This window comes from Tamandua tetradactyla, chromosome 13 (assembly GCF_023851605.1).
Source record: "Tamandua tetradactyla isolate mTamTet1 chromosome 13, mTamTet1.pri, whole genome shotgun sequence".
Lineage (NCBI taxonomy): Eukaryota > Metazoa > Chordata > Mammalia > Pilosa > Myrmecophagidae > Tamandua > Tamandua tetradactyla.
Genome location: NC_135339.1, coordinates 44,412,871 through 44,484,959, shown reverse-complemented (window position 1 = coordinate 44,484,959; position 72,089 = coordinate 44,412,871). Strand labels below are relative to the sequence as shown.

The following is a 72,089-nucleotide window of genomic DNA, read 5'->3' as shown; positions in this document are numbered from 1 at the left end:
TCATGATTTGTCCTGAGTCAGCTGTTACCACAAAAGTCCTCTTGGTTAAGTAATTTAACCCACATGGACAAAATAGGTCCCTGGTTATATTTCTGTGTAGAGGTCCTTAGAGATGTTCTTGACAGGTTGGGATGCCTCTCAGTTACACTCTGATGCTTGATAGATGTCTCCAAGATGAAAGGATGTGTCTTTTCTGTCCATTCCCTCTTTCTGAGCACAAGTGCAGCTCTGATTTCCATCTGTGATAATGATTATCTGGGTTGCTCCTCCTTCCTCTGGCACATATGCATGCTATTTGAAATATAGTCCATGAATTCAGCCATTGTCCTGAAGGAAGCACTACGGGTTAGATGTCTTTCTTCCAGGAAAAAGGCACTGGGGATCAATTGTTGACTATATTTCCTGGTCGGTCCCTCCCTGGCAAGGACCCCATGCTGCCTTTGGGGAGCTCCAGCAAGTGCCAGTCCACTGCCCCCTTTTAGCCCATTCCAGCACTTCTTGACCCAGCCTATCTGAGCACTGCAGGGTAAGTCGATTCACCACATTCAGTGCCAGCACTGCCAGATAGTTCTCCATGTTTCTATGGGACTTTTCTGGGGAGTTTTTTGATGATGAATTCAATCACTTTACTTGTGATTGGTTTGTTGAAGTCTTCTATTTCTTCTCAAGTCATTATTGGTTGTTTATGCTTTTCTACAAAGTTATCTGCTTCAGGTAAATTGTCTAGTTTGTTAGCATATAGATGTTCATAGTATCCTCTCCTTTATTTCTGTGAGGCCAGTAGTTTTGTCCCCACTGCCATTCCTGATTTTTATTTATTTGCATCCTCTCTTTTTTTCTGTCGGCTTATCTAAGGGTCCAATGATTTAATTGATTTTCACAAAGAATTGTCCTCTGGTTTTATTGATCCTCTCTATGGTTTTCATGTTCTCAATTTCATTTATTTTTGCTCTAATCTTTGTTATTTATTTCATTCTGTTTGCTTTGAAGTTCATTTGATGTTTTTTTTTTTAATCTAGTTACTCCAGGTGAATAGTTAATTCCTCAATTTTTGCTCTTCTTTTTTAATATAGGCATTTCAGGCAATAAATTTTCCTCTTAGCACTGCTTTTGCTGCATCACATAAGTGCTGATATGTTGTGTTCTCTTTTTCATGTACCTGGAGATATTTAATGATTTCTCTTATAATTTCTTCCTTGACCAAATGGTTGTTTAAGAATGTGCTGTTTAGCCTCCATATATTTGTGAATTTTTCTGCCTTCTGCTGTTATTGATTTCTGACTTTATTGCATTATGATCAGAGAAAGTGTTTTGTATAGTTTAAATCTTTTAAAATCTACTGAGGGTGGGCAATGGTGGCTCAGTGGCAAAGTTCTTGCCTGCCATGCTGGAGACCCAGGTTCAATTCCTGGTGCCTGCCCATGCAAAAAAAAATCAATTGAGAACTTGCTTTAATGGCCCAATATGTGGTCTATCCTGGAGAATGATCTGTGAGCACGTAAGAACAATGTGTATCCTGCTGTTGTGGGGTATAATGTTCTATAAATGTTTGTTAAGTTTAGTCCATTTATTGTTCTATTCAAAATCTCTGTTTCCTTATTGATCCTCTGTCTAGATGTTCTATCCATTGATGAGGGATGAGAACAGTGAATTGAAGTTTCCAACTATTATTGTAGAGGTGTCTACTTCTCCCTTCAGTGTTGTCAGCATGTGTCTCATGTATTTCAGTGCTCTCTGGCTCAGTGCATAAATATTTATGATTGTTATGTCTTCTTGATGAATTGTTCCTTAAATTAATACACAGTATCTGTGATGGTTTGGTTCATGTGTCAACTTGGGCAAGTCATGGTGTCCAGTTGTCTGGTCAAACAAGCAATGGCCTAAAAATTACTGTGAGGCTTTTTATCCTGGTTAATAAACCAGAAAGCTGGTATATTAAATCATTAGTCAGTTGATTGTATCTATGGCTTATCATATCTATGAACAACTAAAGGGACTGTGTTCTGCAATGAGAGAATCCAATAAGCTGATTTTAATTCAATCAACAGAAGACTTTTAAGTTAGAGGTGATGATTTCAGTAGTCAGAAGAGAAATCCTACTCTCTACTGCAGTCTGCCAACCTCACCTGCAGAATTCATCAAACACTTTCATAATTGTTGCCAGCCCTTGATCTGCCTTATGGAATTTGGACTTGTGCATCCACACAGTTGCATGAGTTAGTTTTATTAAATCTCATATTTACAGAAATGTCCTGTTGGTTTTGTTTCTCTAGAGAACCCTGACTAATAGAGTGTTCTTCTTTGTCTCTTTTAATTGTTTTACATCTGAAGGCTAATTTGTCAGATATTATTATAGCTACCCCTGCTTTTTTCTGTTGTTATTTGCATGAAATTTCTTTTTCCAATCTTTCACTCATTTTTGTCCTAAAGTGAGTCTCTTGTAGACAGCATATAGATGGGTCCTGTTTTTAATCCATTTTTATCCATTAAATCCATATAAAAGCATTTAATGTTATTACTGTAAAGGCAGTATTTTTTTCTACCATTATGTCTTTTGGATTTTGTATGTCATTTCTTATTTTCTCTCTCTATTTTTACACTTACTGATAGCCTTCATTTCTACACTCTTCTCCGAACCTCTCCTATCTTTTCCTACCTGCCTGTAGTGCTCCCTTTAGTACTTCTTGTAGAGCAGGTTTCTTGTTTGCAAACATCTCAGGGTCTGTTTGTCTGAAAACATTTTAATCCCCCTTCAATTTTGAAGGGCAGTATATAGAATTCTTGGTTGACAGTTTTTCTCTTTCAGTACCTTAAATACATCCTACCACTACCTTCTTGCCCCCATGGTTTCTGCTGAGAAATCAGGACCTAGTCTTATTGAGCTTCCTTTGTATGTGATGGATCACTTTTCTCTTGTCTTTGACATTTGGCAATCTGCTTAGAGTAGGTCTATTCAGACCTATTCTGTTTAGGGTATGTTGTGGTTCCTGGATCTGTAATTTTATGTTTTTCTTTAGATTTGGGAAATTTTCAGTGACTATTTCCTCCATTATTCTTTCTGAACCTTTTCTCTTTTCTCCTCCTTCTGGGACCCATATAGTATATATTCATATGTTGTCATTCAATTCCCTAAGACCCACTCATCTTTTTCTATTCTTTTCCCTATCTGTTACTTTGTGTACAGGATTTCAGATGTCCTGTCATCTAGTTCACTAACCCTTTCTTCTGCCTCTTCAAATCTGCTGTTGTCTCAGTTGGGCTTTTCATCTCTTCTGTTGTGCTTTTCATTCCCATAATTTCTGCCATTTGTTTTTTCAAGCTTTTAAGTACATCTTTATGGTTGGCCAATGTCTTCTGTATTTCCTTCATCTCTACTGCCATATCTTCCCTTAACTCATTGATTTGATTTGGATTTGTTTGAATACCTTTAATTAGTTGTTTCAACTCCTGTATCTCATTTCAGATGTTAGTTTTTTTCTTTGACTGGGCTATATCTTCATGCTTCCTAGTATGATTTGTGATTTTTTTTGCTGGGATCGAGGCACCTGATTTTCTTGGTTAGTTTATTGTGGAGGTCATTTTCTCTCTCTTACCTAGGGTTTTCTTGTTGTTTAGCTTTGTTCTCTATTCTTTGACATTCAGCTCAACTTATTCTAGATCTCTAGCATAGTTTCTGTTTAACTGATCAGAATTTTTACCTCTTTCTCATTTACTTGTTTTTTTTGTCCTGTCTATATGGAATCTTTTTGTGAGGGGAGACTCCCCAGATATGATCAATTCCAATCAGATTTTTCTTAAATGACAGGCACAGGCCTCAGGAGGAGGGTAGAATCAATTTTTTCTGAGGATGAAACCCAGCAGATTGTCATTCTTTCCTGTGAAGCCTCTTAACTCTGTGCTTTTCTCATCCTACCCTGCAGATGGTGGTTGTCGACCCATAACTCTGCACCAGTGAAAAGTCTTGCCCCCATTCCTGCTAGGAACATGGTTGAGACAGAGTCTGAGGTAGAAGGTAGGTTTATGCTGTTTCTGTTTTCCAGCCTCTGTGCTGTGAATTCTCTAGATGAGAGTCACCACATGCATTGGGTCCTGCCTCTCCCACTTTTCTTGGGGAAGACATGCCCTTTAGGGAATTATATCCTTCACCTGACTAGTTGCTTAATCTCTCAGACATTTCTTTACTCCACCCTTGCCCGGGTCAGTGCTGGTTTCCTTAAATAGGCTGCTAAGAATAGTTAAAAATAATTCTTTTTCAGAGCCTGGCCTCAGTTACCTGGGTTTGTCAATCAAGAGCCAGAGTTGGTACCCATCTTAATATGCCCCTCTTCATGGGTTCGATTCTGAGCTCAACCGACTTCAGAAGCCTCTGTTATTTCTGTTTTTACTTTTTTTTTCCCATCAGCCCCACTGCCTCTCTTCTGGGAGAGACATCAGGCTTCCTTTTGTGTTTTGTCTGGATTTATTTGTGCTAGATTGGAGCTTGTATTCAGCAGTCCAAATTTGTTAATTAAAACCGCAATTGGAGCTTGATTGAACCATCTTCCCTTGTTCTTAATAAAGATTGCTTTTTTCCCCAAGGGGTGGTGTCTCCAAAACTGCCTACCATGCCACTGGGGGAGGGGTGCCAGCCCCACACTTTGAGAGAAATACTTACAGTTCTACAGTGTGATCTCAGCCCTTTCACCCATTCCAGACTGCTGTTCAATGTGTGTCCAGTCACAGATGTCCCCAAAACAGTTGTTCCAGACAGTTCTAGCTATTTACTAGCTGCCATTGAGAGCTAACTAAATTCCATACCTCCCTATGCTACCATTTTGCTTCACTCCTATTTTTGTTTGAACACCATTCTTGCTTTCTTCTTATTAATGTTTGCATGATTTATCTTTTCTCATATTTTTTCTTTCAACTGCCTAAATAATTACATTTGATGTGAGTTTCTTGTAGACAGCATATAGTTGGGTTATTTATTATTATTTTTTTTAATGTGGGCAGGCTCCAGGAATCGAACCCGGGTCTCCAGCATGGTAAGTGAGAATCTGAAAAAACAGAGTTAAATAGTGGCCACTGAGCCACCATTGCCCACCCAGGGTTATGTTTTATAATTCACTCTACCAATCTACCAATAGAAATTATGACACTGTCTTAAATATTTTCTCTACATACATTAAGGACAACAGCAGACAGTTTTATAACTTTTGCTTCACCCAACAGACATAATTTAGTAAACTCAAGAGGAGAAGGAAATGTAATTTAATTCTTTCTGCTTTTCTTTCTTCCTTCCTGATGTTCCAAGATTCCTTTTTTTTTTTTTTTTTTATCATTTTCCTCCTGTTTAGAGAACTTCTTGTAGCCATTCATTTAGGATAAGTCTGCGAATGACAATTTTTCTCTTAGCTTTCTTTCATCTGAAGATATCTTGATATATCAGTCTATTTTGTCTGAGAACATATTTCTGGGTTGACTGTAATTTTCTTTCAGCCTTTGACCACTAGATTTTCTTATGAGAAACCCACTGTCATTCTAATTGTTTTCTCCTATAAGTAAGGTATCATTTCTTCCTCACTGCTTTCAAGATGTTTTTCTTTGTCTTGGATTTTCAGAAGTTTGACTGTGATAGCCTTGATGGGGATTTTTTTAAATCTGGTTAGGGATTCACTTACCTCCTTGAATTTTTAAATTCTATGTCTTTTGCCAAATTTGGGAAATTTTCAGTTATTATTTCTTCAATACTTCTTCACCCTGTATCTGTTTCTTTTCTCCTTCAAGGACTCTGATTATACAAATGTTACATCATTTTTATATTTACACAGACCCCTGAAACTGTTATTTTTATTCAGTCAATTTTAACTGTTTTTTCAGATTCAGTAATTTCTGTTGTTCTCTCTTCAAGTTCACTGATTATTTCTTCTGTCCTTTCCATTCTACTATTGAGCCCAACCCTGAGATTTTATTTCAATTATTGTATTTTTCAGTTTTAAACTTTCCATTGGTTTTTCTTTATGTCTTGTACTTTGCTGAACTTTCTATTTCTTTGTTGAGATTCTCTATTTTTAAGATTTGCTTCAAGCATGTTTGTAATTGCTCAGTGAAACATTTTTAGGCTGGCTGTGTTAAAATCTTCATCAGATAATCCTAACATCTGTTTCATTTTTATGTTGGTATCTGTTCATTGTCTTTTCTATTCATGTTGAGATTGTCTTGGTTCTTGGTATGGAGAGTGATTTTCCTTTGAAACCTGGTCATTTTGGGTTAATTATGTAACGAGACAATGGATCCATTTAAGATTTCTATTTAGCCTACCTTAGTCTTCTCATCTTCTGTACTTTGGATGCTGTTTCTCAGAGCAATTATTATATAATGCCTTAATGTGAGTTATATGACATTTTTGATTGTCTGCTGCTACACAAAATTTGACCACCAATAAACATCTATTTATTATTATCCCTGATGTCTCTAAGGGTTAAGTGGGCTCAGTTGGAGAATTCTTATTTATGGTCTCTGTTAAGCACAGTGGTGGCCTTCAGCTAGGGTGCCATCTGAAGGCTTGACTGGCTTAATAGATAAGAACAATTTTCATTCACATGCCTGCTATCTTAATAGATGGCAGGAATAGATGAGAGTTGGCTGGGTGTCTCTGTTGCTCCATGTATTTGCTCCATGTAGCTTCCTTGGACTTTTCCACAGCAGAGCAGTCACAGAATAGCTGGGCTTCTTGCAAGGAGACTGATTTCCTCCAGGACGAGCATTCCAAGAAACCCAGGGCAAAACTGCAAGGCTTCTTATGAGCATATCTTGGAAGTCCCAGAACTTAGCTCTGCCACATTCTGCTGGTTTAGCAAGTCAATAATACCAGTCCAGATTCAAAGAGAAGGGATTAGACTCTATCTCAACATGAGGAGAAGCATGCATATACAGAGAGGGAAGGAATTTCCATCTTTGGAAGCTGTCTACCACATGTGGAATTGAACAGAGTTTCAGTGCTGAAAAGGGTTTGAAAGACGACCTGATTCAATGTTCTTATTTTACTAAGGAGAAACGTATTAATGCAAAAGATGAAATCAACTGCCCTACATCATATATATATATATAATTTTTCTCTCCCCTTCATGAAACAAACCTCCAACAATGTGATGGGATTGTTCATAGCAAAAGTGATGGCCCATTTATAAACTAGTAAATGACCTTGCACATATTATACATGCAAACACTTTCCAAATTGAATAACGCATGTTATAGAAAATAAATTCATATACCTTGCATCTCCCTTCAGGGTGCAAGAAAAAATGGTAAACTTTCCTATTTTCACTACATTTTGCCCTGTAACTTTTAGCTCTCCATGATGCAAGGCATGAACAGCTGTTTTATATACTGAAATCACAATAGTTTGCTAGGGCTGTTAACAGAATACCACAGGCTGCTTGGCTTAAATAATAGGAATTTATTGACTGACAGTTTGGAGGTTGGATGTCCATAATCAAGGTCTCAGCATGCCATGCCTTCTCCGAAATCCAGAGCTTTCTGGTGGTATAGCTTGCTGGCAATCAATCTTTGCCTTGGTCAAATGGCACTCTGTCTTTTCGTCTACTCCTGAGGCTGCTGTTTCTGTGTCCAAATTTCCTTTGCTTATAAGGACTCCTGTCATACTGAATTCAGGCCCTCTAGTTTCAGTTTGGCCTCATCTTAGCAGGGATCTCAAAGGTCCCTTTTACAAGTTATTTCACAGCAACAGGATGGGAGTTAGGACTTGAACATGTCTTTTTGGGGGGACATGATTCAGTCTACTGCCGGTCACAGTTAAATAGTCTTAAATACACGTATCAGAATCTACCTTGTTTTGTAGATCTGACTTTGGAACAATGAAAATGATATATATATAATTATGAAACAAAATTAAAAAGGATTCCTATATATAGTACCAAATGAGACAGATAAATCTTACTCTGAACTGAAATAGTGGCTCGTGCTGGTTTGAACCTGTTCTGACCTCCAGAAAAGCCATGTTCTTTTAATCCAATCTTGTGGGGGTAGACCTATTGTCAGGTGGAACTTCTTGATTAAGGGATTCCATGGAGATGTGACCCACCCAGTTGTGGGTGGGAACTTTTGATTAAATTGTTTCCTTGGAGATGTGACCCACCCAATTCAAGGTGGGTCTTAATCCTTTTACTGGAGCCCTGTGTGAAGAGAATAAGGAGAAAACACAGAAAGCTCAGACACAGAGGTTTAGAGATGCTGAGAGAGCTGTTTGAAACCAGAAGCCTAGAGAGAAGGACAGCAGAAGTTGCCGTGAGCCTTCCTACATGACAGAGAAACACCGGACTCTATCAGCCTTCCTTGAGTGAAGGTATCCTCTTGTTGATGCTTAATTTGGACATTTTCACAGCTTTAGAATTGTAATTTGTAATTTAATAAATCCCCTTCAATCTATAGATCTACCAATCTATTTCTGGTATATTGCATTCTGGCAGCTTTAACAAACTGAAACAATAGTTTAGCTACACAAATAAAAATTATTTCATGTTACTTTAAAACACAGTAAATTGACTATACATCCTTAGTGGGCTATATTTATAAAAAAACGCAAAGGAAAGCAAAAAAATTAATACTGTTTTCAATAATCATATCATTACTAATGTATTGTTATTCTGAAACTATTTTTTGTATGTAGTAGGATAAAGCAGTAAGTAATTACATTATTGCCATTACGAAGCAAGATTTTCATGATAAAAGAAAAGGGATATAACCATACAACCAAAGAAATTAACAAAATAGTTGTATTTGTAATGGATACATTAGATTTGAAATTATTAGTACAAACTCATATGCATTTATTAGCACCGTCCAGTAAAGCACAACAATGACCAGTTATTTTTCAGTTGCAATGAGAATCATTAGTTCATAGATTGTGACTAAATCAAGTTAAAGGCTGTTAGGAAAACTGGTTGATTACAGGGCTAGGACAGGAAATGTACAAGATGAACCTGGAATGTTTTATCATAGCTGAAAGAAAAGAAAATTATCAAAGACTATCAGGGTCTTGGTTATGTCAAAATGAATCAGGAGTCAGCATGAAGGTATCCCACTAACAAAAGATTGGACAAATTGAGGATCAATAAGAATAATAACTATGTTGCATAAAAACCATCAGAAATAATTTTAAAATGCCAAGAGTTCATAATTATATACTTAATATATTGTCAACCTTTGGAACATACCTGGTGATCAGCTCATTCGGGAAAATTGACAAAAAAAGGGAAAATAAACATTGAACTTTAATTTTCTGTATGAATTTTAAAGTAGTAGTTGGTGGACATTTTTCTCTTTATAAAAATATTCCAGTTAATTAAAGAAGGGGTGATAAGATTAGCATATTGCCCATCAGAATTGGCACGCCACCTGATAGGATTAGCATGCCACCAGATAGGATTAGCATATCGCCACATTGTAAAAGCTTAATAAATTATTAGGCAGAGACAATGGTCATTAGCAGCTAATAATATCATAAAAAGAGATGTAACTTGATATCTACTCCTGGTAGAAGGACACACACCACCCATCATGTAGTCCTGCCAAGAAATTAAGCTTGAATCAGCTTAGTCCTCTAGAGTATCTTGAAATGCATGGCCATGGTAAATGATATCACAGAGCTATAATTTGCAACACCCAGACTGTAAGAAACTCTATAGAAGTCTTCACAAACTTTAATATGCATTTGAATCATCCAGAGATTTTTTTAAAACATAGATTCTGATTTAGTAAGTTTGGGGTTGGACTTGAGATAGTTTGTTTTGTTTTGTTTTTATTTAATTTTATTTTTTTGTATGCTGCATGGCAGGATCACATTTCGTTCTTTTTCCATGTGAGTATACCGTTATTATGGTATCATCTGTTGAATTTTTGTTTCGTTGTTTTTGTTGTTGTTTGCTTGCTTGTTTGCTTTTTTTGGGGTGGGGGGAATGGCATGGGCCAGGAATCGAACCCACATCTCCGCCATGACAGGTGATAGTCCTACCACTGAACTACCCTCGCACCCTCGAGATAGTTCATTTTTAATAAGCTCCCAGGAATTGCTATTGCTGAGTATCAAGGCAACCTAGATTTCTTTTAAAAAAAGAAAACAGGAAAAAAAAAAAAGAGAGGAGTGACCTATAATTGAAATTGACTTGAGAGACATAATCAAAGGCAATGTGTATCCCTTGGCCTAGATCTGAATTTAAATAAATTAATGTAAAAACTATGAGAAACAGATAACCTGATAATATTAAGGAATTATTGCTTATTTTAAAGATGTAATAATACTATTCATGTTTAAAAAAAGAATTTTTATGTTTCTGAGATCCATGATGAAATATTTATGGGAGAAATGATACAGTGACTGGAACTGGGCTCAAAGTATTGGCGGGGGGATGCAGTGGAAAAGTGATTGGGGTTATATATGAGTAAGGTTGATGACAGGTACAGTTGAGCTCATTATTATTATTTTCTCTAATTTTTTTGTTTTTAATTTCATAACAAAAACATTTCTTAAAAATGGCACTGCAAAATTAATGGGCATATTTTGGAAAGATTTCAATTGGTTTTTGAGTGCCTCCTTAAATTTTTCACCGGTTTTCTATGTATAACTGAGGAGATCAATTTTCTTGGAAAGTTTATGGCTTTCATCATATATATTCAATCGTTTCTCTGTTCCCCAAAATGTCAGAGATTGAATGGGCAGGAATACCACTAGTGCTCCTTAAAATCCAAGAAATAACCTCCTTGGAAAACTAACAAATTGAATTGGTCAAAGAAAACCATAAAGATAATTTTATTAAAATCTGCTGCCCACTAAATTTGCTGAAACGGATGTGCTTCTGGATAGTGCAATATCTTAAGAGAAGAGCGCCCTCTGCTGTCATAGAAAGAAATGTTACCACAAATAAGGGAACATGATATCAAATCTGATTTTTCCAAAGTTACCCATCTTGGCAAGGGAAAAATAAAATGAAATCAAGCTATAACACCACAGTCAACTTTTCTTTTTGAACCAGGAGCTGTGGGGATTAATGACATAAAATATTAATATTTATTTGCTTTCAGGCTTTCTTTGCCTCTATATTTGATTTTTTTCCCCACCTGAGACCTTTACTGAGGATCTGTTGTCTTTATAGCTCCAGAGATTCTTTATCTCATTTAAAAATATACCCTGAGATTAAAAAAATGAATGACTTATTTTTTCACTCGAAAGTATGTCTTGGCAAGAATAGTGAAGAAGAAGGAATAAAAAAACCTATGTGATAGTAGAGAAACTAAATTCATAGTCATGAATCAAAAATCTTGAAATCTCAAACTGTTTCTTCAAGATCGACTTGTCTGGAGTCCAAGCTGCTTCACAGGGTACGACTCTTACAGCTCCATGCTGCAGGGAATATAAGGTGCTGTCTCAGAACAGGCTGTCACGGTGAGCCGCATACTTGCGTACTGTGCAGACCCAGGGCTAAGCAGAAGTTTCCTAGCATGCCACATACAAGGCAGAAGTGTCCTGTTTTACAGATGAAGAAATGGAAGCTCTGAAGGAAGGGAGCTTGGCCACTGTCACACAGTCAGGAAAAGGTAGAGCTGGGATTTCAACACAAGCCACTCTTACTCAGATGGGAGCATACATCAGGCAAAATCCTGCAAAGAATGGGCAGTTATCTTACAGACCAGAGAGGCAGTCATTTCTGCAGCCATGTGGGGTGAGGTACATGTCTGTCAGGGCTGGCAGGGAGGAGACAGCACTGGACAGGACCAAAATTCCTAGAACAGCTGTCCAACCCTGGCCCTATGGGTGATGTGAAGATGTCCAGAGACGGTAAATCACAACCATTTGGCAGGATTTGTTTGGTGTTCTTAGCATCAGTTAAGGGCTTAGCTCTGTGGCTCTGTATATCTATATGTGCCCTCACTCAACATTCTGATAACATCAATATCAGAAATCAACACTTCCTGTAGAGAAATTTGTATTTGTTTTGTGAAAATTTGAATTTGCCTAGTGGATGCCCTTGGATAACAGGTACTGTCAAGATGCAGAAGAAGCTTTGTGCTCCCAGGGTTATGGGTGTGGTCAGCCTCTGGCCTAAGGATAGGAGGAGAAGGACAGTGTTTGCTGAATGGGCCATGGTGGGACTGAGGGAATGGGTACTTTGAAGAAAGCCCATTTCTTCCCTTGGCCACCAGGAAGCAGGGACCCCTCCTTTCCCCTGGGGACAGTGCCTGAAGGGGCTTTTCAGGTATCCCCACAGGATGGCTCTGGAGCCGGGGAGGAGAGAATTCCTTCCTTGTGGGTGCTATTCAGAGTCCCATATTACAGATGAGGAAAGGGAGGCTCAGGGAAGTGAGGTTGCTTCAGAGGGCACCCACTCAATAAAGAGCAGATGCTCTCCTGGGCCAAGTGGATCAGAGCCAGAACAGACACTTTAGGTGCCCTACATGCCCCAAGCAGATACTGATCCAATGGTTTTCATCATCTCTCTGATCTGGGGCCAAGAATCATCACTTTTTCCCCCACCATTAGCCTTCACACCGCAGTCACTCCAGCATCCAGCAGAATTCTGAGTCCTGGATCCACCCACAGCCAGATCAGAGAACCTAAAACCTGAGCTTAGAACCCAGGAACCAAGACAAATCCCTTAACACAGAAGACCTGAACAGTCTATTCCATTTGTCAGTGACCAGCACAAAGCCTGTATCCCAAACCGCAGGGATTTAGAGCCCACTGACCAACACCCTGAGTCGGAATGAGGAGCCTGCAAGGAGGAGACAAGATTAAGAAGCTGTGCACAGCATCACAACTCTGTTCATCTCCAAAGAGATAGCCCAGAAAAATGAGCTAAGCTCCTGGAACCTAGAGGCCAGAAGAGAAGACCTAACAGGGGCCCGGAATCAGAAGCCCATGCCTCAGACAGAGCCAGTGACCCTCAGTTCAAGGTTCAAAACATAAAGCCAGAAGCTTTCCCTGCAGGAAACTGAGATGGTCCAAACATAGCCCAAGATCCATCGCACCAGCCAGAGCGAAGGCCGAGGGCCTGCTGTCCTAGCTCAGTGACCAAAACACAGGGAGCAGATCTCCCAGGGCTCAGACCCCCAACCACTGCGGGGTGGCCCATTGTTCACAGCCTTTGGCTGACTGGGACTGAGCCCAGGACATTGAGATCTCAGAGACCAGAGCCCCTCTCCTGGGAGGGGGAGAGGGTGTCCTGGAGAAGTGTCCGCTGGGAGTTGGGCTGCCATCTGGGTGATTTTCAGTCCCTGAGCAGCGCAGCCCCCTGGCCTTCTTGCAGATAGTCACAAAGGACAGGCTCTTTCCCTTCACAGTACCTGGGCCCAATCTGGTCCCGCTGCCTGGCATTCCCTCTCCTTCCCTCTCCCTCACACCCTCAGAGAGGCCTTCCCTGACCACATAATGTTCAGATGCTCTGTCATTATCACTACTTTACAGCAGTGATTATTTTTAAGAAAATGGGTGCCTGATCTTTGCATTAGACTGCGATTCCAGAAAGATGGCTACCATCTCATCCTCACATTCTGTTGTATCTCTTGCTACATCATAGGTGTGAGGGAATGTGGAATGAATGAACTGGGGAAATTTCTCTACCCATCCCTCCGGCCCACTGCCGTTCCAAGCAACACCAGCAGAGGGCAGAGCTGAGCCACAGTTTTCTTACTGGTCGGAGAAGAGGCTGCTTAATAGTTTCTGCTTATTCCACAGGGAATGATGGGCCTCGGGGTACAGGGGTCCCCATCGACCACAGGGGCTCCAGGAGGCCATTTAGAGAAAGTTTTCCCACAATTCTGTGAAGAAAAAAGTCCACTGGGGAGGAGTTCCTGTTGGACTACTAGGTTTCTCAAGTCTGTCTGGTCCTCTCCTTTCCAAGGGAGCGCTCCTTTCTGCTGATGTCAGAGAAGATCTTCTCTCAGGAGGAAAGGATCACGCACCGGAACCTCGTCTCATACAGCGCTCATAGCAAATGCTCTGTCCACCAGTGCCGTCCATGTGCCTATTTTATTGGTGTGAGAATAGAGGCCCAGCAAGTTGTGGTCCAATGGGAGGTGAGAGTTGTGAAGAGCAGACTCGAATGTAGCATGGAGTTGTGTCTGGTATTTGTGCATCCTCTGTCTTTCTCCCCCTGCCTTGGGGGCCAGTGGCTGACGCAGCAAAAGGTTAGGTGGGAGGGTAGGTTGACTCCCCCTGGAATGTGGGGAGAAGTGGTGGGTAACATCAGTCTTACCTGGTCTAGCAGCCAATTCCTTTGGGCCTCAAATGTTCCCCTAGCTGGGGGAGGGCTGAGAACCATTCCCGGGATGTGGCCTCCTAGGGCACAGCCGCTGAGGATTCCAGACCACGCCCTGCCATGGCTCATGCTTCGGTGCTGTAGGTTCTCGATTCCTGTCCAGGAGCACCCTGATGGGTGCCCATCAGTGCTCCGCCACCCTCTTTCTGACAGGAGAACTAGGAGTTGGGTGCAGGCTCCTTGAGGTAAGTGGGGCATGGACATCAGTGTTCCGTCTATTTCCTTTTGGTAAGGAGGACTGTCATGGTTAGGGACAGGTGTCAACTTGGCCAAGTTGTGGTACCTGTTCATCTGATTGGGCAAGCGCTGACCTGTCTGTTGCAATGAGGACATTTCATAGGATTAGGTCATGATCACGTCAGCTACATCCACAGCTGATTCCATTTATAATCAGCCAAAGGGGAGTGTCTTCTGCAATTAGTGATGCTAAATCCAATCATGGGAAGCCTTTTAAGGAGGACTCAGAGGAGACAGGTTGCATTCCTGCTTTGGCTGGTGAGCCTCTCCTGTGGAGTTCATCCAGGCCATCCATTGGAGTCATCGGCTTCGCAGCCTGCCCTGTGGATTTTGGACTCTGCGTTCCTACGGTCACGTGAGACACTTTCATAAATTTTATATTTGCAAGTGTTCCCTGTTGATTCTGTTTCTCTAGAGAACCCTAACTAATACAAGGACCCAGCCTCCCTTTGGGCCATCAACTAACCAGAGACACCTCTTGGCTTCCAGGTCACTTGGACTTTCTAAAAGGTGCATGTGCACGCATGCACACACACACACACACCATATGGGGATTTTAGTAGCCTGGGCCTCATAATTCATAGATCACCCTCATTTCATGCACTCACACCAAGTCAGGTGCTTCTCCAATACTAGTCTGCTTACATACATCCCACACCACCACTTACACACACTTGGACTGAAGGACACAGCCAGATGCTCAAATTGACTCACATGGTCAGGAACATACAAGGACATGCCATGGAACATAAATAAATGTAGTCCCCTTTCTCCCAGACACAAAAGTCCCAGAGACATAAAGAGACATGCCACTGACATGTAAATATACACACTCATGAACAGCTTTGTGACACTGTGGAGAGGATAGGACCACATTTCTGTATTTTCACTACTTTCATAAGAATCAGTTAATGCTAAGTTGGGGCTGCGTGGAGATCAATCCTGCCAGTTTGTGCAGGCATCTCTCATAAATGAAACCCATTTCTGCTAGGGAAAGAACTAACTGCTGGTGACTAGTCCCATCCATTGGTTCCTCAATTGCTATTCACACTTTCTCTCAGGATTCAAACTGGAGGTGTGCCTCTTACAAAATCTCACAAGCCGTGGTGTTTTTGAAGTTTGAGATCAGTTAGTATTTTGGATACCTCATCACCTCGGGTGTGCAAAGGCTGACCAAATAGGAAGCTGCTAGTCACATGTGCCTATAGAGCACTTGAAATATGCTAACTGTACACATAAAATGCACATTGGAATTTGAAGATTTCATAAGAAAAAAGTGACTGAAAAACATCCAGGGAGTAATGAATTTAGATTGCACATGTATTTGTTTGTATATGTATAAATAATACACATGTTTAGATATGTCACAATGACATTTTAAATATTTTGGGTTAAATTTCATTAAAATTAATTTCACATGTTTCTTTTTAGTCTTCTGATGTGATTGTGAACCCTGGATTTCTATTGGACAGTGGTACTCTCAGATCCATTATCCCCTGGGTATCACTAGTGGGCTCTCTGCCAAGGCCATCTGTCCTCTTGAGGGTGAGTGGTCCCACGATTGCTCAGTCAGTGATAGCAGTGGGCATCCCTGCTGAGGTCAGGTGCTCCAGTGCCTGTGATTCACCCTGACCTTAGGATGGCCTGAGCAAGGTGGCCTGTGCCATGACCTCCTTCCTTGACCCAATCTTGACAGATGTCTTTCTAGGTACATTCACTTTAAACTGAAAGCTCCAGAAACTTGTCTTTCCTTGGACTTTAGATCTTTTAGATATGAGACCAGTACCAGGCCAATATCAGGCTAAAAACCAGGTCTGAGAAGCCATAGCTTCAACATCACAGAACACTGAGAATAACCATTATGGTTATGTTATTTTATCAACAAAGGCTTTAGGCTCTTCTGAAATATTTTCAAAATTCCAAGAATAATGTGTTCATCTCTTACTATGTAACTAGAGATGAAGTAAATACAGGCGGGTGCATGGAAGGGCATTCTATCAAAAGGGAATAAAACTTGTCTAGGCCATGGGGCCAGGAAGAGGCCACCTATCTGGAGTACTCTGTGCAGCTCCACAAAGCTGAGTTGAAGGCATGCAGGGACTGGGCTCTAGGGTGAGGCCAGAAAGAAAGACAAGGCTTGACAGTGCAGGGTCTTTTATAGCAGAGACTCACATTTGCTGGAAGCTCTCTGAACCAATACCTGGACTCAAAGAACTACAAAGAAGCATAACCTGAGTCTACCTCCATGCTTAGAGCATTAGCCATACTTATCACTGAGTTCATCCTGGAAGCAGAGGTGGAGGAGGCAGGACAGACGCTCTCCTATTTATTACAAGTGCAGCATTTGCTGAAAAGACTGCAAGTTTAAGATGGAAACAGAAGAAAAGATGTAATCCCTTTAATGGGTTCTAATCATTGAAGATTTATTTTGTAATTCAATTTTATTATCCAAATCCATGTAAAAACAAATTCTCTTTATTGATTTATTTCACTAAAGTTCAACAAGTCTTATACGTTCTTTTCATTGCCTTTTTATTGTAGTAAACTAAATATAAGAGAAATTTTGCCACTTAATCCATTTTTAAGTATACAATTCTTTGACATTAATTGCACTCACAATTTATGCAAACATCACCATTATTTCCCAAAGTTTTCTACACAGAGTTTCATCACAAAGTTTCAAACAGAAACTCTGTACCCATTAAGCAATAATTCCCTCCACTCCTCCCCACCCCCCAGCTGTTGGTAATCTCTAATCTACTTTCTGTTTCTGTAAATGTACCTATACTCAATATAAGTAGAATCACACAAAATTTGTTGTTTTGTATCTGGCTTATTTCACTTAGCATAATGTTTTCAAGGTTCATCCGTATATATGAGAACTTCATTCATTTATATGGTTGAATACTGTTCTATTGTATGCATATAACACCCTTTGTTTATTCATTCATCTGTTGATATATACTTTGGTTGTTTCTACCTCTTAGCTATTGTAAATAATACTGTGAACATTCATGTACATGTATTTGTTTGAGTCCCTATATTCATGTTTTAGATAGAGAACTAGAAGTAGAATTCCAGGGTCATATGGCAATACTTTGATTAACATATTAAGAAACTGCCAAACAGTGGCTGCACCATTTTACATTGCCCACTTACTATACAAAGAATCCAATTTCTCTACATCCTCACCAATACTTTGTCATTTTCCTTTTTAAAAATTATTGTTATAAAAAAATTATTATTATAGCAATCCTAAAAGGTGGGGTGGTTTCTTGTTGTGGGTTTTACTTCCATTTCCCTAATAACCAATGACATTGAACATCTTTTCCAGGGCTTATTGGTCATTTGTCTATCAAAATCCTTTGCCCATTTTTAACTGGGTTATTTGACATTTTTTTGTTGAGTTGTAGGAGTTCTTATATATTCTAGATATTATATCCTTATCAGATATATGATTTACAAATATTTTCTCCCATTCTATGGGTCATCTTTTCACTCTTAGTAGTGTTCTTTGATGCATAATAGTTTCTAATTTTAGTGATTTCCAGTTTATTTTTTTCTTTCATTCAATTTTGGTCTTTGATCCATTTTGAATTCATTTTTGTATATTTTGTAAGGTAAAGGTCCAACTTCATTAGTTTGTATGTGGGTATCCAGTTTGTCCAGTAACATTTATTGAAAAAGATATTCTTTCCCACATTGAACAGGGCTGTCACCCTTGTTGAAATCAACTGATTATAGATGTATGCATTTACCTCTGGGGTCTCAATTCTACTCCATTGGTTTATATGTCTATTCTCATGCCAGAACCACACTGTTTTGATTACAGTAGCTTTTTTTTAAGTTTTGAAATTGGGTAGTGAATCTTCCAACTTGATTCTACTTCAAGATTGTTTTGGTTATTCTGGGTCTCTTGATAGTGCATAAAATTTTTAGATAGATTTTTCCACTTATGCCAAAGACACTCTTTTGATTTTGATTGGTTAATATTTTGAATAGTATTAACAATATTAAGTCTTCCAATCTATGACCAAATAGTGGCTATATTTTTCCATTTAGTTAGGTCTTCTTTAATTTCTTTCACCAATGTTTTATAGTTTTCAGTACTTGCATGGGTACTTGCAAATCTGTACTTGCATGGGTAAATTTATTCCTAAGCATTTTATTCTTTTCGATGAAATCATAAATGGAATTGTTCTCTCAATTTCCATTTTAGATTGTTAATAATTGCTCATATTAGTGTATGGAAATGTGACTGACTTTTGGGTATTGATCTTATATATATCTTGCAATGTTGATGAATTTATCTTTTAGGTCTATCAATTTTTACATGGATTCCTTAGGTTTTTTTTTTAACTTTTTTATTGTATAGTATAACACATATACAAAGCAAAGAAATAAAAATGCAATAGTTTTCAAAGTACTCTTTAACAGGTAGTTGCAGAGTTTGTCATGGGCTACCATATGCTCCTCTCAGAATTTTCCTTCTAGTGTCTCCAGAATACAGGAGGCTAGAAGGCTTAAATATTTTTTTATCATCACAATCAACTTTTTTCTTTTTTGTGTGTGTGAAAAATAACATATAAACAAAAAGTGATAAATTTCAAAGCACATCACCACAATTAGTTGTAGAACATATTTCAGAGTTTGACACAGGTTACAGTTCTACAATTTTAGATTATTACTTCTAGCTGCTCTAAGATATTGGAGACTAAAAGAGATATCAATTTAGTGATTTAGTATTCATAATCATTTGTTAAATCATATCTTCTCTGTATATACTCCACCATCACCCTTGATTTTTCCATCCCTCTCTTTAGGGGTGTTTAGGCTATGGCCATTCTAACTTTTTCATGTTGGAAAGGGCTGACGATAATATGGGATAGGAGATGGAACTATCTGATGTTCTGGAGAGGCTGGGCCCTCTAGGTTTCAGGACTTATCTGGTCCAGAGTCCCTTCTGGAGGTTGTAGGTTTCTGAAAAGTTACTCCAGTGCATGGAACCCTTGTGGAATCTTATATGTTGCCCTAGGTGTTCTTTAGGATTGGCTAGAATGTTCCTGGTTGGGGTTTAGCAGGTTATGATAGGTAGCAAGGTCTTATATTATAAGATCATGACATCTGTGAATGGGGCAGTTTTACATCTTCCTTTTCAATTTGGATGCCGTTTATTTTTCTTACCTAATTGCTCTCACTGTAACTTTCAGTACAGTGTTAAATAACTTTGGTGGAAGCTTTCAGTCTTTCACCAATAAGAATGCTGTTAGCTATGGGTTTTTCATATACAACCATTGTCATGTTGAGGAAATTTCCTTCTACTCCTAGTAGAGGTTTTTTAAATCATGAAAGGGTGTTGGATTTTGTTCAATGCTATTTTTTTTTTGCATCAATTGACATATTATTTAGTTCCCTTCTCCCCTCCCCCTTCATTCTATTGATGTGGTGTTCATTAGGTTTTTTGGTGCATAGTCCGGAAATCAAACCCGGTCTCCCATGTGAAGGTGAGTATTCCACCATTGAACCACCTGTGCACCTGGTGTTCATTAGCTTTTTAAAATGAACTTATTGTTTTTCAGTGAGGTCCAGCAATGACAGCCTTTCAATACATGTGACTGCTTTACACCCTTTGTCTTATGTAACTTGTGTTTCCCAGGCCATTCCACACTGGAATAAGAACAAGATTCACCCTAAGAAAAAGAGTCACCTATTTCTCTCTTACTCCTCTTACCACCCATAACAGTAGAACTCTAGCCCTGCCCTACCCATTCCCCATTCCTAAATATTTCTTGGAAGTTCCATTGAGTTTCCACAGATTTCCTCCTCCCTTCTCCCCATGCCATGGTGATACACTGGAGAGTTTAGAAAGCTCCTGAACTTGTTGGTGTTTGTTTCTATTTATTTTTGTCTGGCATTGTTTTTTCATTCTATCATAAAGACTAGTGTATCTGATAAAGTCTGGAAGACATTTTCTTTTGAGGTGATCTGGATCAAACTTCTCGCCATCTTATAACAATTTTAAGACTACATTACGACATCAGCAGAATGTCCTACATACTGCAGAGCATCTCAGTCATCTTTGCTGAGAAAGAGACGCATAATGACAATTACAGGCTCCTCAAGACCTTGTACAAGGGTAATGTTCACCCAGCTTATCCTTATTGGGAAAGAAGAAGCCATGAAGACATTGGCCAAAACTGAACAGAATTCCTCTGTCTTCCAGAAACTATCCTGCAAAATAAGAACCATTAAGGCTTTGAATCATCCCAACAGTTAACTTATTTGAAGTGAGAGAGACTGAGAAAAGACTCTGTACCTTGTCATTCAGTACACAAGTAGAGGAAAGAAAAAGAGTCCCAATCAAATTATGCTAGATAATATTTAGTACTGTCATCAGAAGTTTAGTGTTCATAAAAGCATAAAGGAAGAGCACCTACTCTTAGAGTTCACACTTTGGCTTCAGCATTGAATTCACCTTTTGCAACAACCTGGATACCTTCTGTGATAGTCCCCCTTATACTGCTGAGGAATTCTTCCAGGGTCAAAAGTACCATGGACATGTGGTGAATGTGTGGAGCCTGGGAGTCATCCTCTGTACACTGGTCAGAGGACCCCTTTGATACACAGAACTTCAAGTAGCTGAGGAAGCAGGTAATGAGTGGATATGCATATTTCTCCCTGCACGTCCCTCTCCCATGGAGTGTGAACACTTGCTTTAGAAATTTCTCATTCTCAATCCAGCAAGAGAGGCTCTTTAGAGCAAATAAGGAAAGATCCTAGATGAATGTGGGCCATGAAAATCATGAAGTAAAGTCATATGCGGAGCCACTGCCTGATTACAAGGCCCCAAGTGGAATGCATTGGTTGTATCTGTGGGTTACACACAGAGGGATATCCAGGACTTTCTGGTGGGCCAGGGGGTACAAAGAGGTAGAAACACAGAGTAGAGTAAGAGTAGAAATACAGAAAATAAGGGGCCTGAGGAGGACCAGCAGTAAGGGGGAAGGCCAGCAGTATAGCCAACACACCCAGCCTGGAGGGGAAAAAGATCACCTTTGTCATCTCCGTGAACAGTGACCTTTCCATCAGTAACAAATAGTCACAGGAGTTCCCTGCTTTTGGAGACGGTCAACCTTAGGCAGGCCACCATCCAGAATGGCAAAAACAGTCTAACTGCGCCAGGGTCCAAGGCTCCACAGATTCTGCTCCTGCTGCATCCTTCCTGACACCTCCCCATATGAGCCAGGAATCCAGGACAGCCTCTGTGCAGTCCCACCAGCCCTCTGGGCTATACCACAAGGAAAGAAACTGTGAGGTGCCATAGCCTGGCATGGTACCCCCAAATGACTCTATGGCCTCCACCTCCCCCAGCAACATCAGTTAGCAGTGGTAAAGCCCCTGATGGGACCAATTTCCTCTGGGATGCATCCAAAGGAAAATCCATCCCTTCTAGGCAGCTCTGATAGGTGAAGGACTGGCAGATTTTGTCCTGCAGTATGACCCCGAAAGCTTCCACTGGCAACGCTGGAGATGGCAAGGGTCATTGGAGCTTCTTCAGCAAGTTCCCATTTAAGTTTCTAAATAGAAGCTGTGTTTCAGTTTTGCCACAAGGAACCTGAATGAGCAAAGGAAGCAGAAAGAAAGACCAAGTGAAGACTCAAACCTCATGTGTTGAACATTGGAGACAGTGATAAAAATGTATATATATATTTATCTCTCTCTCTCTCTTTCTCTCTCTCTCTGTATATATATATGTACCATACCAAATAACATATTTGTAGAGAGAAGCCAAGCTGTACTATCTACACTTTACATGGACTATGAAGACCATGAGCTCTCTGGAACCCAAAGAGTGTATGCAGTAGATTGCCAAGGTGCTGAAAGCAAACAGCGGCTAGTAAAATATGTTCTGCTGTGCACGCATGGCACATGAGGCTAAGAGGACTTTGTACAGTGAGGATGAAGGCATATAGGCTTCTGTGGTGTTCTCTCAACAGGGTTCAACTTAAGCAGATATCTTGAACCTCTCTGGCTTTCATAAGCATTGCCTACAAAATAACCAAGGAGCTCCACCTTTAAAAGGCTGCCAGAAGCCGACTGGGAGACAAGAGGAGGGATTGGCTGGTCCTGGCTGCCAGCTTGCCACTCAGCCCCCATCTAGGTAGAACTGGACTAGAATGATGTGTTTCCTCTGGGGCACCTCTCCTCTCCCCTTCCCTTCTCCTTCCTTTCTTCCTTGTTATGGATAGGAGGAAAAGTTGTGTAAAAAGAAACAAAGACATTCCAAATGAGAATAAACAGAGGCTATTTATTCAAAGCTTGCTGTGGCAAGAGAGTCAACCATCATCACTAGCTCTGGACAGAGACTCCAAGGCAGGGAAAGGAGAAGGAAAGCTTAATAGTAAAAACAAAAAAGAACAAAAAAGGGAAAGTTTCAGGTATGCTATGATTGTAGACTCATCAGCCTGCAGGCACCTTTCCTTGCTCTTCACTGGGACAGTGGAGAATGGACCAGTGGGATTCCTGGGAAGGTAGCTCAAGGTTGGAACATCCCATCAGGTCCTTCCCAGGCCTACTTAGGCTTCTATCTTTTCCTCCCTTCCTCTTCCTCTAAGGAAACCTCCAGAGCTTGCCTGCCCTGATCTCAGGCCCCTGGGCCCCTGTGGGCTGGAGATAGCCCTAAGAAGGTAGGGCTGATGGCTGCTCTGGGACTGCAGAGGCGAAGGTGAGGGGCTCTGATCACCCTCTACATTGACCCCTCTGTCCTCCCCTTCCCTAGAGCTGGGCATTTCTTCACATAAGCTATTGTCCAAGGGGCATTTGAACCTTTCCTCACAAGTCTCTGACGTTACCTTCACCATTGCTCCCCTGATGGAAGGAGGTGCTCACCCCAGGGCTGGGAATGGGTGGGGAGGGCACTACCAGGCCAGGTAGCACCTCTGGACCCTAGAGAGGCCCCTGAGCTGCTCATCGCCCCGAGACCAGGGCATCGATCATTCTTTCTTCTAGGAGAGCCTTTGTCTGAGGCACCCTAAGCCCCACAAAAACAGGGGATTCAATGTATGAGAGAAACCACTGGAATTGTCAGGATGAAGGTAAAGGGAGATCCTTAGGCCTAGAGAATAAACAATCTAGATTGGGGCAAGAGAAAAGGGGGCTTCAGGGGGATCGATGCCCCCAGCACAGCCAACCTATCATCAGGCACAGGGTCAAGGGCCCAGGATACTCTTAGGGACTTATGAAAATGTTTTCATTTGAATTTCTTTTAAAATCAGAAGTAAAAAGGAATATATAACAATGAGTACATAAATAATGAATCCAGCCTGGATTATATCCATCTTTATACAAAAGCAGCTGTGAAATACAATTTTTATATGTTTTCATGGAGGAGGGAGGCCACAAAGGCAAAAGTGACAAACGTCATACTCTGACCTTGACCACCAGTGAAAATAAAGACATTGAACAAATTGAAAGGGGATTTAGGCTTTTGTCAGAATGTCGCAAAATGGATTAATGATAAACGCATAGAAAATTAAGCAAACAGAAATTAAGACAATTCATATTCAAGGGAAAACAAAAAGGTGTGTAAGAAAGGAAATGCAAGCCTAATACACTACAAGTTCAGCTGTGAATAATATTTATATTCCATAATTGACACTGAAATTTGGTTTTTAAATTGTGGCATTACTAGATAAGGAGACAGGCGGAAGTGTTAGGCACTTGGTTGTAATATAGCTAACTCAATCTACTGTAATAAGAAATCAATAGATAAGAACAAAACCGAATATTTGTTTAGAGGTATGGTATGGGAATATGAAGGTAAATAATAGGAGAAACAGCCAAAAGAGAGAAAAGTTGGTGACTTTGTGGAGTGAGAATCAGTGGTGGAGAAGATTGGAACACAGTGCTGTTTTGTATTAAATGAAAAATTTTAATGGTACACAAATATGTGTATCACTTTGATGAAATTAAAAATTAAAGGAACTATTGACATTGCTGAAAGTTCACATACTCGATTGAAGAATTTTGTATATTTCTAAGTGTTTGTGCCTTCAATTTTTAAAAGTTTAAGTAGTGCAAAAGTGACGGCACTGCATGTCAGAACACCTATAAACCATGACAGACACGAAAGGTCCAGGCTGGGGAGGTAGAGGATCGGAGGGGAATGAGTAGAATACGGGCCAAAATGAAATTCTGAAGTGAAGGAGATGAGCAGAGAAATATTGTAGAGTGAGAAGAGTGACTGAAAATGAGGAACGGTAAAATGCTAAAACTAATTAAACAGAAGTACCAGAAGGAAATAGTGAATAAGATGCAATAAATATGGCAGAATATAAATTACAAACAGGAGTGCTGGGGAAAAGGGTAAATAATAGAATAAATGTCTTAACATTTTATTATTAACTATAATGATCTGCTAAGGTGTCATACGAAATAGGGTGCTGGTTATTATATAAAAACCTTAGAAATATTTAAAAATTTAGTTCCAGAAAAAAAAATTTTAAAACACCACTCAGTATTTGTCTTTCATGATTCTCTTAATCTTAAAAAACTTTCCCACATATTCATACCATGATGCTGCATGATATGTGTAATTTTAACAAGGGGACAAAAAAAGAAAGTGAAAAGATGCCCTTAATCAAAACAAAACCAAGGAAAAAACTTAGAGATATATGAAATAATTAGGTTATTTCAAGAAGTCCATGTTACTTAATAGAAATGGGAAAAAAATTTGCTGACCATAGCATATTAAGGAAATGCAAAAATTCGGGAATGGCAGACAAGAATGATGACGAAGGTATTAGTTAGCAGTGAAGTAGAAATCAACTTTAGAATTCAAGACAGTTTCACAATTCCCAGTGAAAGACATGAGTTTGGAGGCCCAGAAGACTATGCAAATGCTATCCAAGATCTTAAATATCATTTTCCCGGATAGACTTTTTAAGTCTGATAATGAAAGCAATTTGCTCTTGTACTCTCTTTCTTGAGCCACACCCCTCTGAGTACTAGATAAACAATAGTAAGAGCTATTATTTATTGTGTCCTTATTATTGGCCAAGCACATGTATTGGGCTCTTTAATAATTCAGCAAACACTTATTGAGTATTTTCTAGGTGCCAGACAGTGGGACTATAGCGGTAAACAGAACAGAGACTATGCCTAGCTTCACTGAGTTTATGGTACAATAATATAGAATTAGAAGTTATACAATGTTAAGAGGAGGTGGAGAAGAAAGGTCCAGACTGGCAAGGTAGAGGATCAGAGAAAATCACTACCTAGCCCTCCCAAAATAGTGCTCTCAGGAGGAAAAGTCAGAACTTGCAAGGAAATCTGGGTGAACCAGGAAAGTCCTGCTACAAGAAGGGGAACACAAAGAGGAGCTGGTAGAGAAGTGTTTATTAGATAATTCTACTACTTTTGATGGTGGATTAGGGGTTACTTTTGATCAGCAGGGCAGTCAGAGAGGAAAAGGACCTATGGGTCAAAGAGAGAAGAGCTTCGACAAGCTAGAACCCACTAGTACATCTGCATCTAGCTCTCACTGCATCTAACCAGGTCCTAGAGAAGAAGGACTGCAGCTCCACTTCCACCCTGCAATTCTTGCACAAATATCTCTTTTGGCTGCTACCATATGAAACCATAAGAATGTAGAATTCCAACTTAGATAAATTGACACAATACAAAACCAGTACAGTCTACTCCTTGTCAAATTGGCATCATACTCACTTCTTTTAACCATATTTAACTTTCAATAGAAAAATCTTCCTTCCATCAAACATTATGGAACTATCACTTATACAATGACAAACACTGTAACCCTCTCTCCAAAACAGAATATGAACCCCATATGTCACTTTATGTCTCTTTGGGGAATGTTCTGTTTACTAGCTAAGTTAAACTTCTCCTTTAAAATTTTCAAATATAAGCATAACCACTATTAGTTTATTTTATGTTCTATATTAAGAGAATGGGAAGGGGAAAATAATAAGAATTGTATTATAAATACAAATATATTTAAATTAAAGAAGAAAGGCTCAACTTGTACAGTACTCATTTCTGTGAACTGGTCACAGAGTTGTTGCTGGTATTTCTAATATCCTCTTCCACTACCCTTCCCCTAGTCCCTTTGATAGCCACAAACACCTCAGCTCTTCATAGTTCCTTACCTGGTGGGGTGCCCAGATCTTCATTCCTGAATGATTTATGCCATTAACAGGCCTGCTTGTATGGGATGTTGTCATTTTCTTCTAACATTTATCACTAGCTATGAGAATACTGAGGCACCCCAGTGGACCTCTGCACTGCATACATTCTACTCTTTATCCCTATGTGTAGTAGCATTTTAGTTTCCCCTTGATTGCCCAGATCAATCAGTACAATAGTCACCTTCTTTGACTGACGATTTACTTGCATGAGGAGCCCAAGGTGGCTAGGTGGCAATTTCAGCTTCCATGTTAATGGAATTCCAATCAATGTAGATCCATAACTCTGGATATATCCCCTTCCAAGAAAATTCAAAGCTCTTCTCACCAGGGAAGATGGCTATTCCACAGAATCAACCCTCAATGGAGTGGGAAGGCTGCAGTTGTCCACTTTTGGGTGGTTCCAGCATAACATGCAGAACCATCTATAAACTGGCTCCAATATTCTCTTCTTCAGTGAACTAGTCAGATGGAATTCCCCATGAGGGCATAAAGGCTGGGAGAGAAGAGGCAATGTGGTAAGAGCAGAGGTCATGGGAATCTTGCTCATGTGACTTACCTGGGCCTTCAGGATCTATTTTTGCCCAATTTAATGTATAGCATGTCTGCTTGAAAATGAAGTGCTGCTGTGCACTCCCAACTTTATGGTTTGATGTTTCAGACAATACTCAATTCATGAGGGGTAGCTCAGATCATATATAACTTGATGGCCCATAGTCAGGCATTCAGTCTTTGCTGGGGCCCAGGGGACACTGTTTCTTTTTTTTTTTTTTTAACATGGGCAGGCACCGGGAATCGAACCCGGGTCCTCTGGCATCACAGGCAAGCATTCCTGCCTGCTGAGCCACCATGGCCCACCCGACATTTTTTCTTAAATGAAAACAGTTATCTGAAGAGTATGGAGCTTTGCTCCAAGATCTTAAAGTTCTATATGATTTACCTGCCAAAGACTCCAAGGAGCATCCCTCTCTGTCACAAACACTTCAGGCACAATCAAATATGTTGTGTTAAATAACACACATAACAAAAAGCTTGTTTCGAGCTCAAATCTGTTGTAGAACCTTCTCATGGATCTCTTTTAAACCAGTGGTACACACAAAATAGGCCAGAGTAGCAGGACCAAGTGAGATACATGATGTCTACCAAATCTAACAGGTCCGCTAAGGTCCAATCTCAAACTAAACCCCAAACTCAAACCAAAGTCAAGCCAAGCACAAAGCCAAACTCAGTTGCCCCAAACTTAGAACTCTGGTATGCATGTTCCTGGCAGTGTCCTAGTTGAGGCCAGGTGGGGGCTTCCAGACCAGTCCCCTCTGCTTTTGCTTTTCGGCATTGCTCATGACTCCCTGCTTGAGCTGGAGCTGCCATTTACCTAGAGGAACCCTTAAGGATTTTGAGACATTAGTCAATGGCAGACAAAAAGTAACATGTTGAGGTTCCATCAGAAATCATTTAAATATTGCAGGAGAAGAATTTGTTTTTGTTTTGGATACCTACCCTTTGATCTACTTAATATTTGGGGTAGGGTGAATTTAAAAATTCTTTACCAAAAGTGAGATTAATTCCAATTAATGAATCTGCAACTTATTGGTGGCAACTTGATGTGATTAGAGAGCCACTGAGGTATTATTAGTGACATGGACTTAGACTTGAGGCCAAACAAAAGGGTTTAAATCCTGATCAGACACTTATTACTTATGTGATTTTAACCATAATTTCTTCCTCTGTGAAGTTTAGATTGCTGAAATATTTATATTCATGGAAAGGGTAGATGGATCTGATGAATGACGGTGGATTATCATCAACTTAATCAGTTGGTTACTCCATTTAGCTGCTGTTTCAGTTGTCTTTTCCTTGATGGAGCAAAGCAAACACATTCCCTGGCACTTCATGTGCAGCTATTTATCTAAAAAATGCCTTATTCTCTATCATGGGAGTAAGGATCAACAGAAGCAGTTTGCCTTCAGCTTGCAGGAACATAATTAACTTTACTGTCCTGTCTCAGCAATGTAGAAATTCTGCAATCTTCTCTAATTTCTCTTCGGGGACTGATAATTTTTCCACTGTATGAGACATCATGTGGGTCCACTGAGATATTGGTGATGATATGGTGATTTGGATCAGGTAAACAGGATGGAGCAACATTTCTAGACACCTAGGTAAAATGCAAATGAGTGGGAAGTAAGCACAGTGGATAGGGAAGAGATTCGCAAAAACTCAGAGCTCTGCCATCTTCATGAATTTTCTAGAAGTCTGGTGTCTGGAGCATGTTGGTATATTTCCGATGTGAAGTAGATGGTGTTGTGTCTGATCAGTCCTACCAGTGAGTCCTTAATGATATAAACCCATGAATGGATGACTAGATAATTGAGAGAGAAGACACAATGCTCTATACAGAAAAATTTCAAATAATTTCTACATATCTTCCACCCTCAAAAAGGTGGATATTAATGCTTTTATTTTGGGGGGATGGGGGGTGAGGTGGGTGGGAGGGTGGTTCATGGGCCTGGAGACTAACTCGTGACACCTTAAATGTGAGCTGAATTAATTAATGACTTGCTTCTAAGTCATTAGGGAACATGGAAATAACCTTTCAGTGGAGAAATGTGGCAAACAGTACATTGGCCAGGTGACCTAGATTAACATCATCAGTTAAATCATGTTGACAGCATATGCCCTTGATCCCAGAAGATGTGAATGGCACATAACCTTTGTGGTCTTCCTCCCCCAAACCCATAATTCCAGTATACCTAAGGAAAAAAATCCTTAGATAAATCCAAATTGAGGGATTTTCTTCAAAATACCTGACCAGTATACGCCTCGAAACTGTCAAGTTCTTCAAAAATGAGAAAAGTCTGAGAAACATTCCCAATCCAGAGGAGGTTGAGGAGGTAAGACACCTAATATAATACACCAGCCTTGCCAAGACCCTAGAACACAAAAGGGATATTAGGGAGAAACTAATAAAATCTGAATAAAGTATGGAATTTAGTTACTAGTAATGTGCCAGTATTACTTTCTTAGTTTTGACAAATGTACCATGTTAATGTAACATGTTTACAATAGGAAAAACTGAATGTGGGTTATATGGGAAGCCTCTGAATTATCTTTGGATCTTTTCTATAAATCTTGTATTATTCTAAAATAAAACATTATTTTTAAAGTACTTGTTTTGATTGATTCAAAGTTCTAGGGGCATGGGTTAAATGAGTTCATTCACTTGTCAAATGTATAGAGCATTGACATTTGTGCAAAAATGAAGATTTGTATATTTCAGTCTATGTACATTTTACCTCCAAAACAACTATAATAATGATAATATCATCAATTAAGTGGCATTGGAACACTGGGGCAATGGTGCACAGGGCAGGAAACTTGTGGGTCTCTCTGTTTAGTACTTTCTCTCAGCCCTCCGGGTGAATCACTGAAATTATGTTCAGATTATTCAATGCCAGTAACCAAGCCCCAGGGAAGTGGGCACCTCAGCAGAGTCAACATTGAAGATCTGGAAAGAAGAATCAGCCAAAGAGGAGTGAGATAGTTTCTTCTCTGTGCCCTGACTTCTCTCAATCCCTTAATTTTTAAGTCACAGGGAAAGGGGGCTTGGTTAGAGCCCAAGCCTTAATCAGATCATAGCTTTTTAGTGAGAAGAGTGCCAAAAAGTCAGCACTTCTCTTTAGTGGGAGGTGTCACTCAACAAGTCAGCACCTCTCTTTGTTGCCCTCCCATCATCTGCAGTGTCAGGCACAATGAGGTGCCAATTCTGTCTCTTCCATTCTTCCTTCGTTACACCTGTGTAAGCGAGTTGATTTGGGGATGAAGAGAACAGAGCATACTCCATCCAACTCAATTTTATATTCCAGAGATTCTTGCTCTTTTGTCTTTAATCCTTTGAAACTCCAAATCATGAGAGCATATTATGAACAACTATATGCCAACAAACTAGACAACTTAGATGAAATGGGCAAATTCCTAGAAACACATAAATTACCTGTACTGACTTAAGAAGAAATAAAAGATCTCAACAAACCAAATACAAGTAAAGAGAACCAATCAGTCATCAGAAATCCCCCCCCCCCCCCCACACACACACAAAAAGCAACCCAGGCCCAGATGGCTTCACAGGAAAATTTTATCAAACATTTCAAAAAAGAATTAACACCAATCCTGCTCAAACTCTTTCAATAAATTGAAGATAAAGGACCACTACCTAACTCATTTTATGAAGCTAACATCAATCTAATACAAAAATCAGGTAAAGATAATAAAAGAAAAGAAAACTATAGACCAATCTCCCTAATGAATATAGATGCGAAAATTCTTAACAAAATACTGACAAATATCCAACACCACATTAGAAGAATTATGCATCATGTTCAAGTGGGATTCATACCGGGAATGCAAGGGTGATTCAACATAAGAAAATCGATCAGTGTAATACAGCACATTAACAAATCAAAAGGGAAAAATCACATGATCATATCGATTGATGCTGAAAAACCATTCAACAAAATCCAGCATCCTTTCTTGATTAAAACACTTCAAAAGTTATGAATCAAAAGAAAACTTTCTCAATATCATAAAGCGTGTATATGAAAAACCCATAGCCACTTTTATAATTAATGGTGAGAAATTGAAAGCATTCCCCTTGAGATCAGGGGCGAGACAAGGATGCCCACTGTCACCACTATTGTTCACCATTGTATTAGGAATATTAGCTGGAGCAACTAGACAGGAGAAAGAAATGAAAGGCATCCAAATAGGAAAGGAAGAAGTAAAACTTTCATTATTTGCAGATGACATGATCTATACTTAGAAAACCCTGAGAAATTTACAGCAAAATTACCTGAGCTAATAAACAAATTCAGTAAAGTGGCAGAAAACAAAATTCATATACAAAAATCAGTAATGTCTCTATACACAGCAATGACTTATCTGAGGTGACAACTAAGGAAAAAAATCCATTCTGAATAGTGACCTGAAGAATTAAGTATCTAGGAATAAGCTTAACCAGGGATGTCAAGGGCTTATATACAGAAAATTACAAAAAAGAAAAAAATTGCTAAAAGAAATTTAAAAATGACCTGAATGAGTTAGACTCATTTTATGAAGCTAAATGAATAGATGGAAAGATATTCCATGCTCATTGATTGGAAGGTGGAATATTGTCAAAATATCAATCCTACCCAAACTGATCTTCAGATTCAATATAATACCCAATAAAAATTCCAACAACCTACTTTGAAGACTTGGAAAAGCTGGTCATCAAATTTATATGGAAGGGAAAGAGACCCGAATAGCTAAAAATATTCGAACAAAGAAGAGTGAACTGGAAGATCTATCACTTCCTGACTTTAAAGATCACTATAAAGCCACAGTGGTCAAAACAGTATGGTACTGGCACAAAGATAGAAGTACTGACCTATGGAATAGATTCAAGAGTGCAAAGATTGACTAGCAAATTTATGGACATTTGATCTTCAGTAAGACCCCCAAATGCTTTGATTATGTAATCCCAATACAGTGAAAGCTAAAAACCTTAAGCATGTAATACGATAGCGATGTATGTATTTCTATATTATAAATATGTGCTATATTTGCTCTAGGTATTACTTCTTTTGAATGTTAGAAAACACTGCTACTCTTTTTGAATTACAGATATCTGCTGGAATGACTCATGAATTATTGATCTCATAAATGAAATAATGTTATATTATCAAAAATAACTGTGACAGTTTTAAAGGTATTATTAGAAAACACAAATTTTCCCTGTTTTTATAGGTTATATTTGGCTTCTTTTGCTGAACAATGTGCTTGTGAGATTCATCCATAGGCTGCAAGTAGTTGTAGTTCATCCGTTCTTATTGCTGAAATCACAGACTGCAGTAAATTCTGCCCCTCCAAGTAATGCCCAACCTTGAATCAATGCAATGCTTATTAAAGGAAGTCTCATAAATCTTATTAAGGTGTTTTGTATAAACATACCTATGGGCATTCCATCCTCTGGAGTTCCTATTGCTCTCATAGCATACAGATCAGATCCTGTGGAGAAAGTATTTTTTGCCCCATGAACAATGAAAACTTTCCCCTCTGTCCAACTTTCCAATTCAATCACTTTTTCCAAACGTTGTAGCATCATATCACCTGAAGAGACATTCATTTTACTTGGATTGTTCAGAGTAAGGATGCCAGTGCCACTGTCTTCCTTCTGAAGCTCAGTGGATCCACCAGTAAACTGCTGAAGTGGTTTTTTTTTCCCACTTCTTCTTTAAGGAAACCATGAGATGTATTATAAAGTGACAATCCCTTTTGATGTAGCAGTTTTGTCCTTACAAAGAGAAACGGTGGCTTCAGAAGACTTGTTGCCATTTCTAGGTTCTATATTACCCCTGCATACTACCAATAGTTAAAGCCTCCTTCACCTCAAAACCTCGGTCTATGGTGTCAAGCACTTGTCTTCCCAAGCCCAGGAGGCAATTGGGGCAAGTGGCTGCCTGGAATTTGTTTGAGGTAACACTAAAGTCCCTTCCCCACGGTCTAGAAATCCCAACTGTGCCACAAGACCCTGAAAGCATAGCCTCCGTGCATAGCCCAGGAAGCCAGTGTGACTGATCCTTATCTTTCCATTGTGGTGGATGTATCTCTCTCCTTACCTTAACTGTGAGCTCTTTCTTCGTGGAGATTTTGGCCTCTCTGAGGGGTTCCTTTCCCAGGTTCTGCTCTGTGTCCTTCATGGTGAGCCCAAGCAGGGGAAGAGAGTGGGCCCTGATAAGGAGAGCCCCTGGCCCCAAAGACCGATGTGTGATGATGACCATGTTCTGTAGCCCAGGAAACTCTGTTAGAAAGAAGCAGTCCCAGGAGGAAGACGAGTCTGAGGGGCAGAGGAGAATTTCTAAAGAGGGTCTTTGAGGTTCTCACATATTCTGATTTCTTTGGCAAAGGAGCCAGTCCTTGCTGTCTGGATGTCCAAACGCCCTTATACTGCAACCTCCAGCCACCAGGGCCATTCCAGAGGCAAGGTTACACTCCATCACATAGACAGTTGTGAGGTATGGTTACCTCCCAGTCCACACTAGAGCTGTAGGAGCTTGTGGATTTCCTGATAGTTCTTGCAAGATCTTTTAGGTGTGCATATTTGTCTTTGTTGAAAAGAAGACTCATGCTACTTTCAGATACTCAAAAGGTTCATAAGCAAAAATGAATAAGGAAAAATAGCCATTTACAGGACCTCACCCTCCTGGTTTCCATCATTTGCTTTAGGCCTGTGGCTCTGTACCACTCTGGATATTGTCCAGGCACAAAGGATAGGTCAACAGACAGTAATGAAATCAGTAATATACAAGCCAAGGGCTGTCTTGTTGGAAGAACCTAGAGGGTCATCTCATCCTCATTCTTTCTGATGTTTGGAGGCCTTTTCAATACCCCCAGCACATTGCTTTGAAACCTCTGTGTGAAACTTCCGTGACAGGGGCTCACTCACCATCATAAACTAGCATTGCATCTTTTGATAGCTCTATTAAAAATATGATTCAGAATTGAATGAATCATGCTTCACAGCGGTATTGTTCCATCCTTCCTAGATTGTCCCCATTGGCCAGTTGTACATGCAACAAGCCATTAACCCTCAAATGCAGAACTCATTATCTTCCCTTCCCACAATTGCTTTTCCTTCATCTGTTTCCTGTCTCAGTTGAATGACACCCAGATTTCAAAGCCAGAAATTGTCTGTCAAAATTCCTCCTTCTTGCTTACCACTTCACATCCTACCAACTCCCAAGCCTCATCATTTATACTTCCTAAATATTTCCCAAATGTGTTTATCTATCTCCTTGATCCAGCTGCCATTACCTAATCCTGTTCTACCATCTGCCACTTAGATAACAGTAACTGTTTCCTTGTAGGTCTGCTTTTCTCCAATTTAGCTCATTTCTAATTTCTCCATACAATAGCCAGATATGCTTTTCAAAATTCAAATCTGATCAGCTTTCTTCTCTTGGAATTCTTTCTGTCACAAAGTCATTACACAGTATACAAGTCCTATTGTCAGCTGCCCCTGCCTCATCTATCATTGCCTGGATCTTACACTGTAAACTCAGTTAGACTGAATAGTATTATCAGTGAGAACCTAGTCTCCTTTTCTTATTTTCAAACAGTTACACAGTTTATTCACCTTGTAATACTTGGAAAAAGCTCAGAAGAAGGTATAGTCTTTGGAATTCACACAACTTCCTAGAGTCTCTTTTTGGAAACTTTTCTTTTGAAATAATTTTAGTAAAGGAAACTTGCCATGTATCCTTCACTCAGCATTCTCCAGTGATAACATCATAAGTAACCATATGTTCTGGTTTGCTAGCTGCCAGAATGCAATATACCAGAAACGGAATGGCTTTTAACAAGGGGAATTTAATGAGTTGCTTGTTTACAGATCTAAGGCCGAGAAAATGTCCCAATTAAAACAAGTCTATAGAAATGTCCAATCAAAGGCATCCGGGGAAAGATACCGTGGTTCAAGAAGGCCGATGAAGTTCAGGGTTTCTCTCTCATCTGGAAAGGCACATGGCGAACGCAGTCAGGGCTTCTCTCTCAGCTGGAAGGGCACATGGCAGACACGGCGTCATCTGCTAGCTTACTCTCCTGGCTTCTGGTTTCATGAAGCTCCCCGGGAGGCATTTTCCTTCTTCATCTCCAAAGGTCGCTGGCTGGTGGACTCTCTGCTTTGTAGTGTTGCAGCATTCTCTGCCCTCTCTGAGTCTCTCATTCTCCAAAATATTTCCTCTTTTATAGGATTCCAGTAAACCAATCAAGACCCACCCATATGGGTGGAGACATGTCATCCCCTAATCCAGTTTAACAACCGTTCTTAACTAAATCTCATCAACCAGGGAGATGATTTCATTACAGTTTCAAATATACAGTATTGAATAGAGATTATTCTACCTTTAAGAAATGGGATTTATATTAAAACATGGCTTTTCTTAGGGGGCATATACCCTTTCAAACCAGCACACCATAGTTCAAGTATCAAAACAAGAAAATGGATATTTGGGCAATACTATTAACTAAATTACAGGTATTATTTTGATTTACCTAGTTTTTAACTGCAATTTATTTTCTTGGTGTATAAGCGTGTGACGTTTTATCACAATCATAGGTTTTTATAGGCATCACAATCAAGATACAAAACTCTTCCATCACACCCAATGAACTTCCCCATGTTACAGCTTTATAGTCATACCCTCTCTACAAACCTAATTCCTGCCAACTACTGATCTGCTCTCTATCACTGTCATTTTGTCATTTCAAGAATGTTACAGAAAAAGAATCAGTATGTAAACTTTTGAGATTAGATTTCTTTTATTCACAATAATGCCCTTGAGATTCATCTAAATTTTTGCATGGTCTGTGCAATTTTTTTGTTCCATTTTTTGGTTCCTGACTATTCCATTGTATGCATGTACCACCATTTATTTTATCCACTCACTTACTGAAGGACAATTACGTTATTCCCAGTATTCTTGGCTATTAAAAATGTAGCTTCCATGAACAATATTTTGCAGCATTTTTTCATTTTAACCAGGAGATGTACAGATTTTCTTTTATCTATGGTAAAAACCAGAAGTAAATTGCTGGGTGATATGGTAAGTGTAAATTTATAAGAAACTGACATCTGTTTTCCAGAGTGGTGGTACCATTTTACATACTACCAGCAGTGAAGGAGAAATCAAGTTTTTCTTCATCCTCCCAGTACTTGGTATTTTCATTATTATTATGTTTATTTTAGACATTCTAATAGGGTTTTAACTTAAAAATGACTTTAACGTCCATATTCCTTATGGCTAATAATGTTAAACATCTTTTCATATGTTTATTTGTCACTCTTAAGATGCTTTATGGCAAAAAGTCTGTTCAAAATTTTTTCCTCCAGTTTTTCATGGGATGGTTTTCTTACTTTTGAATTTACAGAGTTCTTTATATATTATATACACAAGCCCTTCATTGGTTAGGAGATTTGCAAATCTTTTACCATAGTCTATGACTTATCTTTTCATTCTCTTAGCAGTGTCTTTAGTGGAGCGTTAATTTTAATGAAGTCCAATTTCTAAATTTTATTTTATTTATTGTGCTTTTGGTGTCATAGCTAAGAAATCATCTCCTAATCCTATGAAGAATTTCTTACATATTTTCTTCTAAAAGTTTTATCATTTTACCTTTTATATTTACATTTATGATACATTTAAAATTAATTTTTTCTATAAGGTATGAGGTTTAGGTTAGATTCTTTTTTGTTGTTTTCTTTCTTTTTTTGTTATATGAATGTCTAATTGTTTCAATATCATATGTTGAAAAGATTATAATGTCTCCATTGAATTGCCTTTTCTCTTTTGTCAAAAAATCAGTTGACCATACTTGGATAATTGATTTATGAACTCTATCCTGTTTCACAGATTGATGTGTCTGTGCCTTCACTTAAATCACTATAATTACATAATAAGTTTTTAAATTGAGGAGTGTTATTGCTACCATTTCATTCTCTTTGCCAAAATTGTTTTTAGTTGTCCTGGTATTCTGCTTGCCTTTATGTACAAAATTATTCTGGCTGAGATTTTGATTTCAGTTGTATTAAAACTACTGATCAAATTAGGGAGAATTGGCATATCTGCTATGTTAAATCTTTCCATCCATGAACACTTTATGAGGCTATATAGACTTTATCTCTTTGATTTCTTTCATTAGCATTTTGTAGTTTTCAGCATACAGGTCCTGTCCATGTTTTGTTAAATTTATACCTAAGTATTTATTTGTTTGGCACTTTAGTAGTTGGTATAGTAGTTTTCATTTTGGTTTCCAATTATTCATTGGTAGTATATAGAAATGTGGTTTGTTTTAGTGTGTTGACCTTGAGTCTTGCAACTTTGCTAATCTTGGAAATTATTTTGTAGACTCCTTGAGAATCTACATGTCATCTTTTAAAATAAAGACAGCTCTTTTTCTTCTTTCTATATGATTTTATTTCCTTTTCTTGCCTTATTGCACTGGCTAGGACTTCCAGTACTATTTTTGATAGAAGACCTGAAAACAGACATCATGTCTTGCCTTTAGAGAAAGGCATTCAGTCTGTCATTTGACATTAAGTATGATGTTAGCTATAAATTTTTTTTAGATGCTCTTTATCAGATTGAGGAATTTTCCTTTTATTGCATCCTTTAAAAAATATTTTAATCATGATTTCCTAGAGCCTGCCCATGCAAAAAAAAAAAAAAAAAAAAAAGTCCTCTGGGCAGTGCCGCAGTGGCTCAGTGGCAGAAGTCTTGCGTTCAATTCCTGGAGCATGCCCATGCCAAAAAAAATGTTAAACACAAAACATTTTAATCATGAATGAATGTTAAGTTTGTCATATGCTTTTTCTGCAACAATTGTTATGATTATGCATTTTTTCTACAAACTGTTAATATGGTAGATTAATGATTTTTTAATGTTAAGCCAGTCTTGCATTCTTGGGATAAACTCCAGTGAGGTTCAACATATTATACTTTTTCCATATTATAAGAATGAACTTGCTAATATTTTTCAATGATATTGTATATATGTTTGTGAAGAATATTGCTATGATATTTTCTATTCTTGAAATATCCCCTTTGACTTTGAGATCTGGCCTCAGAAATGAGTTGGGCTTCTTCTATTCTCTTGAAGATATTGCAGAGAATTGCTATTTCACCTTTAAATATGTGGTGGAATTCATCAGTTAAAGAATCTGGACATGGGGCTTTTTTTTTTTTTTGGAATTTTTTAGTTCTAATGTAATCTATTTGTTATAAAGTTCTTCATATTATTCAATTCACTAGTCTCAAAGAATGTTTCCACTTCATCAAAGTTGTTGAATTTCAGTGTGTAGAGTTGTTCATAATATTGCTTTATTTTTTACTTAATGTCTACAGAGTCTATAGTGATATCCCCGTTTTTCATTCCGGTTATTGGTTATGTGAATTTTCTCTCTCATATTTTTGTCAGTCAGTTTAAGTCTATTTTTTTTTAGGAGGGGGGTGTTCAGGTTTACCTTATTTCACAATCTTTTAAAATAATCCATTTTGATTACATTTATTGTCTTTACTATTTTTATGTTTTCAATTTCGATGAATTCTGCTGTTATCTTATTTCCTTCCCTTTGTTCACACTGGGTATATTTTCCTCAACAGTTCTTTTTTTTTTTTTTTTTATTTGAGGTAGAAGCTTAAATTATTCATTTGAGACCTTTCCTTCTTTTCTAATATGAGCATTTAGTGGTATGTATTTCTCTCCAAGCACTGCTTTAGCTACAGCCACATATCTTGATAATTGTATTTTTATTTTCATTCAGTTCAATATGTTCTTTCATTTTTGTTGAGACTTCCTATTTGACCCATGGACTATTTGGAATTGTTTTGTTTTATTTCTAGTGTTTGGGGATTTTCCTTTTAACTATTTGTTATTTATTTTTAATTAATTCCATGTGGCCAGATAATCTACTTTGTATTATTTCAATTCCTTTGAATTTTTTATGGTTTCACTGATGCTACATGATATATTGGTGAAAAGGGACCAATTTTGAAGTCTCCAACTATAATTGTGGATTTATTTTTGCTTTCAGATCTGTAGGTTTTTGCTTTCAGATCTGTAGGTTTTTGCTTCATGTATTTTAAAGATCTCTTGCTTGATACATACACATTTCGGATTATTATATATTCTTGGTAAACTGCCCCTTTATAATTATGTAATGTCTCTTTGTTTCAGGTAATTTTCTTTGCTCTGAGGTCTATTTTCTTTCATAGTAATATAGACACCCCAACTTTCTTTTGATTACGGTTTTCCTTTTAACCTCCCTATATCATTATATTTGAAGTAAATTTCCTGTAGAAATTTTTCTGTATAGTTTGGTCATAAGCTGTTTGTTTTGTTTTATGATCGTGATCCATTTTGACAATCTCATGTTTTACCATGTTTAGACCATTTACCTTTAATATAATTATTGATATCTTTGGACTTATCTATGCCATTTTATTATTTTTCTTTTTGTTCTCTCTGCTTTTTTGTTCCTCTTTTCCTTTTCCTGCTTAAATGTGAATGAATTGAACTGTTTTTAGTATTCCAAATTCAGTTATATTTTCCAGCAGATCTCCTTACTGGAAATATTTTAATAGTCACTCTAGTGATTACAGTAAACAAAATTATTAAATTAGCAAAGTCTTTTACTGTCAGCATTTACCACTTAGTACAATGTAGAAGATTACCACCAAATAGGTTACTTTACCCTCCACCCCCTATGCTATAGTCATATTTGGGCCACTTGGCAGTGTGCCCTAGACTTTATTAATAGAGTAAAGAATAGCTCCCTCCATTTTGCAGTCTTCCCCCTATTCTCTAGCTTGAAGGGCGAGGTGTGCTGCCTCTCCTGGCATTAGTACAGGACAAGTTTAGTTGTCAGGGCTCTGCAGCCACCATACAGCGGGAGATGGGAGTGGCAACACTTTTTTTTGTAGCGTTTTTCTAAAGTAATCAAAAGAATTCTGATTTGTGAGGCCACCAGCTTCTCTGTCCTATGGTTGGAGAGAGGGGTCTTTTCTTGGAACTTTTCAGTCTTTTCTGCTTGAAGGCAATTCTTGGTTGCAGGATTTTTAGCACTCTATCCAGGATATATAGGATGCAAAAACAAACAAATACAGAACAGGGAACCTACTTATGAGTCATTGCTTGAGTCTTAAGGTCCCTAGTTAGGCAGATTTCTATTCTCCATCTTTCAGAGTCTTTTGATAGTTAATCCGTGTGTGTATTCCAAGGTTTTTAGTTGTAATTAGTGTAAGAAATAGGGTGGAGTGTGCCCACTCCATCTTGACTGGAACCAGAACCTTGGACCATTTTTAACCAGTTCCCCACCAGTGATCCTGGGATTACAGACTCATTTATTCATTAGTCTTGTCCTCAACATTTTAGACACTGTTCCAGTATTCAGAGCCACAAAATAAGATCAAATGACATACTTTAACTCCCAAGAAGGGAATAAAGGGAAGGTAGGTTTGAAGCACCTCCAAATAGCTGGCTTCATAGCTCGGACCACATAGAGGTTTCCCTCCTACCCCTTCCCCATATCACTGGACATACTTCACCTGCCCTTTGCTAGACCCACACTGAGGCAGGCATGTTGCAGTATTTGCGTAGGCAAGGCATCCAACCATTCTAGAAGATCATCCTATTCGACAGATTGAAAGTCATCTGTGTCCTGTGTTGCAACTCCTTCAAAGTTGGAGTTGATGGTAACAGGTGTCACACTTTTAGAGGGTTCTCAGAGACCTTGTTCGTACTGAATAGAGTCTAATGGGGCATCAGTAGGAGGGCCAGATACACGGATATACAAGTGAACATACATGGGGAAAGCAAAGCTCTAATCTTAAAACAGAGACCAAAAAAGCTGCCCACCCCTACCTAGTCCACAGATAAAGGGCACACAACTCAAGTTATTTTGCAAGTCCAAGGAGGTCACGTGGGTGTGTGTGCTCACGTGTCACGGAAAATGCAGGGAAGGCATAAATACACGACTATTCCAGAGATTCAGAGAATTCACTTGAACAGATGAACGAAATGAAAATCCAAGAGACACTCTAGGCACTTGTAGAAACTCCGACCTGGAGGCAGCATTGATAGCCCTGGCGTATGCATCGTTACCGTATGCCTTCTTCTGAAGGAGAGTGGGCTTCCTTCCTGTTCTGCCCAGACCTCCCCTGTGTGTTCTCTCCAGGCTTAGCCTGGGGCCAAGGAACTGACTCAGACACATCTCCTTCCCTGAAGAAGTTCACTTACTAGGGAGGCGTTGCATACGTGAATTATCACCTGGGAGCTCCAGGGAAAGCTTTCCTGAGAAAGTGTGCTGGAGAAGAGGAGGTTGTAGCAGCCAGGATTATCCAGCCACCTAGGCCGTCTATTACAAATTGCTGGTGGTTGTAGGACTGTGGGGAAAGCATTGTCTCATATCGGGAGGACTGGGAGGTTGGGAGACTGCACAAATCTCAGGAAGCAGATGGGTTGTATTTACCTCAGGGAGGGATGTTACAGCTCAACTTTAATCAATGGCTTTGGCGAGATGGGAATTGTTTGTGTGTTTTTGCACATGCACATGTGTACCCACAAAGTTTGTTTACTCAAGGGGATCAATATAATTTAATCAGTATTCTACATTCCTGGTTGTGTTCATGAGGAGAAAGAAAAGAAAGATACAGATGTAGGGAACCAAACACTTACAGTTCCACACTCATAGAGCTTTCATTCTAAAGCTCAGAGGCAGTAAATAAATAAGTACAAAAAATAAACAGCCAGGATATATCATATAGTGTAAGAAATAAAATAAACTAAGTGGATAGGGAGCAGCTAGGTGGGCTTATTTTAGATTACATGATAAAGACAGGTTTCTCTGGGAGAAGAGTATTTGAGTAGAAGAGAAAGAGTCTGCCAACAGTGCACAGGGAGAGAAGGTCCACGCAGGGAGAACATCAAGTGTAAGCCTGAGGCAGGAGTGGTTTGGTGTTTTAAAGCAGCAAGGGGTCTGCTGTGCCTTCATGGATGCGTGTGTATGTGTGCACACATGTGCATGTATAAATATAGTATGTGCATGGATTTGTATGTGCATTTGTGAATATCTACACAAAGATATCAACATGGCCATCCCTGTATATCTATTTACTATGGTTCAGCAATAGGAATTGCCAATATGGGTGGTAACTGAAAGAGGAATTGTGTGGTATTCAAGCAGACAGCCACCTAGTACTGAGCAGGATACCCCTGGGGAATGCTCCTAAAAAGAAATTAGTGCAGCCCTAAGAAGAGTTATTTATTAATCTGCTGCTTAAGGCCAAGCCAGCACGATCCTTGTTTACCAAACTGATTGGACCCTACATTACTGTGTCCAGTCTCCTCTGTCACCCTGATGCATCTGCCAGAGCTCCAGTTGAAGGGTCAGCTTCTCTGTTGATGCTTGCCTCTGCTGCAGAAGCCCTGTAAGTCAGTCATGCTGGTGAATGAAACAGGGATCCTGACCAAGAATCTGGTGCCTTAATTTGGCCCAGGGGACTTGGAGGAGGCTTCCTGGAGGTGGGGACGAATTGGATAACAGAGAAGAGCCATGGGTTACCTCTTTTTCTGCTTATGCTGGGCCACTTGTAATGTTGCTGGATCCATCTGACCATTTGCAAATTATGCTGTGCCTTTGTTTTCAAAAGAAACCAGGGAAGGTTGAACCCATGGGGCTGGGCTACTGAAGTTTCCCAGGGAGTGAAAATTGGAGAGAAGCTTTAAAGGAGAGGTGAAACTTTGAGAGAGAAATTGGAAAGGGAGTCAAGGCAAGTGGTCTAGTTGCTAGTGGTTTTGACTCGCAGAACACAGGAAATTGCTTCCAGAAGTTAGAGAGGGATCTAGCATACCACCAAGGTCAGGGTGGTGAGAAATTTCTGAAAATATACTCCTAGTGGCAAACCTCTCATGCTGTGGGAAGCAAGACATCAAAAGGAAGCAAACTCAAGTTAACTATGGACTGGGCAAGGTGATTAGTAGATGGCTTGATCTGAGGCCAGAGCTTGGACCCTTTCTTTCTTGGTCAACAGCCCGCAGGTTAGTGCCTGCCACTAATGGAGAAGGATGGGACAGCCCAGATACGGGGGTGGAAAGCAAGTGGCAGATGGGCAGAAACAGGAAATGTGGGGCAAGAGGCCACTCCTATAGACACCTGCATCTTTGTTCACTCGCATTTTTCAAGACAGGAGGCACAAGGGAGCTGGCAGTGTGTATCCATTTGCTCTCATGGGCACAGGAAGTATCCTCAAGCCTTCCAGGGATAGCACCAGAGGCCTAGGCACCACTGACCGGGCTCAATGGGGCCCCCTCTGCATGTTGTTGAACCTCCCTTTGTTAAATGTAATATTCAAACAATACCGCAGGAATTTTTACTTACTCATCTTCCCCGTCTGGTGTCATCTGTCTCTACATCCCCTGTGCCCATTACAGGTTGCAGGAAAGAGCACATGTTTGGGAAATCTGCATTGTTGAACAAGACAAATTATCTTCTTTTTCTTTCCCCAAACCCAGATGAAGACAATGTCCCTGTTTCTCTCTCTCCCTTTCCTTCTCCTGAGTGTGGTGACAGCATCCTGTTCAGAAACAGAAATCTGTGAAAATGTCCCAAAGACCTGCCCTGTGGTTGCCTGCGGTTCCCCAGGCAACAACGGCCTCCCAGGCAGAGATGGGCGTGATGGCACCAAAGGAGAAAAGGGAGAACCAGGTACAGGGGGCTGCACTGTCTTTGTGATTATTTACCTTCCAGACAAAATGGTCAGGAGATTTGAGGGGAGTAATATCCTATTTAAGCAGATCATGTTCTCACTATTACTTGTTATAATTCTGAACGTATGTATGGCACTGGCCATGTGGCATCCCAGGCCTTCACACAAGTGTTGGAGACTTATCATTGTCCTCACTGCCCAAAGGAAGGTGTCCTCAGAGCGGGCCATCCCAGGAGGATATTTCTTCTCTTGGTCACCTCTATCATGATGGAAGCAGTCATTTAGAAAGTTTGGCGCAGGAAACAATGTATCCTTTCTCTTGGGAAGGGATTGGACATCAAGTGTATGGAGTAAAAACAAGAGCACGGATGCTGAGTCTCATTTCCTTTGTCCTCCAACAGGCCAAGGGCTCAGAGGCTTGCAGGGCCCTCCTGGAAAAGTGGGGCCTTCAGGAATCCCAGGGCCTCTAGGGTTATCAGGAGCAAAGGGCCAAAAAGGAGACCCTGGAGTCAGTCCAGGTAAGGAGCTCTGAACTCATCCCAGCAAGGTCTGGGCTGAGGGCACCCAGGGTTCTGGGACCTTGAGTACTGGGAATAGGTCACCCTGAGCCTCATTGGATGAGCACTTCCTGCTGCCTCACTGAAAGATGTTGCACTTTCCTTCCTGACCTAGCACTCTCAGCCTTCTCAAGATTGTTTAAAGGCAAAATGGATTCTTACTAATGACTGAGTATAGCCTTACAAATCCTACATGACTACTGTCTTACCAGGCCCCCTGCAGGAGATGGGCCCTGGCTCTCCTTCAGTGGAAACAGTCCAGTGCAAGGTTCTGATCCAAGAATGAGTAGAAGGCTATCTTGGTGTAAGACTTAAGTCTATCTTCACAATAACAGTAATACTTGTTATGTACTTTTATTGTGCTTGTTATATACTTGTATGATATACTTATTATGTACTATTGTTATGTACATACTTGATATGTTAATTATCATTTAGTGCATAACAAGCCAAAGCTTAGTGACTGACAATAACCACAATTCTGTGGGCCAGCAATTTGTGCTGGACATAGCCAAGTGGTTTTTTTGCTGGTCTCAGTTGGACTCACTCATGTGTCTGTGGTCAGCTAGTGGCCAATGGCCTGACTCACAGGTCTGACCGCTGTTTGGTTGTCCAACATCTGGAGTGATGATGGTATTCTAGTTTGCTGGCTGCCAGAATGCAATATACCAGAAACACCATGGCTTTTAAAAATGGGAATTTAATAAGTTGCAAGTTTAAAGTTCTAAGGCTGAGAAAATGTCCCAATTAAAGCAAGTCTATAGAAATGTCCAATCTAAGGCATCCAGGGAAAGATACCTTGGTTCAAGAAGGCCAATGAAGTTCAGGGTTTCTCTCTCAAGTGAGAAGGTACGTGGCAAACACAGTCACGGTTTCTCCCTCAGCTGGAAGGGCACATGGCAAGCACAGCATCATCTGTTAGCTTTCTCTCCTGACTGCCTGTTTCATGAAGCTCCCCATGAAGAAGGAGGCATCTTCTTTCTTCACCTCCAAAGCACTAGCTGATGGACTCTCTGCTTCATGCTGCTGCAGCATTCTCTGCTCTCTCTGAATCTCCCATTCTCCAAAATGTTTCCTCTTTAATAGGACTTCAGAAACTTATCAAGACCCACCTAAATGGGTGGAGACATGTCATCACCTAATCCAGTTTAACAATCACTCTTGATTAAATCACATATCCAGGGAGATGATCTGATTACAGTTACAAGCATACAGTATTGAATAGGGATTATTCTGCCTTTATGAAATGGAATTGGGACTAAAACATGGCTTTTCTAGGGTACATGCATTATTTCAAACCAGCACAGATGCTAATTGGACCGTGGGTCCCATATCATTCAGCAGGCTAGCCCAGGATTGTTCACATGGTGGTGAGTACAAGGGTCCCAAGGATACAAGGAACAGAAGCTGCAAAGCCTCCTGAAGTCTCAGAACACTTAGTGTCCTTTCTGCCACATTCTGTTGGTCAGAACAAGTCACAAAGTCAGTCCAGACTCAAGAAGTGGGGAAGTACACTTGATTTCTTAATGAGATGAGTTGCAGCACGTTGAGCCCATTTTCGCTACCTACTATACACGGCTTGTCTCACGCCTGCCTCCCCAACCTCCTTTGGTAACAGGCAACTAACAAAAATCTTGCACTACCTGTTAAACAGAACAAACTCAGGGAAAAACAAAAACAGAACCCAAGCAGAACAAAAATAAAACCTCCCCAAAGACAAAAGTCTACAACATTTTTAGTCAATATTCATCAGGCTATAATAATTCTCCAAGAGATTTATGTTCCACCTTGATAGAGTAATTCACCTGAAAGAAAATGGTACTGTCATGCTAAGTACTCAGGGAGCGTGTGTGCATGCATGGTCAGGTGGGTGAGAATTGTGCACAAAGTGTCTTTAACTACATTCAAAAGATTATGATGTTTTGGGCTGGGTGGAATGAAAGATAGTTTTCTTTTCTTTTTTTTTTTTTTTTTTGGCCTCTCTACTTTTCATTTTCCTTCAATAAGCAAGTATTGATGTTAAAAAAGCTAATTTTTTTTAGTTTGGAAGGGATTCTCACCCCCTGAGAGTCAGAGTCCTGGGACCCCTTTTCTACAATGCTCCTTCACTCTGTTTTAATATTCTAGATAGTGTCCTGGCTGCTTCAGAAATAGAATCTTTGCGATCAGAAGTGGAGCGCATCAAAAACTGTAAGTTTTCTTTTTGACTCTTTAGTAAGTTTTCAGTTTGGAAAAGATGACAGGCAACAAATATTTTTGAATGTATATACTTTTCTAGTATTTGGTTTGGGATTTTTCACATTTGATCTCATGAAATCCTCACAACAACCCTTTTAGTGGAAATGGAGGAAATGAGAGATTAATTAAACGTCTCTAATGCAGAGAACTAACAAGAGCCAAGGGCAGAGCTTTATGCACTGATGTCAGTTTGAGTCCAAAGGCCTGATCCTGTCCTCCTGGTCTCAGCCACTGAAAAAGGGGCCGATGCCCCTTCATTATGCTGGTGTCCAGACCTGTCTGTGGGGCCTACCTAACCTTTTCCTTCCGTACCTTCCTGGCCAAGCCGGAGGCAAATATTCTAAGATATTTTACTTGAATCTCAAGTTAATATTGGAGAAGAATTCAGCCTTCTAGAATTTTGATCCTAGAGGTCAAGGACCTGTGTGCCTGTCTCACTTTCCAGAGTAGGAGTTGCCAAATATTGCATAGTATATATTTATAAAAAAAAAAGATTTACTGTTTATTTGAAATTCCAATTTGACTGTATGACTGTATTTTACCTAGAACCCTATTTTAGAGGCCTCTTCCCAGGGAAGTACCTTGGACTGGGCTTAAAGACTGCCAATATCCCCACTTCTTCACATTGCAGGGGTGACTTTCTCCTTGGGCAGAAAGGTTGGGAAGAAGCTTTTTTTGTCCTTTGGTGAAAAGATGACCTTTGACAGAGTAAAGGCTCTGTGCGCCCGATTCCAGGCCTCTGTGGCCACCCCCAAGAATGCAGCAGAGAACGCAGCCATCCACAGTGTGGCCAAGGAAGAGGCCTTCCTCGGCATAACAGATGAGGCAAAGGAAGGCGAGTTTGTAGATCTGATGGGAATAAGGCAGACCTATCAAAACTGGAATAGAGGTGAACCCAACAACGCTAACTCTGGGGAACAGTGTGTTGTAATGCTGAAGGATGGCAAATGGAATGACATCACCTGCTCCGACTCCTTCATAGCCGTCTGCGAGTTCCCTGCCTGAGGGCGCATGGCCCTCAGGACTTCCTTGTCCCTCTGCTATCCCCGGTTGTCCCAGAGTCATCTTTGGAAGATAAATCTGTACCGATTTCCCCATGCCCAGTGTTGAGTCCTTCCTTTGTGAGGATGGGGAATCAGAGAAAATGAAGAGAATGACTTAACCTGTGGTGCATGGAAGTAAGAAGTGAGAAGAGGCCAACAGCAGTACAATGAGAGTTTCTAGCTCAACCACAATCACTAATAATAATACTAACAACACAACAGCAATAACCAATCATTGTTATGATTAGTAGTAATAGCAGGAGTAGTGATACTAAAATATGTTTTAATATTTAGTATAAACCAGACCCTTTTAAGTGCCTTACACTAAAACATCAATTAATTAGGTTATAACTCTTTTTGCGAGTAGTGTTAATTTGTTGAGATGTAAAAATAAAATGGTTTGTTTTTCTGATTACTCCAAATACCTGTGCTCTGTTGAGTCTTCCTTTCTCTTTGAGTAGAGAGATCCCCTAATAACATCCCAGCCTAATTCCATAGCTCTTCAGCCAGTCTCAAGTACTAAGAGGCTGTATTTTGTAGCTTCTCCCTAAACTGCATTTTACTTTTAATGAGCTATTAAACTACATAAAGAGCATAAATCTCAAGTAAACAGATAAATGAATTCTTACATAGGCACACACCCATGTAACCACCTTCCAGATCAAGATAAAGAACATTTCCAGCATCCTAGAAGTCCTGTCATGACCCTCCTAGTTGATATTGCCAAAGTTAATTACTATTATGACCTCCATTACTAAACATTAACTTTGCCTGTATATATACTTCATATAAATAGAATCACCCTGTATGCACTCTTGTACATCTTGCTTCTTTCACTCACAATTAAGTCTTTGAGATTCAACCATGTTGTTATGTATAGCTGTAGTTTCTTCATTTTGATTGGCATGTAAAATTCCATAGTATGAATATACCACAGTTTAGCCATTACACTACTGATAGACATTTAGGCTACTTTCTATTTGGGGCAATTAAGAAAAAAAAAATCTCATGAAACTCTCTTTTTTTTTGGCAGACATAGGCACTAATTTCTCTTTTATATTCTGGTTATAAATCCTTTTTTGTTATATGTATCATAAATATTTTTCCAGTTTGTGACTTTCTCCAAGTTTGACTTCTCAGAAACAGACATTTTTAATTTTAACAAAGTCACATTTATCAATATTCTTTCATGATTACTGTCTTTCGTATTCTGCTTAAGAAGAAATTTTTGCCTATTCAAAAGATATTCTCCTATGCTTGCTTCTAGTAGATTTGTTTACTCTTTTACCTACCCCTAGTAGATGTTCACTTGCCATAGCACTATTTGTTTGAAATACCATCTTTTCCCCCATTGAGTTGGAGTGGTGCCTTTTTGCAAATTAGATGACTGTATATGTGTAGGTCTGTTTCTGGACTTTCCATTGGGTTCCATTGGTCATTTTACCATTCCTGTACCAAATACTACCCAATCTTAGTTACTGCAGATTTGTAATAGAAGCTGATATCTGGTCCTTCTGCTTTGTTCTACTAAAGATTTCCTTGACTTTTCTTGGTCATTTTCATGTCCTTCATTTTCTTTTTAAAAAAGAAAAAGCTCATAGTTTCTACAAAAATCTGCTGAGGTTTCAGTTGGGACTGTATTGACCCCATAGGTAAATTTAAGTAGAATGGACAACTTAATGTAGTCTCCAGTCATGGTGTATTTCTCCATTTAACTATGATTTTAAAAATTTCTCTCAGCAAAGTTTTGAAGTTTTTAGTTTAGAGGCTTTGCATATCTTGTTAGATTTATTATTAAGCATTTCTTTGTTTTTGGTGATTCTGTAAATACTGTATTACTTTATTTTCTACTTGTTTGTTATATATAGAAATTTAACTAGTTTTTGTATATAACCTTATTATTCAGCAACCTTAACTTTTCTGTGTCTTGATCATTCCTCTATAACCAGGAGAAAATAATCATTCCTATTTCATGAGAATTCTTGAAATAGTTGAATAACATGATACTTTTAAATATTCAGTAGAACTAGCCATAAAGTAATCACTAAGTATCTATTAACTACTACATTTTAGGTCTAAAGCCACTCAGCCATGCTGCAATGGTTTGAAGCTGCATGTACCCCAGAAAAACATGTTCTTTAACTTAATCCCTTTCTGAGGTATGAACCCATTATATGTAGGACATTTTTTTTTTTTTTTTTTTTTTTTTACATGGGCAGGCACCGGGAATCGAACCCAGGTCCTCGGGCTTGGCAGGCAAGCATTCTTACCTGCTGAGCCACCGTGGCCCACCCTGTAGGACATTTTTGAGGTTACTTTAATTAAGGTTCAGCACAACTCAATTAGGATGGGCCTTAAGCCTGTTACTGAAGTCCTTTATAAGTAGAATGAAATTCAGAGAAAGAGAAAGCCATAAAGGGAGCAGCCAGAAGCTAAATATCAACAGGATCTGGAAGAGAAGGGAGAGACCAGGAGATACTGCCATGTGACAAGCTAGGGACCAAGGATTGCTGGCAGTCAGTCCCAGAATGCCACAGTTGCCAAGGAAAAAGCATCACCTTATGATAGCTTGATTAGGAATTTTTTCCTAACATCAAAACCATGAGCAAATAAATTCCCATTGTTTAAGCTGAACCATTGCATGAAATTTGCTTGAGTTGCCAATAAAACTAAGATATATGCCTTTGGGTAAGCCACCATGCGTCTTTCTTTAGTGTGGATGGTTCATTGCATGCTTTTACGAGAATCAGGTTCAGGAAAGAAACATAAAGAAACCAAGTTAGCAAGTCTTCTTATATTGATGACAGCACAATGACTTCTGGGTTTGGAGGAGTTTGAATGGAGAATAACTTAAAGAACTTTAGAAGGTATCTGTTCTAGTTTGCTAGCTGCTGAAATGCAATATACCAGAAACAAAATGACTTTTAAAAAGGGGAATTTAATAAGTTGCTAATTTATAGTTCTAAGGCCAAGAAAATGTCCCAATTAAAGTAAGTCTATAGAAATGTACAATCTAAGGCATCCAGGGAAAGATACCTTGGTTCAAGAAGGTTGATGAAGTTCAGGGTTTTTTTCTCATGTGGAAGGGCACATGGCGAAAACAGTCAGCATTTTTCTCTCATCTGGAAGGACACATGGTGAACACGGCATCATCTGCTAGCTTCTTCTCCTGGCTTCCTGTTTCATGAAGCTCCCCAGAAGGCATTTTCCTTCTTCATTTCCAAAGATCACTGGCTAGTGGACTCTGCTTTTCTTGGCTGTGTTGTTCTGCTCTGCTCTCTCCGAATCTCTCATTCTCCAAAATGTTTCCTCTTTTATAGGACTCCAGTAAACCAATCAAGACCCACCCAAATGGGTAGAGACACATCTCCCCTAATCCAGTTTAACAACCACTCTTGATTAGGTTGCATCTCCAGGGAGATGATCTAATTTACAGCATTGAATATGGATTATTCTGCCTCTATGAAATGGAATTTTGATTAAAACATGGTTTTTCTAGGATACATACATCATTTCAAACCAGCACAGTATCTATTAGACATAAGGGAAGTTTGAGAGTGGATGGGATTTGATGAAATAAGTTAGGATGAAACATTGGTATTATCAGTTGGAAATGGACCTTGTACTATCATGATATCGCACATTCTTGGATCACAGAGCCCTCTACAGGATGAGACCTCTCACATAGATTATTCATCACCATCCCCAAATACACACATACTCACAAAGAACCTTGACTCTGATACCCCAAAACTTACAAAGTCTTACCTGAATCATAGCAGATGCTCATAAATGCTGAATTGGAAGTCTTTATGTTTATTTCCCCAAATTTCAAATAGATTCATTTTAGAGAGAGTAAGGAAGTTAAACCTTCCTTATTTATAAACCTTATTTATCCATTGAACTCTTGATGGATGATTGGGTTATTTCCAGTGGTTGGCTACTATGAATAAAACAGCTGTTACTATTTTTGAAATGTATTTTTGTATTGTATAAATTAATTTCTCTTGAGTATATCTCTAGGAGTGGAACTGCGAGGTCTTAGGGTGTTCACATGTTTATTTTTAATGTATATATTTCTAAACAGTTCCCCCAAATTTTATGTCCATTTAAATTTGCAGCAGTATTGTATGAAAGTGTTCTCATTGTTCTGTATCTACATAAATTCTTGGCATTGCCAATCCTTTAACTTATAACCATTCTGGTGATGTACTGGTATTTCCTTCTGATTTAATTTACATTTTCGTAATGAGTAATGGTATGAGAACCTTGTCATAGGCTTATTGTTCATATGAATATCATCTTTCATGAAGTACTGGTTTGATGCATCTGCCTATTTCATAATTGGTTTTCCTTTTCTTTCTTGATTTGAAGGAGTTTTAAAAATATGTGTACTGAATAACAGCCCTCTATTGAATATATGTAATGTAAATATCTCATTCATTCTGTAACTTGCTTTTTCAACTTCTTAACAGTGTCTTGATGAGCAATTTAAAAATTTTTAATAAAGTTCAATTTAAAATATTGTTTGTGATTAATTCTTTTCTATAATGTTGAAGAAATCTTTGTTTTTTGCAAAGACATGATATTTTCCTATTTTCTTCCAGAAATTTTATTTTAAGTCTATAAGTCTATAATCTATTTTGAATTTCTTTATATGGTCTGAGGTAGGAGCTAAGGGTTATTATTTTTCCCATATGAATATTCACTCAACTCAGCACTATTCATTGAAGCAACCATTTTCACTCACCAACATACAAGACTGCCTTTGTCATAAACAAAGTTACTGTGCATATGTGGACTTGTTTCTGGAGTCTCTTTTCTGTTCTTTTAGTCTATCCTTCCACTAATACCACATTGCCTTAATTGCTGTAGGTGTATAGTAAATCTTAATATGTGGTAGCATAAATCCTCTAACTTTGTTCTTCTTCAGAAGTGTTTAGGTCCTTTGTATTTCAATATAAACTTTATAATTTGCTGGATAATTTTCATTAAAAGTTCTGTTGTAAATCAATTGGTGGCTATGGACATTCCTCAAGATGTCCACATCTTAATCCCCATAATCTGTGACTATGTTGCCTTACATGATAAAAGGGACTTTGCAGATGTGATTTGTGATTTAAGTTAAGGATTTTTAAGATGGGGAAATTATCCTGGATTATTCTGCTGGGCCTAATGTCATCACAAGAGTCCTCAGAAGGAGTCAAGGAGGTCAAGGTCAGTATTAGGATATATGACAACAGAAGCAAAAGGATGGCATGATGCAAGGAAGGGGTCACAAGCCAAGGAATGCAGGCAGCGTGTAGATGCTGAAAAAAGCAAAGAAACAGATTTATCCCAAAAGCTTGCAGAAGAAACGCATCTCGGCCAACAACTCGATTTTAGACTTCTGACCTCCATAACTGGCAGACAATAAATTTCTGTTTTTAAGCCACTAAGAGTATGATAATTTGTTGCAGCAAAAAATAGGAAACTAAAGTAAAGGAGAATTTCATCTTAATAATATTGAATCTTCCAATTATGAACATGTATCTTTATTTAGGTAGTCTTCAATGATCTCTTAGCAATGTTTTATAGTTTTCAGTGTAGCAGGCTTAAATATTGAGTATGTGTAATTTTAGGCATTTAATTATTTTTTATGCTATTAGAAATGTGTGTACTTTTAGATTTTCTAATTTTGATGCTTATTTATGAAGCTCTTACTCGGTAATATTTTTAGGTTAAACAATAAATTTTTAGATATTTTTGGATCTTCTATATATAATTCTGTTATATATGAATAGAGGCAGATCTGCTTCTTTTTTTTTTTAAATCTTTAGACTAGTTATTCATTTATTTGGTTTTATTTTACTAGCCATGATATCCAATGGTGTTTGAAAAGGATACTGAGTGTACATATTTTTGCCTTTTTCCCAAATCAGGGAGAAATGTTTAATATTTCATCATTAAATATATTATAGGCTTATCAGAATAGAAAGTTTTTATTCTATTCCAAGTTTACTGAGTTTTTATAATGAAGAGGTTTTAAAAATTATCAAGTGCTTTTTCTTTATCTAATAAAAAGATCACATGGTTTTGGCATCAAGCATCAGAATATGAGGTGTGAAGTGTTCTAACTTCCTCTATTCTCTTAGATAATTTGTGTAAAATGACCCCTTTATGTTAGATAAATACACCCCTAAGTGCATCTTGGCATATATTTTTCCTAGGAAGATTTCTTTTTAAATATTTTTATTGGCAAATCTCTACATACATACTGTCCATATATGGTATACAATCAATGGCTTAAATATCATCACACAGTTCTATATTCATTATCATGATCATTTTTAGAAGATTTGCATCACTCTAGAAAAAGAAAGAAAAAGAAAACAGATCATACATCCATATACCCTACCCCTCCCTGTCATTGACCATAGTATTTCAGTCTAGTGTTTTAACCCAATTTATTTTACCCCTTATCCCTTCTATTATTTATTTTATTTATTATCCGTATGTTTTACTTATCTGTACATACCTTGGATAAAAGGAGCATTAGACACAAGGTTTTCACAGTTACACAGTCATACTGTAAAAGTTATATCATTATACAATCATTGTCAAGAATCAAGGCTACTGGAACACAGCTCAACAGTTTTAGGTACTTCTCTCCAGCCACTCCAATAAACCGTAAACTAAAAAGGGATATCTATATAATTCATAAGAATAACCCCTAGGATGACCTCTTAACTATGTTTGAAATCTCTTAGCCACTGAAATTTCATTTTGTCTCATTTTTCTCTTCCCCCTTTTGGTTAAGAAGGTGTTCTCAAACTCATGATGCCAGGTCCCAGCAAATGAGTTAATTCATTAATGTTAGTTCATATTCATGAGATCATAAAGTATTTGTCACTTTATTTCTGGCTAATTTCACTCAGCATAATGTCCTCAGTATTCATCCACATTGTTACATGCTTCATGACTTTATTCTGTTTTACAGCTGCGTAATATTCCAGCATATGCATATACCACAAGTTTTGTAGCCACTCATCTGTTGATGACATTTGGGCTGTTTCCATTTCTTGGCAACCATCAGTAATGCTGCTATAAACATTGATGTGAAAGTGTCCATTTGTGTCCTTGCCTTCAGTTCCTCTGAATATATATTTAGTAGTGGGATTGCGGGATTATATGGCAATTCTATACTTACCTTCCTAAGGAACCAACAAACTGCCTTCCAGAGTAGTTGTACCATTTTACATTCCCACCAACAATGGATAAATGTGCTTTTTTCTCCACCTTTTCTCCAGCACATTTTGATAATGGCCTTTCTGCTGGGTGTCAGATGATAGTTCATTGTGGTTTGGTTTGCATTTCCCTAATAGCCAGTGAAGTTGAGCATCTGTTCATGTGCCTTTTAGCTATTTGTATTTCCTCTTCTGAGAAGCATCTGTTTATGTCTTTTGCACATTTTCTAATCGGGTTGTTTGTCTTTTTGTTGTTGAGTTGAATCTCTTTATATATTCTGGATTCTAAACCCTTATCTTATGTGTGGTTTCAAAATATTGTTTTGCATTGCATAGGCTGCCTTTTTACTTTCCTGAAAAAAGTTATTTGATGCACAAAAGTATTTAATTTTGAGGAGTCCCCATTTATCTATTTCTTTCTTCAATGCCTGTGCTTTTGGAGTAAGGTCTAGGAAACCACCTCCTATTAAAAGATTTGTAATATATTTCCCTACATTTTCTTCTAAAAGTTTTATGGTCTTAGCTCTAATGTCTAGGTCTTTCATCTATTTTGAGTTAAATTTTTGTATAGGGTGTGAGATGTGGATCCTCTTTCATTCTTTTGCATATGGATATCTAGTTCTCCAAACACTGTTTATTGAAGAGGCTCCTGTCTCAGGTGGGTTGGCTTGACCACCTTATCAAAGATCAATTGTTCATAGATGAGAAGGTCTATTTCTGAACACTCAATTTGGTTCATTTGGTAAGTATATCTATCTTTATACCAGTACTATAGCTCCATAATATGCTTTAAAATCAGGTAGTGTGAAATCTCCCACTTTATTTTTCTTTCTCAAGATATTTTTAGCTATTCAGGGTATGCTGTCCTTCCAAATAAATTTGGTTATTGCTTTTTCTATTTCTGCAAAGTAAGTTGTTGGGATTTTCATTGGTATTGCATTGAATCTACAAATCAATTTGGGTAGAATTTGCATCTTAATTATATTTAGTCTTCCAATCCATGAGCATAGTATGCCCTTCTATTTATTTAGGTCTTCCATGATTTTTTTTTTCAGTTTTCAAAGCACTCTTCAACAAGTAGTTACAGGACAGATCACAGAGTTTTTCAAGGGCTACCATACCATCATCTCAGATTTTTCCTTCTAGCTGCTCCAGAATTATAGGAGGCTAGAAGGAATTTTTTTTAATCACTAAATTGACTTTTTTTTTCTCTTTTGCGAAAATATGTACAAAAAAGCTATAAATTTCAAAACATAGCACAACAATTAGTTGCAGAACAGATTTCAGAGTTTGGTATGGGTTACAATTCCATGATTTTAGGTTTTTACTTCTAGGTGCTCTAAGGTAGTGGAGACTAAAAGAAATATCAATTTACTGATTCAGCAATCATATTCATTTGTTAAACTGTACCTTCTCTCTATAACCACCATCACCTTCGATCTTTCTATCCCACTTTTTAGGGGTATTTGGGGTACGGCCGTTCTAGCTTTTTTATGTTGGAAGGAGCTATCAATAATATGGGGTAGGGAGATAGAACTAGGTGATGTTTTGGGGAGGCTGGGCCCTCTAGGCTTCAGGACTTATCTGGTTGAGGGACCTATCTGGAGTTTCTTGGTTTCTGGAGAGTTACTCTAGTGCATGGAACCTTTGCAGAATGTTATATATTGCCCTAGATGTTCTTCAGGATTGGCTGGAATGGTTTTTGTTGGGGGTTGCCAAGTTCTGAAAGGTAGCAATGTGTAACTGAAGCTTGCATAAGAGTGACCTCCAGAGTAGCCTCTCAACCCTATTTGAACTCTCTCTGCCACTGAGACCCTATTTGTTACACTTCTTTCCCCCTTTTGATTGGATGGAATTGTTGATCCCACAGTTCCAGGGCTGGACTCATTCCTGGGAGTCATCTCTCATGATGCCAGGAAGGCTTTCACCCCTGGATGTCATGTCCCATGTAGAGGGGAGGGCAATGATTTTACTTTCAGAGTTGAGCTTAGAGAGAGTGAGGCCACATCTGAGCCACTAAAGAGGTCCTCCAGCAGTAACTCTTAGGCACACTTATAGGTACGCTAAGCTTCTCTGCTGCCTAAATAAGCTTCACAAGAGTAAGCCTCAAGATCAGGGGCTTGACCTATCGATTTGGGTGTCCCTAATGTTTGACACAGTATCAGGGGATTCCCTGATGGTAAAGTTTAATAGTTCCATATTTTCTCCCATTTCTCAAGGAACTTTGCCAATACTTTTTTGATTATCTGCTTAATATATTCTAGGATGTATCCAGGCATTACATTAAGCTGTACAGGATTAAAGACTCTCACTTTTATTCTGTGCTCCCTGTGTTTAAATTGTTTAAATGATGTTTCCAGACAGGTTGTGTTAGATTATGTGCTACTAAAAACTTAGGTTCCTAGGTTATGTTTTGCAATGTTAAATGTATTACATATATTGAAATAATATGTTTTCTTCAGTTGATAAGCGTATCATTAGATCAGGATATTAATATGGTTGTTCATTCTTCCATATTCTTACTAGGCTTTTCTTTTGCCCTTTTAATCAGTTACTGCAAGATGTATATTAAAATATTTAACTATAATTGTGGATTTATCTATTTCTCACTTTAGCTCTGTCAGCTTTTGTTCTATATAAATTGAAGCCAATTTATGATGTGCATACACACTTTATCTCTGATACTATTCTCAGCCTTTGCCCAGATTTGGCAATGTCCCCAAAGAAACAAACAGCCCACAATAATCAGCTTACCTTGGAAGTACTCCCCACAATCTAGAATTCAGTTCACCTGGTTTTCAGTTCTTCTACAGTCCTCTAATATAATTAAAATATGATTTGTGTACATTTTCTGATTTTTTAAAAATTATTACAGTGGAAGCATTGTCCTCCTATAAACTACTGTGTTCTACCCGCAAGTGAAATCATCCCATTATTTATTTAACTCCTTAATTCAGTTTAAAAAATGTGAAGATTAAATTTGAGAGGAACTCTAGAAACTATCCTTTTTTTCCCACTGCCTCTTTCTTTGCTTTGTTTATAGGAGATATGGCAATTTAGACTATATAAAAAATAATATATTTGGATTGCTTGTTTAGCTACAACACGTAAATAGCCAGGTAGTCATCACTCTCATCCTGACATAGGGAAAAAAGCTGAACAGATTGAAAATCAATGACTTTTCTTAGATTTATTCAGAGAATTGAAGTCATAGGGCACGCTGCCACCCTGAAATCTGGACAGAGGGGAATACAGGGAATCACAGCTGAAATCAATTTACCAAGAGCATCGGCAGCAGTAACTAGCAGGCAGACTAAATGAGTAATTGACAATTTTCTGGAGGCCGAGTGTGGACAAACTTGAGAGTGAAAGACTCCCAGAGGGTCTAGTCTGAAGGGCACTCCTATTTTTGTGGATTTTACCTCTAGGGGCCATAGGAGGTTTTCGCAGTAAAGATGGGAGGAAAATCCGCTCATACAGAGGGAAAAGTAACGTTTTCTAAATATTCCCAGAGGAAAAGTAACAACTTTGAAATACACCGGAAGTATTCTCTAGTCAAAGGCCTTCCCCCAAGATAAACAACTTTACCAGAGCCTTGTCTGACCTGGGGAAAGGGTGATTAAAAACTACAGCCCTTTCTAGGCTTCTAGTCAGGGTCCTAGGTACTTTGACTACAATCTGAATTTAAACATATATGGGAAAAATCTTCCATTTAGTGGCTATTTTTTATCAGAGTTCTTATAATTTCAGGGAGAAATTAGCTTCAAATACTGCTTCTTCTTCCACTGAATGACTTCTGAAACACTCCAATATTTGTGAAATATTATCACATTAGCATTGTGGCTCCTGAGATACCAGGTTTTGCCGTGAACCTTCATTTCCCTTACTTGTCCTTCAATCATGGGTAAAATTGCCTAATTCAGTTTTCTCTTTTTAATGCAAAATGAAGAATGGGGTCCTCCCATGAGCAACTCCCATATTGCAGCATGGGGTATGGACAAATAATAGTCCAGTGCATGTATATACCACATTTTGCCTATCATCTGTGATGGGCACTTTGGGTTGCTTCCAGCTTTTAAGTATTGTGCTGCTATAAAACGTGGGGTTGCAAGTATCTGTTCGTGACCCCTGTTTTCCCTCTCTTTAGGAGATACCTGAAAATGGGATTGCTGGGTCAAAATGGTAATTCTATAATTAGCTTTTTTTTTTTTTTGCATGGGGGGCAGGCACCTGGAAATGAACCTGGGTCTCTGGCAGGCAGGAACTCTGCCTGCTGAGTCCCCGTGGTCCACCCTGTAATTAGCTTTTAAAGGAACTGCTAATCATTTTTTGTTGTTGAATGTAGATGTTCTTTATATATCTGGATATTAAACCCTTATCTGATATATGGTTTAACAGTATTTTCTCCCAAAAATAATATCTTGATAATTTCCTTCAATGAATAGAAGTATTTAATTTTGATGAAATAAATCAAATTTATCTATTATTTGTTTGTTGCTTGTATCTTTGTTGTCATATCTAAGAATCCATTGCTGAGTTCCAAGTCAAAAAGTTTTGCCCCTATCTTCTAAGGATTTTATAGTTTTAGTTCTTATATTTAGGGCCTTGATCTACTTTGGTATAAAGTAGGACTGTAACTTTTCCTTTTGCATGTGGACAGCCAGTGTTCAAATTTTCACATTTTATACCACATAAGACAGAGAGCTCTACTAAAAAGTAGAAATCCAAAGTTATTGATGATAACTACAGTCCTACATCTGCTACAGCATTTAACTTATTTCTTATCTGTTTTTAGTGGCACAGTATCAGAATACTGAGTCATGTTTAAGTATTTGCAAATGATTGATGGTGCAACACGCATTCTGGGAATCTTAGTTCAACTATACTTTGCAACTCACACGAGTGCAAACAGCCACACTTGGCACTGGATTCATTTAGAAGGATGGAAGGACAGAAAACGAAACACAGGCAGCTATCAGGACAACACCAAATGTTTTTCTACAGCGAGAGGGGGCTTGGCAGCAGTACACACTGCAGTCCCGGGGCTTTTCTGCCACCTAATGATAGTTCAAGTGTAAAGAGTTAGGCTTACACAGGTAGGTGCAATCATGGCTTAGAAGTGCAATTCTAGCTTAGAGGCCTAAATCCCTAATACAGACCTATATATCTTGGAACGACAGCTCTAGAGGCAAATTTTCCAGATCTCCAAAAGGGACATGTGACTTACAAGAATCACTGAACTTTGGGAAGTTTGGTTCCCAAAGCTTTGGCTTACAAACTGCTAGTTTTCATTGACTCTGTCCTCCCAGGCCAGGGACAATTCACAATCAGAGGTCATCTTTGCCACACGCAATGTTATTCAGTAACCCTGCTGGCATGCCACATCTATCAGGTTTCTGGTAAACAGAGCTAGAAAGTTATCCCAGGATCAAATTCCAAAAAATTTAGGAGAAAGGTCTTTTATTAGTTCTTTATTCACACAGTATCATTCTGAAAACTCTTGCCTTCTCACTGTTCCACAGAAAGTAAGGACCCCAAACTTAAAATAAAAACTATATATGACATGATATGAACATGCCTCTAGATGTTATAGTTTTCCCTGCCTAATAGGATCATTGCAAGGACAGTCACTGATGGGCAGAGTAAACTTGCCATTTAAGTGAGTTCAGCATAAATAAATCAGCATAGAACTGCCGATGAGGAGTGGGACCCACAAGAAAGCATTTGAAAAGTGAGCAGTGCAGTTGAAGGACTGTTTAGGCAATGCCATGCTTCTTTGCATAAGGAATTCGGAGATGGTAATTGTGTCCCCAGTTCTACACAAAGACATGTTAACCTAGAAACCCAAGCACTTATATTGATGGTCTCTCAGTGGTTAAAATTTGGTTCACGCCAAATTTACACATCAGGGTTGTTTTTACTGATTTTTAGAACTACAAAAATATTTTTGGAAAATAAATTCCAACAATAAAGGGCAAAATAAAGGTGCTTCTCTTTGTTCCTGAAATGCCATGGACCGATATGAGTCCAATTGCTAGGGAGAGGAGAAGAGTTCAGGTAGGGGCTACCTGGAGGTTCTTTCTACCTAGGGTTTGATGAGAGTCCTTGGGCAGGATCCCTGGCTTGCTTACTGCCTGGTAGGCTTTCCTCTTTGAACAATCTCTGTTATCCCTGCCTGGCCCTAACAGGGGGGTCTGTGAACTCATGCCCCAGGGAAAGGATCCTCAGAATTAGGAGGTCAGCAAATCATTTCAACTTCTGGTCTGAGATCCCTGATAATTCCAGCAGTTTCTTCTACAGGAACAGAGGCTCTGATGCACGTGTTGGAGAAAGGTAAGGTCTCCTGCTTTTGTCTTCTAAGACTGGCCTAGAAACAGACAGATGTGGATAAAGAGGTTGCAGTAGAATGGACAATATGAGATGGAAGGAGGGTCTGGCTCATGGTGACTCCCAGCGTTGTGCATATACCTGCCAATTCAGGGCCCAGAGGCCAAATTTATTTAATATGATACAAAGTGAGGAGAGAAAAAAATTAGGAACACTTGTTAAGTAAAAGTGAGGAGAGTGACAGAATGCAAAAAAGGAGACTAAGCCAGGAGCAGTAAGCTGACCAATGTTCTCATAACCACAGGGTGGAGGGCACATCTATGGGAGGAACTAGAGGAAACAGGCCTTTAGTGGGTTCCTGGTGTCTGCTGCCCTCTGATGCTCATTTTCAGAACAAACTCCACGACAATAGGGTGGATTCTCTTCTCAATAGGAGGGTGTAGAATGTTAGGGAAGCAAGACACTCTTGGGCCATGGTTGAGCCACATCTAGGCCCGTATGCTTACCCTTTGCCTTGAGCTCTACAGCATCTCTGTTAAGACTTCACTTTCAGCAGGCTCTCCTTGAAGCTAAGGGGCTTTGAGGTAGAAATTGTCACTCTTATCCTCACCCTCATAACTTGGGTTTCTGATAGGAAATATGGATTTTGATCATCCCCAAATAGCCCCTACATGTCCACAGGAAATGCAGCAAAGCATAGCTTCTCAGTAATCCTCATGGTTCTCATGACTACGTCCCAGTTCCTAGGACTGCTGGCTAAGCATATACCCACCTCTTGCTGGTCACAAGGAGGTAGACAAAGAAGGACCATTAAAGGAAGAAAAAATATCAGAAGGGATAATGGACATGAAAAAGTTCTAAACAAGAAGATAACATGAACATTGCCTGCAGGGATTAGGGAGTTTCTGAACAATCACCATCCAGGAGATGCTTCCTACCAGAATCTGATGTGAGGATGTGCTCTCTAAAGGTGGATGGTGAGACACAGGTACATACAAGCTATGTGGTGCGGTGATGCCAGAGCCAGTTTAGTCCTGGGCCCCCAGGCCTGTGTCCCCACCACCACACTTTGCGTCCCTCACTTGCTGGACTGATAGTTTCAGTTTTCAAGCCCTTATGACACTTTTTTCTGAGACTGCCTGAAGACTCATCCCCTTCCTTTTACCCACAGAGGCCCGACTCAGGGAAAAACGACTATCTATTTGTGAGAATGTGTTAGGTACTGGGCACTAGTGAGACTCTTTGCTCCTATTTGTATCTTCTCAGGATCATTGGAATCTAGTTCCTAATATTAGAGCTATGTGCAGAAGGCAGACCTGAGACTCAGTGGTGTTTCAGCTGGCCTGCAATTTCTGAAACCCCATTAAAAACCCGGACGGGGTTGACAGCAAGATTCTATGGCATGGCTCCTCTGAATTCTCTGACAGATGCTTTGCCCAGAGTGATTGTGGCTTTGGACCAGGGTCCGGATGAGCAAAGCCTGGCCCATTGTTATGTAGTTTGGGGCCCGCCTATATCTCAGATATAAGACTCTTTACTTCAATACCCAAGCCTTGGACCTTGCACCCATCACCAACCTCCCATGCATACTTGACTTCCTGACAGTGCAACTGGTGATCTGAGGTAGTCCATACCCCCATTCTACCAGACACCCGAGGGTTTGGTGCAAAATGCACCAAGAACATCAACTTGTGAACCTAAAGACAGCATCCTGTAGAGGGATTGGTATTGGGATAGAACTATCATTCAAGGTGAATAGTTTGAAGATCACAGTGGCCCAGGTCTTCTGGTGAGATACAGCAGAGGTGAAGAGTTCTTCCTCTTTAAAGTATGCATTGCTTAACTACTTATATCCATGCAAAAGACAGATAGATATTGGCAAATGATAGTGGATATTATCAGCTCAATCAGATGGTTACTCCATTTAACTGCCAGTCCAGATGTGTTTTCCTTGCTAAAGAAAATCAGCACATTCCCTGGCACCTGGTATGCAGTCATTGATCTGTTAAATGCATTATTCTCTACTGTGTAAGGACCAATGTGGCTATTTGCTTTCAGCTTACAGAAACGGAAAGACTTCATTGTTCTGTCTCGGGGATATTGACACTCTACAATCTGGTTTCTCTTTCCTCTGCAGAGATAGTGATCATCATTCCATTTCCCAAGACACCATGCTGGTCCGCTGTGATATCGGTGATGATATGCTGATTTGAACCAGATAAGCAGGAAGGAGCAATAATTCTGGACACCTTGGTAAGATGCATATGGGTGGGAAATAGAAAAAGTGAATGAGAAAAAGAGTCCCTAAAAATTCAGAGTCTGCACTTCATTAAATTTTCTAGGGTGTTCAGGTGTCTGGAGGACAAGAGGTGTGTGAAGGACAAGAGGTTGCATCTGCTCCCACCTAGCAATGAGAAAAGGGTGCCAAGCCCAATAGGCCTTTAAATTTTGTAGTCAACATTTACTTCATTTGGGCCTGTACTGTGGCCCATTTTGTGAGTGCCCCTAAAGGCTACCAATTTTGACTGAGACCCAGAACAACAGAAGGCTTTGCAGCTGGTCTGAACCAGAAACAAATTCATTCTGCTACTTGTGTCATTTAACTCAACAGTTGATGGTGTCTGAAGGGTCTGTGACAGATAAAGATTCTCTATAGAGCTTTAAGCAGGTAAATCACAGAACTGAACTTTAGAGTCTTGACACACAGCTATGTCATTCTCTGCAGATAACTATCTTCCTTTGAGGACCAGTACTTGACTTGTCCTTGGGCCCTAACAGACTGAATGCCTGACCATGGGCCACTAAGTTACACACCGTCTGAACCATCCATCATGAATTGACTGTTGTCTGAAACATCAAAACATAAAGTTGGGTGTACATAGCAGCATTCCATCATCAAGCAGATGTGGTGTACACAAAATTGGGCTCAAGTAGGTCCTGAAGGTTCAGGTGATTACATGAACAAGATTCCCATGACCTCTGCTCTTACCACATTGCCTCTTCTCTCCCAGCCTTCATCTGTGTCCTCATGGGGGATTCCATGTAACTAGTTCACTGAAGAAGAGAATATTGTCAGCAGTTTATAGATGGTTCTGCATGATATGCTGAAACTACCCGAAGGTGGACAACTGCAGCCTTTCCACCCCATTGAAGGTTGATTCTGTGGGATAGCAGTCTTCCCAGTGAGAAGAGCTTTGAAGCATTTTTCTTGGAAGGAGAGAGATCCAGAGTTATGGATCTACATTGATGGGAGCTCCATTAACCTGGAAGCTGGCCACACTGGGGTCCTCATACCAGTGAACAAGCAGTCAAAGAAGTATCTATTGTACTCATTGATCTTCACTTTCAAGGGGAAATTGAGTTGCTACTACACATAGGGGCAAGGAGTAGAATGTATGCAGTGCAGGAGGTCCACTGGGGTGCCTCAGTATTCCCACAGCCTGTGATAAATGTTAGAAGAAAATGACAATATCTCAGTGCAAGCAGGACTGTTAATGGCATAGACCATTCAGGAATGAAGGTCTGGGGTACCCTATCAGGTAAGGAAACATGAAGAGCTGAGGTGTTTGTGGTGATCAAAGGGACTATGGGATGGATAGTGGAAGAAGAAGTTAGAAATACTAGCTATAACTCTGTGACCAGTCATAGAAATGAGTACTGTATAAATTATGAGTCTTTCTTCTTTAATTTGATATAAATGTGTTTGTATATATAATACCAATTCTTTTTCTTTATTTTCCCCCTTCCATTCTTTTAATATAGAACATAAAATATATTAATAGTGGTTAAGCTTATATTTCAAGGTATTAAAGGAGGAATTCAACTTACCTAGAAATGGAATAAACATTCCCCAAAGAGACATAAAGTGACATATCCTGTTTTGGAGAGAGGTTTACAGGGTTTGTCACTGTACAAGTGATAGTTCCATAATATTAGATGGAAGCAAGAATTTGCTATTGAAAGTTAAATATGGTTCAAAGAAGTGAGTATGATGCCAATTTGACAAGGTGTGGACAGTGCTTGTTTTGTACTGTGTCAGCTTACCTAAGCTGGAGCTCCATGGTTTCATAAGGCCAAAAAGTACATTTATGCAAGAATTGTAGGTCACAGTTTATATAGAGGGAGAGCCAGATGCAGATGTACTAGTAGTAGGTTCTAGCTTGTTCTTACTCTCCTCTCTTTGACCTTTAGCCCTTTTTCCTCTCTGACTATCCTTCTGACCTACAAGTTCATCAGAAGTAGAAGCAATAGCCTTCTAAAACCTTTACCTGCTCCCCTTTGTGGTCCCATTTTTGCAGCTGCATGTGCTTGGTTCCCTGTAAATTCTGACTTTTCCCGGGACAACACTATTTCCGGAGGGGTGAGTTATTTTTCTCGATGCTCTACCTCACCAGTCTGGGCCTTAGTTCCCCACCTCCTCCTATCATTGTGTATTTTTAAATGCCGTGTTATTGCACCATAAACTCAGTGAAGGTAGGCATAGTCTCTCTGATCACAGCTATAGCTCCATTGCCTGGTACCTAAAAAACATTCAATAAATGTTTGCTGAATTATTAAATGGTCTACTATATATGTGCTTGGCCCATAGCGGCACAGAATACTTGAATATGACACACGAATGAAAGTACATGAGCAATTTGTACTTAGAAATTTTATGAGGGAAAATTATCTAGCTTAGAAATTTTATAAGGAAAAATTATTATTATATTTTAAGATTCAGGGCAGCATTTGAGTAGTCTCCTGGGTCTCCAAACCCTTGCCTGTCTCTGGGAAGTGTGAAATTACCTTGAGCTCTATAGTTAGGGCACTTCAGTGGTCTGAAAATGTTTGACTCACGCCTCACTGCTCACTGATACCTTCATCATAATCTTCTCTGCCTTTCATTTCTTCAGTATGCTACAGTTAGCAAAATTTTCTTTCCCCAGTAAGGACTTCTTGCAATATACTAATTATTTTATTCATCTCTAAGGTTTTGATTCTTATCCAAGAGAAGAACTATTTTCCTTCTTTTTTTTTTTTTTGGCTAAGGGTATCTTTTTATTGTCTTTTTCCCTTTTTTAAAATTATACATCTGAACCTTCCAAAGATTATATTATGTCGCAAGTTTTTTAAAAAAATCGTTATGGATTTAGAAGGCATGAAAGACAAATTCTGATATGACTTTTATAATTCTATAAGGACTAGATTTTCATGACTTTTACATATTGACTAATATTCCACCTATTATAAGTCATTTTTAGCAGATCATTATAGTTTTTAATAAGCTATTCTATTGTTTACTCCTTTGCCCAGTGTCATTTCATGAAGTGCTTTTATTTGTAATTTGTTTATGTTCTTCAATACATATTATATTCTGTTGACTGTTGCCTTCCAGTACTTTTAATTTTGCTTTCCTCATTTTCCCCTCTCTGCAATATTTCTCTGCTCATCTCCATCAATTTTAAATTTCATTTTGGTTTCACAGTCTACTCAGTCTCCCCTTAGCATATCTTTCATGGTTTCTAAGTATTCTAACATGCAGTACAGTCATCTTTGTATTTCTTAAACTTTTAAAAATATAATGCATAAACAGCAAAAAAGAAATTTCTTCAATTCAGAATGTTAACTCTCAACAATGCCTGTAGTTCCTTTAAATGAATTTTACATTTCATTAAAGTGACATATGTAGTTGTTCAAACAGTAAAAATGTTTTATGTCATATAATGCAAAACAACACCTTGTCCCAATTTTCTCCACCACTGATTCTCACTCCATGAAGGCTTTTACTCCACTTTTATTTCTTTTAACTATTTCTTCTTTCATTTACATTCACATTTCCATAACATCTCTCTAACACCATTTCTTAGTTTTTCATTTTAGTTCTTAATCTATTCATTTCCTGCTATCAAGACTAAGGAGATGGTTCTTTTCCAACCTAGCACATCTCTTCCCCATCATCCTAATCTAGTAACACATTTTTATGACATCAATTTCAGTGTTTATTTTGATTGAGTAAGAAATTCTCAGAGCTGAGCTGAGCATATATTAGTATTACATCTCTTTTCTTTTAGACCTTTGGGTTTTCCCATGACTGTATATTATCTTGATTTTTGTTTTCTTAATTTTCTATGTACTTGTCACAAATTCATTCTACCAAATTCTGACAGAAGTCTAAATCATCATTTGATATGTTCAAATGAAATTATTCAGTTTCTTTTGCTTTTTTCCCCTGGAATTGAGGGACACATAATGACTTCTCTGGGTCTGAGGCACCTTTGCCTTTGTTGACTCCTTCCTGTATAAAAACATAAAAATCACATTTCACAACTCCTTTTGTGTAGAGATGAGTACAATCCAGGCTGGATTCATTATTATATACTCATTGTCATATTCATTTTTACTTCTGTTTTTAAAAGAAATTAAAATGAAAACATTTTCCTAAATTCCTGAAAATATCTTCCTAAGCCATCTGTACCCGACGGGTAAGTTGGCCCTGCTGGGGCATCCACCTCCTTGGACCCTCCTTTCTCTTGTCCCTATCTGGACTGTTCATTCTCTAGACCTGCAGATCTCCCTTTTCCTTCATCCTGGCAATTCCAGTTGTTACTCTCATGCATTGAATCCTCTGTTTTTACTATTTCAAGTCCTCTTTTTTTCTTTACTCCCTTATTTTGATGGAGTGTATCTCTCAGAAGATTCCTCACATAGGGTATCTGGAAAGTCAATTTGAAGCCCTGAATGTCAGATAAACACCTTTTTATACGTAATCTTTGATAGTTTTCTTCATAATCTGCCTGAATGTAGAATTATAGGTCCTAAATCATTTACTTCTTGATTTTTTTTTCAATTTAATAAAGTTTTATTTTTCAAAATGTTGGACCTATCCATGCATCTTCACCCGCAGCTGGGGCATCTCCGCCCTCGGTGTTTCTGGTGTACATTACTTGACCGCTGTGCTTTGAAACCAGCTGGGTAAGTCCTTTACTAGGCAGCTCCTGAAGAGCTGTCCTGGCCAGGGAACCTTGAATCTTAAGTCTCTCAGAGACGGCAGCTGAAGTTATACATAAGCTTGTAGTTGGGAACTTGCCTACAGAGTTTGTCATAAGCAGCTTTGTCAAACAAGGCTAGGTTATTGAGCTTGTCCAGAACTTTGCCTTTGGACCACTTCTTCTTTTGGCTTTGCCCCCAGAGTTGTTCACTGAGTCTTTCTTTCTTGGCTGTCGTCTGGCATCTTTCTGCTTGTGGTCCTTGGGTGGCATTGCGGAGTTCAGAGAGCAAAGAGCCCTGCAGCCTTGCTAAGGTCCTCTTGAATTTTGTTTAATTATGTAAATTACACATGCTCATTGTAAAGAAGTCAAAACATAGAAATAGAAATAGAAAGAAGAAAGAAAAAAAAGTAAAGGCATCCTGAAAGCTGCCTCCTAAATTAACCATCGATATTCTGGAAGCCTTGTGGGGAAAAGGGGCCGGAGGTTCTCATTGTTTGGTATGCTATAGATTTTCAATTGTTTCTTTGTTTTTAATACAGCCTTACACCTTTAAGACCAGAACTTCTCTGAATCCACATCTCCAGAGAGAAAACCCATCTTCTGTCAGTGGGGAGGAGATATGGGCTTCTACTCATTCTATTTTCAGACTTTCAGTTAATCCTTCTATTTTTCATCCCACCTGTTCAGCTGGAGGGTACGCGATGCCTCCAGTTCAGAGCATTTGAGGGATCTGCAGCATGAATCAGCCTGCTTTTAATGAACTGTAATACCTCTGCCATGGCTGCCTTAGGTTTTGGCTTTCTCATGTTTGCTAAAATGTGCTACTCATATGTATTCACTTTCGCTTCCAAAATTTTCTTGATATGGTCTCTTGCCTTTATTTGTCCTTATGACTTGACCTTTTAAATTACTCCCCTTGCTCCCATATTAGTGAATTATAGGAGAGAGCGCAGATAAATGTCCATGCTCATTTTTTGACCATTAATAGGAAGAATCTCAGAAAATTATTTTACACATTTTAATGTGCCTTTTAGCTTTAATCTAATGTTCTAGAAATTTTACAACAAAGTAACTGTGTATGTGTGTGTGGGTTGAACATAAAGCATCCACACTAGACTTAAATGCTTAGCTGAGACTTACTTTAACATTAACACTGTATCTTATTCAATTTTGTGCTTCCCACAATACTTGGCAAAATCTAAAAGAAAGAAGGCATCTTGAAAACAACAGATGTCTTGAAGAAAACAAATGCCTGCTAGATTAAAATGAGGGGAATAAAGGAGATGATTGACCACTATGAAAACCTGATTAATTTTCCCCAAGGATGCCAGAAATTGAAAAGCCTCTTGCCTTCAGTAGAGTTTCCTACTGCTGGTGCTGCCAGTGCTCATTTCACTCGAAGGATGGTTCTTGAACATTTTCTTCACAGATGGAAGCAATGGTACTTTGGTTACTTTTTACTCACTAGCAATAAAATCTTCTTATGAAGGATGATCTAATTTCTACAAATAGCCAAAATCCAGTAGAACTAAGTTTGGTACTGAACGAAAAGGACCGATAGGCAGGTTGGGAGAAGGGAAGTGGACAAGAATAACTTTTACAAAGTACTTACCATGTGACATGCCCTCTGATGCACGTTATGCACACACACCTGCTAATATTTGTTGAGCACCTGCTTTGGCTCCTACAGAGTGCTTTACAAACATTTCTTTACTAAGTCCTCACATAAATAATTAAGTTGGCATTAGTATCATCAGCAACTTCCGGATCCTAAATTATGTACATTTCCTGTAGTCACCCAGTCATTAAGTGGCAGAGGCACTATTCAAACTTAGAGCTCACTAACTCTATAAAGATGATTGTTAACCTTTCCACCATTCTTCCTCTCTGCAATTAATCTTATTTTTATTTTAAGCCAGAATGTGAGTATAAAGTGAGGAGACTTAGTTTACCCTGTGTTTTTCAAAAAGGTGTCAAGCCATAGGGCCTATTTGTAATGCCAGGTTTATTGAGGAAGCAAAGAGTTAGCAAAATGCATGTGGTCCCCCAAGCTATCCCATCTCACAGAAAGGGATGCTAGAGTACAACTGGAGGAACCCTGGGAAATGCTCCAGGAGAGGGAGCCACCTCTCACCCCATGCAACTCTGCAGATTGAAAGAGAGGTTGGGAAGGAGCAGGAATACCCTAGTTGACCATGTGACCATGGCAGGTTTCTGCTTGTAAGCAATGACCTTGTTTGAAAAACACAGTGACAGGAGCTCAGATGCCATTCACTTACAGTATTTGCAAATGTTTTAAGTACCAGTGCCTATTAGTGAGCTTGCTGCCTTTCAGCTGAGCTAGCTCAGTCCTGCTGAGCCCAAACATTGCTAATCCACGTGGAACAAGGAGGGAGAATGCTACCAGGATCATCAGACTTGCAAAGGGTTTGCCTCCTCAGTACATGTGTAGCTTCCTGAGGTCACTCCATCAGAGCATATTTCCTGGTGTGCTGGCCTGGGGCTCTGATCTCTTCAGGCTCTCAATAGTTACCTATGGGGTACCCACAATATTGTTTGTTATGATGAGAGAAAAAGAATTTCAACCTTTCCTTTTTATCCCTTTTCTATCTTTGTGCAGAGAAAGTGTAAACAGAAGTTAAGTTTGCCTTACCATCTTCAGTTAGATGTTGGCTTTCTTTCTAGGAAAAGAGAGCTAATAAGGATCAAAATTAATTTAGAAAATTCCCTTAGCACTTTCTTAAGAAAATAATGGTAGTCAAATTTCCAACACTCCTGATGTGGCTAAATTTTCCCTGAGGAGTCCATTCCACTTTTTATTAAAATGGTATTAAAGAAAGTACATTCCCTGCAATCTTCTAAAGCCATCTAGCAACAAATTATTCATGCTAACATGGGAAACTCACATAAAGGAATCAATAGTTAATTTGAGAAATAATAATTTTGTAACCTGTAGAAAGAATATAACTTTCAAATTCTTGAAATTGTAGTGTAAAATAGCACTATATTTGTCATTCTTTAAGGGGCCAAATATAATATTCCTGCCAGAAGGCGTCAGTAGTGAACTTCTATAAATGTGACAAAATCAGCATTCTTGTTGGTGATGTTATTTTCTTTTCCAATTAATGTGTATTACCCAGATCAAAGATAGGTAATACTAAATGATTTCTGAATACCTAAATAAATATTTTTTTGTTCAGGATATCATCTTGCAAGAAAAGTTAGAAATATTAATGTCTTGCAAGGCATGTGCAAAATGGCAGGATAAAATTGCTTGTGACCCTAAATAAATATTTTGTGTGTTTTTGTCATACATGCATATTCTCCAGTGAATTGTAGTAACTTGTTTTCAAATATTAGGAGCAGGGTGTAGATTGTATTATCACTCAGTCGAAGTCAAATGCTAAAGAACTCTGTTATAATTTATATTATTATAAAGAAAACTTTTATAGAAAAACTCCTTAGATGCAATTTTCAGATTTCAAGAACTATGGCTTCTTTTCATTAGTTTCTTTTCATTATTTCAGATGACATGGATGAAATAAGGGGAATTGCTGAGCAGTTAGCAGCCAAAAGCATATGTTCTGGTTTGCCAGAATGTGATACACCAGAACTGGAATGGCTTTTAAAAAGGGGAATTTGGTAAGTTACAAGTTTATAGTTTGAAGCCTATGAAAGTGT

At 38.9% G+C, this 72,089-nt stretch overlaps 1 protein-coding gene and 3 pseudogenes across 3 annotated transcripts; 1 reads left to right on the top strand and 3 right to left on the bottom strand.

The window, feature by feature from the left end:
* The window catches only part of LOC143653119 (A-kinase-interacting protein 1-like), a 596-nt pseudogene extending 20 nt beyond the window's left edge, over nt 1-576 (bottom strand).
* A 14,210-nt stretch (nt 577-14,786) lies between these two features.
* Nucleotides 14,787-48,309, top strand: MBL2 (mannose binding lectin 2). 3 transcript variants are annotated; one of them, XM_077125291.1, is made up of 5 exons: nt 14,787-14,904; nt 43,856-44,048; nt 44,451-44,567; nt 46,734-46,796; nt 47,476-48,309. In XM_077125291.1, exons 2-5 carry the CDS (start codon nt 43,856-43,858, stop codon nt 47,847-47,849), a joined length of 747 nt encoding a protein of 248 aa, XP_076981406.1. In that variant the 5' UTR covers nt 14,787-14,904; the 3' UTR covers nt 47,850-48,309. The 3 variants fall into 3 exon arrangements, with proteins under 3 accessions (XP_076981406.1, XP_076981408.1, XP_076981405.1); XM_077125293.1 differs by having other exon boundaries at nt 14,796-14,899; XM_077125290.1 differs by lacking the exon at nt 14,787-14,904 and adding an exon at nt 42,646-42,771.
* LOC143653118 (ethylmalonyl-CoA decarboxylase-like) lies at nt 32,626-33,121 on the bottom strand (annotated as a pseudogene).
* Nucleotides 48,310-68,285: 19,976 nt separating the features above from the next.
* On the bottom strand, nt 68,286-68,678 carry LOC143653383 (small ribosomal subunit protein eS25 pseudogene; annotated as a pseudogene).
* Nucleotides 68,679-72,089: the final 3,411 nt, after the last annotated feature.

Coding starts and splice junctions, on each gene's coding strand:
- MBL2 (XM_077125291.1), top strand. CDS start 43,856: ATGAAGACAATGTCCCTGTTTCTCTCTCTCCCTTTCCTTCTCCTGAGT. Junction 44,049..44,450: donor AGGAGAAAAGGGAGAACCAG/GTACAGGGGGCT, acceptor GTCCTCCAACAG/GCCAAGGGCTCAGAGGCTTG. Junction 46,797..47,475: donor AGTGGAGCGCATCAAAAACT/GTAAGTTTTCTT, acceptor TTCACATTGCAG/GGGTGACTTTCTCCTTGGGC.